At 39.2% G+C, this 63,164-nt stretch overlaps 2 protein-coding genes across 2 annotated transcripts in view; one reads left to right on the top strand and one right to left on the bottom strand.

Annotated features, from left to right (window-relative positions):
- Window positions 1–3,697: 3,697 nt before the first annotated feature.
- IRF6 (interferon regulatory factor 6) lies at window positions 3,698–31,677 on the bottom strand. Its single transcript, XM_042465897.1, has 8 exons — window positions 31,561–31,677; window positions 16,517–16,693; window positions 13,897–14,101; window positions 12,947–13,069; window positions 10,196–10,354; window positions 8,749–9,141; window positions 8,031–8,149; window positions 3,698–5,235 (listed from the first exon to the last, which is right to left on the bottom strand). The coding sequence occupies exons 2-8, from the start codon at window positions 16,688–16,690 to the stop codon at window positions 5,014–5,016; spliced, it is 1,395 nt and encodes a 464-aa protein (XP_042321831.1). The 5' UTR covers window positions 16,691–16,693; window positions 31,561–31,677; the 3' UTR covers window positions 3,698–5,013.
- Window positions 31,678–45,714: 14,037 nt separating this feature from the next.
- Window positions 45,715–63,164, top strand: part of GUCA1B (guanylate cyclase activator 1B) — a 20,423-nt gene continuing 2,973 nt past the window's right edge. Inside the window, exons 1-3 of the mRNA XM_042465005.1 lie at window positions 45,715–46,270; window positions 60,806–60,955; window position 63,164. The exon at window position 63,164 is cut by the window's right edge and continues 114 nt beyond it. Coding sequence (XP_042320939.1) covers window positions 46,067–46,270; window positions 60,806–60,955; window position 63,164 — 355 coding nt within the window. The 5' untranslated portion in view covers window positions 45,715–46,066. The remainder of the gene's footprint in view (window positions 46,271–60,805; window positions 60,956–63,163) is intronic.

Below are 63,164 nucleotides of genomic sequence, written 5' to 3'. Positions count from 1 at the left end.
CGGCCAAAGTAAAATAACATCCGAAATCCACATAATAATGATAATAATAATAACAACCCCTACTACAGAAAGAAAGGAAATCAGATTCAAAGTCCAAAGATAATGAATCAGCCAAGACCCACCCCAGGACGTGCATCTTGCGCTCTCTGATGTGGAGGACCAGTATTTCCCCTCAAAGCCGTATTTGTGCCAAATACTACGGAGTTAGGGTTGCCATAAGTCAGACCTCTAAACCGGACAAATGTAGGACAAACTCTTCTAGAACATGGCCATATAGCCTGAAAAACCCACAAAAATATGACTTCCCATTGCCTGAAAATAGCTTGCCCTTGCCCAAAATTGCGTGTGATCACCTCTCATGCAATGTGAAACCCCATGATTGCGTTCGGACTGACTTCCCATTGCCCGAAATTGTGTGTGGTAGTCTATCACACAATAACGTTAAACCCCATGATTGCGTTCGGATTGCCATTGGATTATACTTCCAATTTCCCTTATCTGAAAACGTCCTTCAATTCTTTCTTTTTTGGAAACCCATCAAGAACCGGCAGTCAGCAACCAGCATTGGTCCATGAGCCTCCAGTTTGACTAGGGCAGACTTAGGAAGTTTCTTGCTGAAGTGAAATTCAATGATATCTTGTTTGTGCCACCACTTTAAAGCTATAGTCTTAGGTGCCCTTATTTGAGATCAAACCCTGTCTCTCTGTGAGGGTTGTTGTTGTTGTTGTTGTTGCGGTGGTTGTTTGTTTATGTCCCACTTTTATTCATGAGAGCAGCTTACAATTTAAAAGAGCAGTACAATTAAAAACGTACAAAAGTGATGCACTGAAATAGAATTAAATTATTGCAATACTAAAAGTTAACATGCAGTGAGAGGCTGATGTTGTTTTTACCACAGATAAACAGTATTCAGTAAATTCAGAACCTGTCTTTCTACACAAAAAGGTGGTCAAGGTGGCTAGCAATAATAAAATTGAAGATAATATATGGTTATAATAAAAATATGAAAGCCTGGCAGTAAAAAACACATCAGTAAAATTTATAAACCACCACCCATTAATTTAAACCTAATGGCAGGAACAAACAAGCTCCTTTTAAAGACTGTGTGGGATCCGTACATACATATATAATAGGAGAAAGAGACTAAAGTACACTTGGTGTCATACAAGAAATATAAAAAGCATTTTAAGCAGTTCTTCAGTGTTATAAACATACTTTGATGCATTTTAGATCCAATACAGGTTGTCAGCTACTTTTTAATGCTGTCATCTTCCTGAATTTGCTGGAATAGCAAAAGGAAAGTATTTGAGTGACATGTTTAAAATATATATTTATTCAGCCTAGAGCAAACATGAAGTCATTCAGTGGCTATTAAAACAGGTGGGAAGTTGAAAGAGTAATATAAATGTTAATGAACATTTCTGATGTCATCCTGTGACATTTATTCCATTCTTGCAACTGCCTCCTGGTCGGGACTGAAACCAGAAACTTAAGCATAGCCTTTTTTGTTTGTGTATTTGGCCAATTATCTTTTAGTAGGTGAAAGCCACTCCTTAATTTCCTCTCTCCTAAAGTAATTATCCAAACTCGTTGTTTTTAGTATCTCGACATTTCCACCCATGATTATATTGTTTTAAAGAAAAAAGAAATGAACAATTTATAGAATTTATATAATGTGAAAAAATTCTGAAGCATTCAAGTACCATATCCATATCTCCATTTTATACACTTTTGCCCTCTTTCCCACTTCTTCCTTGTCAGTACATTTACATTCGGGCCACAGCCCAATCTGGATTGTATCATGATGGAACAAGGAAGGAAGCTCAATTTATTGTTGCTGGCCTGTATTTTCATTAGCACTGGTGCAGAGTATGTAATCCATATATCAACTGGCAAAGCCAGTGCAGTTTGAGCACTGGACTATGACTCTGGAGACCAGGGTTCAAATCCCTAGTCAGCCATGAAAACCCACTGGGTGACTTTGGGCAGGTCACTCTCTCTCAACCTCAGAGGATGGCAATGGCAAACTCCTTCTGAACAAACATGCCAAGAAAACCCTGTAATAGTCACCTTAGGGTTGCCACAAGTCGAGAATGACTTGAAAGCAAACAATACACATACTTTATTTACTAGTAGTCAATTACAGTACTCCTCTTTCACAGTCTGCTTAAACTAGGGACAGGACTTATTCCCTCCCCCCTGCCCTGAGCTTTTTCACCATAAAAGATAACAAGGGTAGGAACCCAGTTCCAAGGCAAGATCTCCATCTGTTGCAGCACACCATGCTGATATTTAGACAGAAAAGTAATTTAGGGACCAGTGGGACCAATGGCTTATTGAAGATGCTAGTACACATTCTTTTTTAGAGTGGAAGCAACTAAACAAAAAAAGTGATCCTTTCCATATTCTTGGAACTCTGGCTGGCCTCCTCCCATCCTGACACAGCAAGCCAGAGAACCAAGCCCAGTTGCTGCTGCTTAATTCAGGCAATATGAAAAGCAAAACATGGAGCAAAGCTCAATACGTACACATTGCTCAGACGCAATGTTACCACAGTTCCCTTATCTGGACTTGGCCAATGTCAACTCTTAAAACGCTTTAAGTAGGCAAGGTGTTCTCTCTCAAAAGAAGATGTTTTCATTGGACTTGGACTTCAGAAGACCCAGGTTCAAACGCCCATCAAACCATGAAATTCATGGATGATCGCAGGCCAGTCACTCCCTAGTCTAAGGTCTACCTCACAATGTAGCTGTTGTCAGGAAAAAGTGAACAGGATGAGAGCCGCATATGCCACCTTGAGCTGGCTGAAAGAAAAGCAGCATATAAATGTAACAAATAAAAATGTCAAATTGCTTGTAAAAGAGCAGAATGCTCTTCTTGGCTATGGAAGCTAAGTATGTTTCATTCATGTATGACTACCACTAGTAAAATAAAGAGTCTTGAGCACATGATTATAGTTCCACAGTCATTTTAAGATAGTATGTGTTCTCTAGCACCTAAAGCAAATATTAAAACCACCCAGGACAAAGCTTTGGCTTAGTATTCAGGACTGTCTTATTTACAACTGGCTGGATTACATCATTAATAACATTAAAATGCTCTTGGTTCACAATTTGCTTACATAACTATAAAGCAATTTGCGACACAAAGGAAGCAAAGGGCTAATGCCCTTTTGGATCTCCTGCCAATTTAACATTCTAACAAACACTGCAAATATAACAAATATTTTAGTCAGTTTCAAGAGAAACTCTATGAAATCTGAAAGAGCTGCTATCACATTTCCATAGTGATCTGTAAATAAATTGATCTGGGATTTTGGGGTCAATTTTTGGCATAAATTTTTAGACTTATAGATGAGTATATATGGTAATTGAACAATAAGGTTGTATACGACTGATAGCAGCTGACCATTTCTTCTACATTATAGAACTGCCAACTGATGTGTAGCATATAATATAGGATAACATTTAAAGAAGACACTTTCTAGATTCTCACGTATCAACCCAGCAACATCTAAATATCTTAGCTGCATTTAGGTTCTAGTGAGCACAGGCACAAATGATTGTAAAGTCACTTAAATAAAAACTGCTGTTCAGGTTTAAAACATAATTTGAAAGTTATGTTTCCTTTGTTTAAAGAGAAAGAATTTCATAAAATAGCAGTGGTTTATTCATACAAAATTCAAATACTGGTGATATTCAAATAACAATTTTGCAAAGCAATTTTATTGAAGATTTAAAATATATAACAGTGGTGACAAAAATGTTTGCATTGATCAGATATGTGCCAGCACTACTGGGTATTTTTTTTAAAAAAGCATTTTATAAAAGTAGAAATATTTGGTTTATGTAATAATGTAGCTATATTACCCATAGAATAAAGTATATATAAGAATAAAGTAGAGTTAAAGTGGTTATGTTAAAAGCTTTCAAAATTTCCTTTAAAAATAACATTTAAACTCTGATCACATAAAAAGGCAGCACAGCTGTGTTACATGCAAGCAAGATATAATTCAACATTCTTTCTTATATGTACATTAGTTAGTTTATTTTAAAAAAAATCCAAATATGTATTCTTATCTGTATGCATTAACATTCATGCACTAGGATAAATAAAAACTTATATTGGGAGTTGTAGGTATGTTCTTATCCCAACAAAAAATTCCATTGTATTCTACAGTATAAAGAAATGATGTCCAAAAGAGTGTTTGTGTATGCAGAATCAAGTGTGTTTCACTCAAACATCCATAGTCAGAAAAGTGGTGGAATAAAAGTAAAATAAATCAGATAAATAATGTATAAATACTTCTTGTACTATGCAGTTTTTCCTGTATCAGTGAATTCTAGTATACTCCCAATAGACAAAATGTTGATTTTCCCCAAATGAGACCAACCTACTGATAAGTAAAGTACATTACATTTCCTTTGCTGCATCGTGATTTGCAAAAAAGACAAAAACAAAACAACATGGGGCATGTTGTGCCAGTGGTTAAAGTGGAGGAACACTGTTTGCAGCTGTAGAATGCCTACAATGCAGATATAAGACCCATGTGGGTTCTGCAACAAAACATGACTCTAGGGCAGTGGTTCCCAAACTGTGGGTCGGGACCCCTTTGGGGGTCAAATGACCCTTTCATGGGGGTCGCCTAAGACCATTGGAAAACACCTATTTAATTACAGTTATGAAGTAGCAACAAAAAAAATTCATGGGTTTGGGTCACCACAACATGAGGAACTGTATTAAAGGGTCACGGCATTAAGAAGGTTGGGAATCACTGCTCTAGGGGATTTTGACACCCATTCTAGTGCATGAGGGTTAATTCAACACAGTTCTTACAAAGTAAATAAGATTATATTAGATATAGAATTTCATTCTCATTTCAGTTTTTCTTAGTAAAAGAGTAGAAGAGTAGTTTACAATTAACTGATTTTTCTTTAAAAACCCTCTTGAGCTGGAATTGCAGTATCCGGTTTACAAATCCAGCCAATTCCTCATTTGGGCAAGATCTGATCATTACTGTGCTGTGAGAGGTGGAGTCAACTGCATGTTTGGTGGTTGCATTGGCCAGCCTTCTTGGTGATTCTGCAACAGACGGTAGAGTTGCTTCAGCTGAGAAACAATGTTGTCCTTGATATCAGGTGTAGAGATCTGAAGTCGTACACTACCACTGTCAAAGGAGCGGGTGAAGTCCCCAGAAAACATCTCATAGATCATCCGAGCTACAACTGGAATGACCTGTTTCAAAAGAAATTCCACAGCATGATTCTAGATAGAGTTATGTAGCACCAAACACTCCTGAAAAAAAGACAATGAAGTGGATCTTTGGTATCTACTGGGCTTTGGTTCCAGGACCCCCACCACCATGGATACAAAAATTTGTGGATACTCAATGCCATTATATACAAGGGCAAAGTAAAATGGTGTCCCTTATATAAAATGGCAAAAATCAACATTTGCTTTTGGGATTTAAAAAAATATATATTTTCAAGCTGTGGACAATTGAATCTGTTGGCGCAGAATCTATGGATACAGAAGGCTGACTGTAAACCAATTCCAGTTTTAGTGGCTGCATTTCTTATTATGATGTGAGCTGAGTAAATACAATAGTATCATCAGTACACCTAAAATGTATCAGTAGGCATTTTAGAACAATTATTTTCAAGGACACAATCATTCATGCCTGTTGCAGACATATATGATGTTTATGCTGCAAACACTAACATGTCTGCAAAAGGACATGAGGAATGGTGCTAATGTTCCACTGTACTGTTTTGTGTGCTTTAAAAGTCTATAAGCTCTCTCACCTTTTGTAAAACCATACTAAACAGATTAACATAAATGCCACTACACTTACAAAAGTCTGGCCTCATTCATGTCAGCAAAGACAGCATGGTATTTTCTAACTCGTAGTTGAGAACATGCCCCAGGTGGTGGTGATGGTCTATAACCATGGTCATTGTTCATAGTGACTAAGGATTGGGGGAGTTATGACACAAATCAATCTAGAAACCCAAGGATGGGAATTACTCCCTAGAACAGGAGTGGGCATAGTGCTCCAAGGTCTTGTTTGTGCCTCCACACATGTCCTAGAGCCCTCCAGGAACAGCAGTCTAGCACACAACATCCCTCAAAGGCCTTCTGATCACCCAGAATCACAACCAGAAGTAGAAACAACATTCTGGTCACTCCTAGATTTGAAGCAATTACTCATGTTTTGGGGGCAAGTGAAGCCCTTGACACACCTTCAGGGCTGATGCATCTGCTGCAATTGCCCATCCTGGCCTAAAAGATGGTGCTATGGGAAAAGATGGCACAATGAACTTGTCCTCAGCATAAAAATGGCCCTGTGTTTTCTAATTTTCTGTTTCATCATCTTTTAAATCTTCACAAAACCACTAGAAGAGGTCATCTGGAGATATACAGTCATCTCTCCATTTTCGCGAGGAATCTGTTCCGCTCCCCCTGCAAAAATGGAAAATCGCCAATATTCAACCCCCATTGGCTTGAATGGCGGCATGCACCCCATTTTGTCCCCCTCTGTTTGCCACCCGTGAACAAGCGAGGGAGGTGGATTCCAAGTCCGCAAAAATAGAGGGTCGACTGTGTGAGCAAGAAAAATATGATGATGGTGGCTCTATTTGTCCTTTTCATTAGGTTCAAGTGAAAGAAGATTCTTTCCCTGAATCAGTATCAAAGTTTATAAGTGAACTGAATGTCCACAAATATATGTAAGGCAATTCCAGTTAAAATACTTGGAGAAAGCAGATAAAAAGTGAACCACTTAACAAACAAAGCAATGCTAACACCAGTGAAATCATACCTCCCGTTAATGGGCACATTGCAGCTTTTTTTAGTCCTTTGGGACCGTACATTGCTTCTGGTATCTCAGATGCAATGCTTTATTGGCTCACCAGCTATGTTAGTAAAGGACCTTATATCATCAACAGTCATGTCTTGGTGACTTCCCAATTAGGTAACTAGTGTGGAGGTTGCTCCAGTTTGGAAAGTATCACTCATGAAGGATATTATGCCCACATGCACAGACTGACAAGAACACTTTATGCCCATTGTAGATGTTTTTAGTTACTGGTACATTCAAAGCCTAAGTCAATGTTCTGATTTTGACTTTTATAGCTTTATGCAATCTGGTTCCAAGTTTTTTTAAAGGAGCACATTTTCCCATGTTCACACAAACATATAACCCCTTGGTGGTTGATAATTTACTAGACTCTATCATTTAGGGAAGCAAAGTTGCTGTCTGCCATGTACAGGGACATTTCTGTAATGGCTTCACAACTGTAGAATAACTTTCCAAAGGAAGACTGTGGATTTCCTTCCCTGACTGTTTTTGTAGACAAATGAAAACGTCTTGTTGGACATTAGTAATAGAAAATCTCACCGGCTGAATTTTTAAAACTAATTTAGTTATATTGTATATTATAGCTGGGTTTTTTTCTTTGTCTTATACATACATTATTTTTATTTGTTTTTTGAAGTGCTGTAAATTTCCTTATGCACACTTCAGGTGATTTATAACATTTGGTAAATACATCAACATTCCTGTTGGGATGTCTTAATGGAGCAGTACAACACTGATACAGGACAAAGATTTTGAGCCATCTCAGCTTTCATTTATTCAGATCTTAGACCATAAGCCAACAAAACAGGGTTTAATGTTTGTATATTTACACCCATGTATGCACACATAGAGTTCCCCCTTCCTCGGGTATCTATATCTATCTCATTATCTATGTGTTTATATATAATGAATTTCCAATTACTAGGTTTCTAGACTGATTTTTACCCTTTCATGGCTAGTCAAAGCACAATGCATATAAATTTGATTATTTGTACTACTAATTTTCCAGAATAGAAAGTGCTAAATTTGGGTTTTAGCAGCACAGAATGTGAATTATTTTGTGCTCAAAATTATGCATTGCAATGGTTCTAGTTTCTGGGGGATTCATCTACATTCTCACAATAAGCACTGTTAATTTTTTTATTTTTCCCCCAGTTCATTTGTCTCTTACCTGAACAACAATCAGTTTTCTCTCTTTTGATTTTCCATCTGGCCATTCTTCCCCAAAACAAAAGTATATCTCATAGGGTGGATGTTTTGCAATCTGTCCTTTCTGATGGGCAATCAGTTCTAATAGGATGAAAAGCAAAGCTTGCTGATGTACAGTGGGAGACTGCAGTATTTCACTCATTGCTCCCTCCAGTTCAAAACATATGCTATGTTTGGTCTCTAGTTTTTTTGGTTTTTTTTACCATTTCTGAACCCTCCTTCCCATAATTTCTTAGCAATAGATAAGAAAACAGCCTTAGCTATCAGTTCTGTTTTTCCTTCAACCCTGTTCTGGCCTGGTACTATAACAAACAGAGCAGGTTCACTTATCACCTTCCACAACATGAAACTAGACATATGTGTATGCACTTCAAGACTATACTGTAACTACAGCTATACCTGTGCTGCCCGGTGACAAGGGAAACACATCTGAGAATGGAATAATGTGGGGAGGGAGTGCTACAAGAGAGCCCAATAGTAGATTGTAACAAGATAACCAGTGCCTGAATACAGAAAATACAGGCACATATTTTGGGCCCAGAAGATTGCATACAAATCACACTCTACATTATTGTGTGAACATAGCCCCAGTGAGCTGTACATAATCCCAGGCCAGGAATGGTGTGTGTACCTACCTACCTACACAAAACTGTTGTTCCAAGAGCACTAGAGTTACTCACCACTTAAAAACGTCTCTAAACAGAAAAGCTTGACTTTCTTTTGCCTTTCAATTAAGTTTGGTGTGGTGGAGGAAGGTGCACACGGTCCAGACCAATACACTTTGCACTGGCAAAGCCTGATAGCATAAATAGCATGACCACTGACTTCTAGGATTAGCCCTCTGTCCATGACATCAAGGAGTCGGCTAGTAAAGAGCTTTTGCTTTTCATTGGTGATTTGTTCTGGCCCTGGAAACTTTACTTGCTCCAAATTAATAGGACCAAAGAGTTCTTCTTGATCTGGCATAGGTCCTAGTTCTCCGTAGAAAAGTCTGCACCCCTGAGGGTTGCTCACTGTCATTGTCTGTCCAAACTCTTTGCCTCGATACTCAAACTTAATTTCAAGATCTGTCACTGGAATCAAAGAATAATATTACTAGACATATTGCTACCAGAAACTTAATAGAAAAGTCTTGCATTAAGTGACATTTCATTTCAGAATCTATCAAAGAGAATGAAATCTGTACAGAATGGATCAAAATTGCTAGTTCTTTTTATAAATCAGATCCTGAAATGTTACTTTTGGGGAATACATCATTCAGAACAGATCCAGTACCCAAACCATGGGCCAATTTGTAGAGTCATGCTCTTCGCAGTGTAACATTGAATAGCAATAAAAATATAATCTCTTCATCCAACATTTGCATAGAGACTGATTGTTTACATGAATACAATACTTAGCAGAAGTAGTGACATATAAATCAGGCTAGAAATCATGCAGCCTTCCAGTTGTTGTTGGACTGTAACATTTAGCAGCTCTAGCCAGCATAGGCAAAAGTGCAGAATGTTGGGTGTTGCAGTCCAGTAACACCTGGAGGGCCACATTATTTCCAGTCCTGCTATAAATTGATATGCTTGGTCACTACCACCTCAGATGTGCCACAAGCTGCTATGCTATCACTATGTGAGCATCAGCAGCAGTCTCCAACTAGGTTTCTGTATACACTTTGAAACACAGAATGTTTACTGGGCCACAGAAATATAAATGGGGGGGGGGGCAACAGGAAAAACGGATGTATTTTCATAGCTTCTTTCTGTAAAATACAATCTATTCAGTCTGTGCAGATATATAGTTTTATATCTCTACACAGATATAACAGATGCCAAAAGAAGGCTGAGGCATACTTTGGACATATGATAACATAACACAGCTTATTAGAAAAGACAATAATACTTTGTAAAGCTGAAGACAGTGGAAAAAGAAGAAGATCACAGCACAGATATATTGATTCAATCACAGAAACCACAGCCCTGAATGTGCAAGAACTGAAAGGGGCTTTTAATAACAGGGTGTCTTGGATGTCTCACATTCATAGTGTCACCAAAAGTCAAAGTCAACTTGAGATAATTACGGTAGTTGCAAAAATACTTTTCCACGCCAAACAATGATAACAATAAGAAGACATACTTGGAAGAGAACTAATCCAGAGTTCGGGAGAGCTGAACATATCATGCTGCAGAGGTGGAAGTGTGGGAGGCATAGGCATCTCTATATCTTCAGGCTCATTTTTTGGCCACACAGCTTCAGGACTACAGGTCTCCACACTAGTAGGTGCCATTGGGGAATCTAAGCAAGGAAAAATGTATTTGAGTAACCAAGTATAGCATCTGCTGGTCTTTTTAAAAATATATTCCATGTCACATTATCTATATAACTCCTATCATTCCCAATCAAAATATCCATGCTCACTGGGGTAATGGCACACTCTCCAGCGTTTCATAGATGAAAACTGTGACATATGTGGCTAAGGAGCATCAGAATGTGGTCAAGATAGCAGATGTTATTGATGACGAAGAACAAGGCTGCAGCACTATGCTTTTGCCTGAACTTACTGGGAAGAACAAGATTCCACTCCCTCCTCTCCTCTGTCTCCACTAAGTTAACTAAGTGCAAACTTCTTTTGCGTACTGAATTAAATTTGCAGAAATTTAAGAACAAAGGGGGAATATGGGAAGGAGGAAGAGAGACAGACATTTTAAAAGCATCTGAAAAAGTAGAAGCCAGCACAGAGTAGTGGTTAAAGTGTTCAACTATGACTCTGGAGATCAGGGTTCAATTCCCCCTCAGCCATGGAAATCCACTGAGTCAGATTTCCCATATCTTGGATCAAACACTGATCAAAACAGAGACTGCAGTAAAGAGATAAGACGATGACTAGGAATAGGAAGGGCAGTGATGAAAGTAGCAGACAAGATCTTAAAGAACAAAGATATACAATTGAGCACTAAAGTTAGAATCATCCAAGCCATGGTATGCCCCATCACTCTATATGGATGTGAGAGCTAGATAGCAAAGAAAGTGGATAAAAAGAAAATCAACTCATTTGAGATGTGGTGCTAGAGAAGAATGCTGAGGATACCACAGGCATCCAAAAATACAAATAAATAGGCCCTTGAACAGATCAAGCCTGAAATACCCTTAGAAGCTAAGATGATCAAACTGAGGCTGTGATACTTTGGCCACATCATGAGAAGGCACGGCTCATTGGAAAAGACCATAATACTAGGAAAGATAGAAGGTTGTAGAAAGAGAGGAAGACTGCATGCCTGATGGATAAACTCAATTAGGGAGGTTATGGGCATGAATCTGCAAGACTCAAGCTGAGCAGCAGAAGACAGCCAAGTTTTGAAGATGTCTCATCCACGGGGATGCTATGTGTCGAGGTCAACTCAAGGGCAGTTAACTACAACAATAAAAGCCAGTTTCTGTGGCTTTTTACAAAATAGTCCCTATATCATAGCCAATACCTGAATGTCTTAACTTGACCTAGACAGCATTTCAAGAGTCGATGGGAAAAGGTTTACAATCCCTTTGCAAACTAACACAAACATTATAATTATGTAAAAAAAAATTCTTGTTTCTTGTTATCTAAGAAATAACCAGTGCATTGTGAAGTTGAAGGCTTCACAATCAGTGGGTTGTAATGTTAGACCCCCAATATGATGACAAAAATGCTGAATATGAGCCAGATCGTGAGATTTTAAGAGACAAAAGGATATGCCATCAAACTACAACTTCCCTCTTAAGACATTTCTGCCTTCATTTCCTATGCAGCTAATCTTATTTAGGTGCATGGGAAATGAAGGCAGAAATGTCTTCAGAGAGGATGGTATAGTTAAAACTTGCTAAACCTGAACTTAGCTCCAGGGAATTCCACAGAACTGCCCCTTCATTCCAGGATATATATTGGTTCGGAAAAAAGGTGTGCCTGCTATTGCTCCAGTGTGGGAATTTACTTTTTTAACAAGTACACACAGGATTGTGTGTCTGACACAATGCCTAGTTGTGAGATAGAGAGAGCTACTCTTCCAATCGGCTGCTTTGGCATAGTCTTCCCTTGATCTGCCTAGAATGGTGATGCTGGAACATCATGAAGTGCACACCCTCCTTTTATTTTTTTTCCTAACACAGGATCATCAGCATCATCACACTCAAGGACCCAGTTCAATCCATGCCAGCAGCAGAGGTGACAAAAGAAGTAGCTATTCCTTTTATTACTGACTTGCTTTAGACCAGCTGAACACAACCAGAGACAGAAGCAGGGTTGTACCAAGTGTGATTATGAAGACCTTAAGACAAAATAATAATGACTGAGAATTCAATGAATATGCACAAATTGTTCAGACCAGCCCTACTATTATGCACAGTAAAGCAACTGCTTCAGGTGACAAATGCTGTACAGGGAAGTGCAGAGTAGTGGCTAGCCTGAACAGTGTTAGCAGAAGTTTCAACTGCCAGTATAGTTGCCTTCTGTACCTGAAATTATGAAAAAGGGGTTACTATCTTATCTTGTGCTCCAAGAAGCAAAAAAATTTGGACACAATCTGGTTATTACACAAGCTCATCATTAGAACACCACCATCACATTTGAATGATGATATTGGAGGGTAATGGAGTGGAAGATTTCTGACTAAACTAATTATGGAAAAACATAGAGTCACAGACCATCTCCTTTTCTTATTTTCTGCAGCATATTAATTAAACTACTAACCGAGTTGCATCCATACATGTAACTGGCTGATCTTTGAAATTGTTTATTGGAGTGTTGCTTAAAGCATTAACAAAATGTACAAAAATATGTACAAAAATAACAATTATCTAAAGTGGAGATGTATGTTCAGTACATACTTTGTGCCATACTCTGTTTACAGTACTAACCATTGATATTAAGAAATGGAAAGGTATCCTGTATAGGTACATGCTGAGACTGGTTTAATTCATCCTCATCATCATCATCAGGGTCATTATCCTTTTCATCCCATGGAGCTGAACCAGTAGAACCTGTAAGGAAAGGCGCAAACTAAAAAATTAGCAAGTAATAAGGCATTTTATCAACATTGTAATGATTACCAGCAGCACTTGTAGAATGCCATCACATTTTTATTTCACGTACTGTTTGGTCTCCTTCACAGTTCTAGAACCAACACAATCCTAACAGACCCTAGAGTCTTTCTGTGCTTCTCATCTTATGCTTAGAAGGCTTCCACTAGCCATGAAACAGTTCCTCCTCTTCTAGAGCTTGTGTAATCCAGTCAAAAGACCACAAAAAAAAAAAAAAACTTCACTAAACCTTTCTGCTGGTTTGCAGGAAGGTATACAGAGGGCCACTAAACCTTTACCCAATTCCTATATCTTCTGGGCCTCTACTTCCAATTACAGGTTTCTAGAATGTTTATTCCATCACACACACACCAGTTCTTTTCATTGGCAAATGTGCTAGGAGAAATTCTTTTAATTAAATTAATTTCAGGAACAATGGTCTTTCAGAGACTGTCTTCTTATAGCATATCTGCCTAGGATCAACCTGCTATTGGAGAAGCAAAGTGTGTGTGTGGGGGGGGGGGGGGGAGGGCTGAAGGATTTTTTTAAAAAAGCCATGCAATTCAATTCAGAGTGCAATTTATACATGATGGATTTGTGGAAGTGAATACATTCTGGTCTAGAAAAAAGGTTATTTTAAACTTCATTCTGTGATAATTATGTTGCACCAAGGATAACCAAATGTGCTTACTCATTTCTGAGTAATCCAACACTGACCATAAAACAGCTGAATGCAGGAGAACTAGTCAGATGCTCCTTTAAAAAGCAAGAGTCTCTGTAACTCTCACCTGGATTAATGATTCCTCCTTGAGACTGTGGGATATCACACACTTCATATATTTTAATAGGATTCATTGGCACCTCTTTGGTGCCATCGTACATCAAGTTGAACTCCCGGCTTTTGTTGAGTGCACATCGGAGCTGGGCTTTCCATTTGGCAGGATCAGGATCATCAACTCCTTCCTGATACTTTCCTGTTTCAACAGCCCAGGCCTGGGAGCAAAGTACACCATGCTTAGTTAAATACTGTCATTATGCCAGATTCTGTTGAATTGTGTTGCCAAACTCTCATCTGTCACATGCATCTAGGCAAAAAACACTTTTTATTGTAGCTGGCTATTACTGCTACAGCCTCAGCTCTTCCCAAAACAAACAGCAGTAGCATGTATCATATGACGATTTCCCAAACCCACATTGTTCTATATCATGTCTGATGCAGATCATTTCTTTATAGGCTACCTGGCTGAATCCAAGGAAAGTCAACCCAGTAGCAAACAAGGCATTCATTAACTTTTGTATGTGGGATTAAGTTTGTAGTTTTATCTAGATAACATTAATTTGTGTGTGAATCTTCCAGAAATATTTATTTGTATTGTTAACACAGAGAGATTGTAAAACTTATAGTACATAAAATAGCAGCAATTGTTCATGCCTTTTGTTCCAGATATATATATATATATATATTACATTACATTACAACTATATTTTAGAAACCTCTGTTTCTATCAAGCAGGGACATAGCTAGGATTGTAGGAATGGGGGGGGGGTCCAGACTAAGTGCCACCACTATAATGGGGCTTGGGTGTGGTGGCACAGCAGCACACACAATTCATTTTTCTAATGGAAGGGGAGGTCTGGACCCCAAGAACCCCCCCTTGGCTACGTCCCTGTATCAAGTGGTTTCCATAGTGATATGAATCAAAGCCACTGCTACATTCAAGTTCATTTTGAGAAATGTCATTTTAATAGTTCACGTGAAAAAAGGTAAAGTCATATAATGAACCAGGTAAGTCTTACAGTGCAATTTTGTGCAGGTCACTCAGAAGTGAGTCCCATGAGACTAACACTCAAGGAAGTGTGTGCAACGTAAGATAAAGAACTAAGAAGACACATAATAGGATTCAAACATGAGAAAGGGTCAAGAGTTGAGAATCAAATAATTACACCCTTACATCTGATGTTTCTCTGAATGGAAGACAGCTTCAAAGAGAAAGACACCGCAGTCTGATAAAGGGCAGTACAGCTTAAGAGTATACACAGTGGAGATAAGACAGTGAGTTATCTTATTGGAAAGGAGAGGGTTGTATCTGGTTTTGAAAGCAATAGTGAATCTTGCATATTGATTTACCCTCAGTTGTCCCTGTGTTTCTATTCACAGGTACATGTTGGTATCATTTACAATGTTGGGTTATATTTACATAAACAGTATTAGATACATAGGCATAAACATACAGAGCCAGATACACAGAGCTGCAGCCCATACATACCTATTATTATTATTATTATTATTATTATTATTATTATTTTAATCCAGTGAGCAGAAAACAAAAGGGAGACAAAATGTTAATAGTTCTGAAGTAATATCTGATTTTCTGTAAAGCAAGAAGCCATTATGTTTTACTAAGAGCCCCTACAGATGGGTGACTGAACACTGCCTCTGTTTGTCCCAGATGGAAGGGCTTCTTTTTGTGTCTTGGAAGGGGCGCTATAAGCGCGGTGGCACACCATGATGATGCCCCTTCCAAACATTGCTGTTTGGGTGCTGCGCCTGGTGTGTGTCATCAAGGTGTGTGCAGTGCGAAAAGGCGTGCGCCAAGATAGTGCCCAGGCAGTGCAGTGAGGGTTTGGAGCATGTTGATGCTCAGCACTGACTGCACGTACAGGCCAGCACAAAGTGCAGGTCTGTACAGCTCCTAAGTATCTTGAAAAGGTTAGAAAAGCATATCCCAGGATTAAAAAAAAGCCTCCAGTACTGAAAAAGAATGGGTAAAGTTGAGCTGGATAACAGAACATTAATCAAAATATAAATGAGGGATATAATATTTTTGTTTAATGAAGTACCATTTTCAATGGAAAGAAAGCTTGGTTGGTGGTTCATTTTGTAAGCACTACATAGTAAGTACTTTTCAATACAAAAAAGAAAAAAAAAGAAGCTCTAATCGAATCTTTATGGTACTGCATAGCTCTGCCTCCCACCAACAGGACCATAATTGCTTTAAAAATCCATCTGACCAACCCATAACCCCATGGAACAATTAGACTAGTAAATAACAAAATAGGATGATATTCCACCCAGTCAAATGTTAAAGAAGCTGCTACCACATGATCAATTTCCCACAAGTCTCTGCTAATTGCATAAGTCTGTGGGACTCAAAAGTGCAAGTAAATGCAAATTCAGCACTAGCAGTGGGAGGCATAGCAGCTGCCTCCATGGCAGCAAGAGCAAAAGGTACCACCAAACCATGGCCTCAACTGCTACATACGCTTTTAGTTTTGTTTCTTTGCCTTTCATCCAAGAAGCATAGTAACATATGGCTGTATTTTTACTGGTTCTCACAAGCCCAAATTCACCATTCAACCTACTATACCATGCCAATGCTCCAGTGGGGGAGTGTATTCTTTACTTACCTTAAAAATTGTGTTCTCCTCCTCATGCTGAGGGCTGTGTCGAGTTGCATGCTTCCAAGGGATCTGAAACCGTTTAGCATCTCTGTTAAGCCAAACAAGGCCTGGGTACATACCACTGTCCACCTGAGCTACTAGCCAGGGTTTCAGTCGAACTCTGCGTGGGTGTAATGCCATTATCTAGAGGGAAAAAACACACAGGCAAATGGCAAACAAACCACCAAGCAACTTTCATTTTCTAGTAAACCAAGCAATAGAAACCAATTGTAGCTGCTTTCAACAACTTTATGCCAACTCCTTCAGTTTTTTTGAAGGTCTAAAAACACACAATCCAATCAACTTAATTGTCAAACAGATAAGCTGAGCAAAGGTATGCATGGCTCAAAAATGTGAGAACATAAACTTAAAATTGCAGACTACTGAAACAGATGAATGCCTTGAGGGTATCAGCTTTAAAATGGAATACAACAACTGCTCAAACTGGATGAAAACATATGGTACAACCTTTTGTTTGTAACTAGTAAGGAAAGTATTATACACTGCAATACCCATGAAGCAAGCTCAGCTGTGTTTCAGTTTTCTCTTTCTTGTAGCATCTAGAATAGTTTACAATTGTTCTGGCATAATGTGGTATACAATTGTGGTCGTAATACAAGAAAATTAAGAAGTGACATTATATGCATCTTTAAATATTGTCATATACAAGATGGAAGTAATTTACTACTTTGATAACTCATTATGTTTTGCAGTAACAAGCTACAAGAGTGTTACTTTTTGGTCTTTAAATGATTAGGATTGTAATTCAGTACTATTCAGTGCAAAATGATGGACTTTCTGCTTGTTACTCATTACTGAATATGTTCTGACTCAATCTGAGCAATGAAGGAGAAGATCATATGGATGCCTACCAACTTTTTTTGCAAGGAAAGAAAGACCAAGGAAGAAAGGGGGAAGGGGAGACACATTTAAAACAAGAGTAGTACCAGAGATTTCAGTTAGCTGATATTTATTTTATTCTGTTTATTCTACCTTTTCTATACTCCTCCTTTCTGCCCAATGAGCCACTGCTACCACTGGCAGAAAAGGAAACTCAGGGTGCAGGATGACTTGCCAGGTTGGCTGCTCCAAACTTGGATAGGTAGGTTTGAGCTATGTGTGAGATTTATCATCATCATCATCATCATCATCATCAGTAGTGTTTATTTATATAGCACCATAACTTTGCATGGCACTTTACAGAAATCATCAAAGCAACATATATTCTAGCTATGACACACGATCTAAAAGTCATGGAATACAGAATAATAAAAGTAATTAGACAATCTATCCCAGTAAAATACAGCTATAAAACTATAAAAAAAATAAAAAGGTAATACATTGTTAATCAAAAATTATCAAAAATTATTAAACTACAGTCTGAAATGCTTCAGAAAATAAAAACGTCTTTAGTTCGGATTTGAAACCAGCTAGGGAAGTAACACAGATGTTTATGAAGGTGGTTCCAGGAATAAGGTGCTGCAAATGAAAAAGGACAAACCCAATCCAGGGAAGAAGAAGCTATGGTTGGATAAGTAGCCCCAAGCCCCTGGACTGTAGATCTTGAAAAGGATGGCCAGATGTGATAAGAGCTGACAAATAGAAGGATATGGCTAACTTGTGCAAGGCTTTGAAGGTTAGAAGAAGAAGCTTATACCAGATCCTGAAAGAAATGGGCAGCTAGTGCAGAGATGCCAGAAGTGGAGTGACCTGGTCAAAACACAGAGCCACAAAGATAATTTTAGCAGCAGAGTGTTGGTATAGAAACCAATGGACTAAGGTGGAACAAAGGATGCCCCATCAAAAGAAGGTTACAGTAATCAAGGCAAGAGATAACCATAGCATGCACTAAAGTCTTAAGATAATGATTCAGGTACAACATTCACCACTATTATTTGAGGGCGGGGGGCAAATATATGAGGGAAGAGGAATTGAGTGACTGTCCAAAGCATGTGCTATGTAGACAACAACCACAAAAGCTATAAAGGTGTGGGTGGGGGAGTCCAGACAGGTTAGTCCACTAATGATTATTATGATCAGAGAAGAAGGGAGCCAGACAAAATCTCTCCTGTTTTTCATTGGCACAAAACTAACAGTAACATGTTAGTAATCAGTAATCTACCAAATTCTTTTTTGGATTATAGCAACAGATATCAGAGCAATGAGTAACATATATAATTGTTTTTAAAAGTAACACAGTGAGTTTTGTTAAATATTAGAGTGAGATGAAGGGATTAATATATATTTGCAGGCAGAAACCACTCAGAAGAATACAAAAAAATGCCTTAGAGCAAATAAGAGCACTGGTCCATCATGGACGCATGAACTTGCAGCAGTTCTCTAGGAGGGTGAAGGAAATCTCCAGCCTTCTCCTTAGCTCTTCTTCCAGAACTCCATCTTCTCCTAGCTCCTTGCTAAACTAAGTGGGACATGAAGCTGGCTTTTTCTAATGCTCACAAGAGAAAGGTATAAATGGACTTGCTATCTGTGGATTTGAGTATCCATGGACAGCAAGCCCCCTGTCCTCAGTGGTGGTACATGCATGCTGCTGTGCTGCCATTAGAAACAACGAGCCGAAGAGCAAGAGCCAGGAAGGGCACTTTCGCTGCCCCTGGCCCACCAGGCAACCCTTCCCTCCCACCCCGGCACAGATGGGCAGGCAGGTGGGAGGCTCTACTGAAACTCCCCACCTGCCAGCCCCGACTCCTCCTCCTCCTCCCAGTGCCCAGCTGGGGTCCCTCCATGGCTCCAACCACCAGCCATGCTCCTCGCTCCCTGCCACCTCCACCTCTGCAATGTGGCAGGCTCTCCTCCTCCTCCTCCTCCACAGCAAGCATGCCACAGATGGAGAACGAGCTTGTCATCTGTGGAGGAGGAGGAGAGCCTGAGCTATAATGGCTGCAAGCAAGGAGTGCACCTGGCCCCCTCAGTGTGTGGCTTGTGGTCGGGGTGACCGAGAGACCCCAGCTAAGTGCTGGGAGGTGGTGGTGGTGGTGGTGGGGCTGGCAGAAAGGAAACTTGAGCATCTGTGGACTTTGGTACCTATGGGAGGTCCAGAATGGATCCCCAAGGATACCAAGGGCCAACTGTATTCCTTTTCTCCATACAGAGATTGGAACAGTTCCCTATTTCTACTCTATTTCCTTGTACATTATTAATTGCCATTAACAAAACAAAATAACAGCAACAAATTTTCATTGTAGCGTGCACAACTCTACAGATTTTTGTAGATGGTTAAAAATCTTATCTGCAAGCACTCACCCAAAAATGTAGGCATTCTAAAAGTGGGTAGGAATGGTTAAGAAATCTTGGGTAGAGTGTAAACTTGAAAGAGAAACGGACTTTGAAAAATAAAACTTTCAAGTTACTGTATATACTCATGTATAAATTAAATTAAATAAAGTATTAGCAGTTCTGCTTGCTGCAATTTTATAAGTGCTTTGGCATTGTTTTCCTTTGCTTCATCCTTTAGAACCTTTTGCTATGTGCTAAATTTTACGCTGAACTTATCCATGGGTGAGATCAAAATCCATAATTTTGGACCTAAAACCTGCCCTCGACTTATATATGAGGTCAACTTATAGTTGGATTTATACTTGCTACTGTGTTGGTCCACAAGAATTTTTTTAAAAAATGAAGACACTGGGAGGATAATCCCTTTTATTATTAAAAAAAGTTACAAAATACTTTGGAAACACAGGGGTCTCTCAAGCTCGGTGTTATTTTTAAAAATTATCAAAGTATTCTTTAGAAATGTTGGCTATGTAACAACTAAGAATTAAAACAAGCTCATGAGGTTGTACAGTATGTATGGGATGAGGGATTTGTAGTGTCAGTGTGTGAAATCAAGGCATGTTATAAATTTATAACATCATTGCACCCTGTGTGCAAGAGAAGGATCCAAAATATTACACACATAGACACTGGCAGCCAAACTCCTACTCTACATTATTTCCCTCCTTACAAAACATAGCCAGAGGTAATCATGTTAATATTAAAGATTGTCATAAACCCTTTTGTTGTTTTTTGCTACACCAATTCACTGTGACATATGCTTTCATGGATCACTTCAGACAAAGTAGTAACACAAGTGGGTCAAAATATGTAAGTGGGGGGAGAGAAGAGGAGGGGGAGGCAGAAAGAATTTTTTCTTTTTCTTTTTTTAGATTACCTTTTGAACTTTTAAAAGAAAAAAACCACAAGAGATATAACTCCACAAACAGATAAAGTCAAGGGCGAAAAACATCAATGCAGAGTGGATATGACTCTCTCTCCTCCAGCAATAAATTGGCAAAGTAATATAAACTGCATACACACAACCCTTAGCTTTGTGTAGGGTTAGCCATTCCCTGCTCCTATTTGAAGGAAGGTCTGCTCATGAGAATTTTACAAATGAATGCCAACATACACCAGGTGTATACAGAAAAGTGATTAGGAGAAAAAAGGCTCGATTAGTCAGAATTCTCCCGCCTCCGCCTTAATTGTAATACCATCTGATGTTGCTAATCATGGGCAACAAAACCCATAAGGAGGTGGTGCTATCATTCCAATGACACGGTGGAGGGGGGGTGTTTTGCTTTGCTTTGCACAGAGGGAATTGCAAAAAACAAAAACAAAATCCTTCAGAATATATATATCCATGTGCCAGCAAGTGATCAGACACTGGAGAGTAAAACTGGAAATGTTCTTTGAAAAATGAACACAGTAAGATGGACAGAGTCAAGCCAGGGACAGTTAAAGCCACAAAGAGTCTACAGTACATTTGCTTGTGGTGAAGACGCCAGATGTTAGCATTCTCTGAAGATGCCAGCCACAGATACTGGCAAAATGTCAGGAATAAACTTTTCTAGAACATAGCCCGAAAAACCCACAAAAAACTATGCCGGATGACCTCTTCATTGTTGTTTTTTGCAACAAACTAGCACAGTTGAATGTTGATCCATTAAACCTGGTACCAGTTACTATGATTGGCTGAAAGCTCTGGGCAGTGGCCACAAGTTCTCTAGTGTCTCAGTCAAGGATTATTTACCTGCTATTGGTCAGCAGGCAAAATAATACCATACTGTACAATACTAGCAAGATCCCAAGCAGTCAAGTCTGAAGTCTTTGATTCAATGAAAATATATATATATTAAAAGGGGCATCCTAGTAGTAATTTCAAAAACCTGGCTACGAATGCACAGCAAATGCAAAAGCATAGTTATATGTGTTCTGCTCAGTGATACATGGAATCCCAAGAAATTTAATTAGGGAGCATTGTAATTATCCTATTATCTTGTATGCCAACTAAGCATGAAGGGGAAAGTCACCATGAACTTTTTCTAAACCACTTGCTTCTCTTTCATATAAAAAATCTGAAATTATTTATACTCCAATTTTCTAATTAACATGACCTCAAAATAGCTTACATGTTCCAGAAGACTGCATGCAAATACAGAAAGCTATGCTAGGTGTAAAATTTAAGAGTCTCTACTCTTTGTTCTCTTTCTAAAAATACTTTTCAACAAATTTACCTTTATGACTTCGAAAGCTTAAGCAATGTCTAGTGAGGTCTCAGAAGCAAAGAGCAGCTGAATAACATTTCCAGAGCAAAGGGTGGTGTTGGACATCAAAAGCTTACGTAGCAGGTTAGCCTTCATTGTCATTAGAAAGTGTACAATTACACTTAGAAACAAAAACATAAAAATTTAATTTTGCAAATGTTAATTTGCTCAAACAATTATTGAGCCAGTATCTGGAAAACTGACATCACAGCAATGCAGTATGGAGGTGGGGGGATGAATTAGCACAGGGTATTATAAAAACCTATACTGACTTAAACAACACATTGCTCTTCATACAGATCAGTAGCATATTGCAGCAACCTCTCCAAAACAAAAATATAAAATCAATGTATCAATAATTATGACAACCCACAATTAGGCTATATAAAAAAATTACCTAAGCCAATAAAGTGCAACAATACAACAAATCTGTCCACGTGAATTAAGAACTGTATGCAAGTATGCCTTAAAGTTGCCTGTCGATTTATGGTGACCCCATGAATTTCACAGGGTTATCTTAGGCAAGGAACAGGTGGTTTTGCCACTTCCTTCTTCTGAAATATAACCTGGTATTCATTGGCAGTCTCTCATCCAAGTACTAACCAGGGCTGACCCTGCTGAACTTCTAAGATAAGATGGGATCTGGTACCTTTAGGTTATTGAGGCACACACAAATTAAGAGCTATTGCTCTCTTATTTATGAGTACAGTGTGTATAAGCAGTCCAAGTTGTTGAGTTACAGGAGTAAGGTCATGCCAATTTAACAGTTGTGCAAAAGCTTTTGATGACTGTGAGTCACCATTGCTCAGTTTCTTTTCAGAAAGTAGAATTATAATACATGCAACCTCTCAACTGAACTTTTCTACATTTTAAAATCTCAAATCTTATCCAAAATAAGCTTACACTTATTGAAAAATGCATGTGTATGCATTCATGTATTTTAAGCCTTGCTTCAAAACACAAGCATCCTAATAATATGCAAGGATTGCTGGTGTGGAATCTAATGGTAAAGAAAACGGTGCAGAGATAAGGAATGGTGAGAAGGTAAAGGAGACAAAGATTAGCATTGAAGATCAAGAATGCTAAAACCCCATCATAAAAATGTAGAGTTGGAAGGTCTCCCAAAGGTCATATAGTTCAAGTGTCCACTAATACAAAAAAAACACAGCTAAAATGTGTGTGAAAAATGGCCATACAGCCTCTTTTTAAAAACATCAAAGGAAGGAAAGTCACTGTGGCAGTTTGTTCAATTACCTAACTGCTCTTACCATCAGAAGTTCTTCCTAATACTTAATAAAGGATCTACCTTCTTGTAACTTGATTCCATAGATGTGGGTCCTGTCCGCCAGCACATGTGAAAATAATGCATCTTCCATAAAGCTTCCCCTCCTATATGACAGCCATCTTCAAATATCATATCTCAGGATTCTCTCCTCCAGGCAAAACATACCCAGTTCTTTCAACTTGTCCCAGACTTGGTTTCTATACCCTTTATCTTCTTAGTCAGCCTCCTCTGGACATGCTGCAGCTTGTTGAACCTTTGCTAAAAGCCTAATTAACACAAAATAAGGTGTGCCTAATTTCAATGAGTTTAGACACACCTATCTCTGCATATGATTGAGTTATAGATCTTTCTTTCTCCCTCCCTTTGAACTTAAACAGCTCCCAAAGCAGTTTACAATTAAAATACACTATAAAGATACAGAGTAAGGCATTAGGGATATATGGATGTGTGGATGATAGTTCAGTTTCCTGGCTCTTCTCTCCACAGATTTACAGAATGATGTGGCAGAACAGGCAAATTGTACCATCCTAGATCATAAACTAGAAATAATCAAACCCTATATCAGAAAAATTTAAAAAAAAGCAGAAAGCCCGCCTCAAACAAACAATGCTCAATGAGCAATAAGGCTCCCATACAGGCCTAAGTGTAGGATCTGTTTTCTAAAATACTGCTCAATATTCTAGAATATTGCTCAAGTGGTGGTCCATGGACCAATGCCAGTCAATAAGCTATTTATTGCCTGTCGGTCAGCTGTGAATTTCTAAGAAATAAACAACTGTAGAATATGAGCACAAATATGGTACCCCATACGTTACCATTAAGATGAACTTAATTGGATAAATGTAGAATGCAGCATTAATATTGACTTAGCACATAACCTCTTTCCCTAATACTAAATTGTATTTCACAACCTTCAAGAAATACATTATTAATTTAGTCCAGCATTTTTAAATTGAGATTTTCATTATTCAACTGAAATAAAATGTGCCACAGCATATCTATCCCAAAATAAGAACTGGTCCCAAGCACTATGTCTTAAAAACAAACCCTAAAACTCCCTTGTGTGATCTGTGAAAGTACAATAGAGAGGAATGTCTGTATTAGACAGGATACAGGCAGAAACACACTCGGGAAATTTACATACAAATCTACCCTTTTACATCTACAGTTTTGAGTATCACTTGAAAGACCTGCCTTCAGTAAGGCAACAGAAGTACTCAATACCAGTGTTCTTACAGTTCTCCCAAGGGAGTGCATTTATCTAAGCAGATTCTTCAGAGACAAATAGGGTGAACAATAGCATCCCTCATGCTAGTAGCTTGAAGGCAAGCTGCCCAACCCCATTTGATGCAATTTCTGTCCCTGGAGTTCATAGTAAAGTGAGCTGAAAAAATACCACTTAAATACAGTACAGTAAATACAGTACAGCAGCATAGTGGGTAGGTTTGAGCATTGAGCATATGACTTTGGAGATCAGGGTTCAGTTTCCCTGCTCAGCCTGAATACCTACTGGATGACCTTCAATGAGTCACACATTCTCAGCCTCAGAGAACTTCGTTACAGATTCGGCTAGTGTTGCAAAGGATTGCTGTAAGCTGGAAATGACTTGAAGGCACACAACAACAGCAACAACAGCAAAATACATTTTTAAGTAAAGTACATCTTCAAAAATTATGTTTTATTTTCCTTATGGGGGTGTTTCCAGCAGTCAAATATCCTCCAACATTTTGAAGATATAAAGATGAGCTTCAAACATTAGAATCATAGAGCTGGAAGAGACCACAAGGGCCATCCAGTCCAACCCCCTGCCATGCAAGAATACACAATCAAAACATTCTTGACAGATGGCTATCCAGCCTCAGTTTAAAACCCTCCAAAGAGACTTCACCACACTTTTGTTGTTTGTTGTTGTTAACTGCCCTCGAGTAGATCTTGACTCATGGAAACCCTATAGATGGGACATCTCCAAGACTTCCTATTCTCCACTGCTTGGCTTAGGTCCTATAAATTCATACCTGTGGCCTTCTTCTTTTTTTAACAACAAATTTTTATTAGACTTACAAAACACAGACAAACATAACACAAACCTTACTAATCACAAATACAATCTTGCATATAGAGTGCTTTACCTTCTGAGTATTAAAATCTATTATCTTCATAAACAAACTTCTCTCATTCCCATCCTTTCCCTTTTCTCTCTTATCCTTCTCTCCTCTATTCCTTTCATCTATTCACTCTTCCTTTTTACTACACAAACTTTCTTCACTTACACTTGCCCTACTGATACATTCTTTCTTCTTCACATTTCAGATCATTCTAACTAACTTTCAAAGACACACTACACTAGCTAAACATACAATCCCTACCCCTGTGGCCTTCTTAATGAGTTCATCTATCTAGCATGTGGTCTTTCTCTCTTTCTACTTCCTTCCCCCTTTCCTAGCATTATTGTTTTTTCCAATGAATAATGCCTTCTCACGATGTGGCCAAAGCATGTCAGCATCAGTTTAATCATCTTGGTTTCCAGGGAGATTCCAGCATATTTCACTGTCAAACATCTCTTTCTATCAAGATATTCTTCCTAATGTTTAGGTGGAATTTCTTTTCCTACAACCAGAATCCATTGCTCTGTGTCCTATTATCTGGAGCAGCAGAAAACAAGCTTGCTCTATCCTTAATATGACATCCCTTCAAATATTTAAACATGGCTGTCAAGTCACCTGTTATGCTTAAACATACCCAACTCCCTAAGCTATTCCTCATAGGGCATGATTTTCAGACTTTTCACCATTTTGGTCCCCCTCCTCTGGACACAGTTTGGCTTGTCAATATCTCTCTTGAATTGTGGTGCCCAAAACTGGAAACAGTAATCCAAGTGAGGTCTGATCAAAGCAGAACAGAGTGCACTTTTACTTTCCTTGATCTATGGGTCGGGACCCCTTTGGGGGTTGAATGACTCTTTCATGGGGGTCGCCTAAGGCCATTGGAAAACACTTATTTAATTACAGTTATGAAGTAGCAATGAAAATAATTTCATGGGTTTGGGTCACCACAACATGAGGAACTGTATGAAAGGGTTACAGCATTAGGAAGGTTGGGAACCATTGATATAAATGCTATACCATTCATGCAGCCTAGACTCACACTGGCTGTTTTAGCCACTGCATCATGCTGTCAATTGATGTTTAACTTGAGGTCTACTAAGACTCCTACATCCCTTTTGCTTGTACTGTTGTCAAGCTATGTGTCACTCATTTCTGTATTTGTGCATTTCACTTTTTCTGCCTAAATACAGTTTCTCCCTGTTGAAATTAATTTTGTTAGTTCTGGCCCATCTCTCTAATCTCTTAAAATCATTTTAAATTCTGATCCTATCCTCTTGAGTATTACCTACCCCTCCTAATTTAGTGTCATCTGCAAATTTGATAAGCATGTGCTCTGTTCTATCATCCAAATCATTGATAAAGGTGTTGAATAGCACTAGGACTGAACCCTATGTCAATTCTCTCCAGGAGCCATTGGTGAGCATCCTTTGGATTCAGTTACACAACCAACTATAAATCCACTTGACAGTTGTATTCTGAAGCCCACATTTTACTAGCAAGGATATCATGGGGGACCTTGTCAAAGCCTTACTGAAATCAAGATATACTGCATCCATAGAATTCGGCTCTTCTACCAAATTTGTAACTCCTGTGCTAATTTACAGCATGTGAAATGGCAGCTATATACACTGATAGCATTCTAATTTTCATTCACAGACTTGTATGCAATGTGCATTAATGGCAAGACTACATCTATTCAGTCAGATTTGTCTTCTGAAGATGAAAATGCACTAAACTTTAAGAAGGTATAATTTGAACACAAGCTTCAACATTACACCCTTGAAACATAAATAAAAATGTTGAATTCAAACTTAGTCATACCAAAGACCAAACCCATAACACACAATGGGACATGTTAGTCATGATTAACTTGAAACTTCAATGTGTGCATTCTAAGTATGACCAAGATTGGTTTGGGTCTAGCAACAAGACCAGGGGGATAACTTACTAAGAAAAAGAAACAGAAGACAAAACCAAATAGGACAAGTACAGTTTTTCTCTGACAAAGACATTGTGCCTTTAATAGACTGGCAGAAATTCACTAGGTGCAAGATTTGAAAACACATGATTCCATCTGGAAAGTTCATACTCTTAATTTTCATGATTAATTACAGGGACAAGTAATTTAAAGACATAGTCATGTTAATCTGTAGAAACAGTATGTAGAGAGTTCTTGTAGTACCTTTGAGACTAACTGAAAGAAAGAAGTTGGCAGCATGAGCTTTTGTAGACTCAAGTCTACTTCCTCAAATGCATGAGGATCTCTCTACATACAGAGACAATTAATATTCCCTGTAAGACCTTACTCAATGTCGATAAATGAGGCTTGGAACTAGGGGTCTTTTTTAACATAATTACTGTACACTAACTACTATTACAACTTTTTTATATATAAAAAAAGTTTCCCTGTAGTTTCAGGCTTTTCTTTCAGTTATGTTATTACACAGTTAGAAGCCCCATGTAATCCAGAAGGAAATCCCAAACTTACTTTAAATAGCTTTTCAGCCCGTTTAGTCTAAACACTATAAAAAGAAGTCCTCACAGTAAATCATATTAAACCTAGGCCTTTGATGAGTGAGAAACAAAGTTGCCATTCCAGAAATGCACATGGTCAGATAAAATAAAAGTTTACAACTCCTGTGAGGTGAAGTTGTACAGGGCCTACTACAAATACAGATTTCATCTCACATTTAAAACTGGTTTGCTTACTTCAGTCTTTTGCATAATAAAGCTAATCTAGTTTAACCAACCCTTTTCAAACTTTTCAGTTAAAATGAGAAAATGCATGTTTTGAAAGTAAAGCATATTAGGCTAAGGCAAACATGTAAGACTGAGGCCTGGTACAGACTGGCTCAAAGTGCCGGCCTGGGGCTGATTTTAGGGCTCGGGAGAGCTGAGCATCTGCACGTTCCCAAGCCCTACCGCACTGTCCAGGCGCCATCTTGGCGCACGTGCTGATGATGTGCCTCATGCGCTGCATCCAAATAGCGCGGTGCACAAAGGAGCCACATTTCACGGCTCTTTTTTCATGGTGCATCATTGCCGTGATGTGCAGTCACCACAGCAATGATCCGCAGGAGAAAGGGGTGGTGTCTCACTGCCCCACCCCTTTCTGCCTGTCTGTATCCCCCCTAAGTTTTAATTCAAGTAGTAAGTCAATCTATCATAGGAGTTTATCACACAGAGGGCAAACTGGTAAAATCCCATGCAGAAATGAGATTTTAAAATCCCAATGTTGTTTGTGAGATGTGTTGGCGTGAAAGAGAAATAACACGAAAATAATCCGAGTGGAAAGCTCCTTTGTACTTTCGGAAATTAGCAAAAGTAAAAAGGAGCTGGTTTTGACCACTTTTTGGAGTTTATCAGACGGGAGGAATTTCTCTTAATTTCAAATGAAAAGAAAGTGGGGCCAGAATGCATTCATGTGAATTCGCTAGTTCAGCGAATTTACGTGAATTCAGATTGCGTTCGAACTGACTCCCCATTGCCTGAAAATAGCTTGCCATTGCCCGAAATTGTGCGTGGTAGTCTATCACACAATAACGTGAAACCCCATGATTGCGTTTGGATTGCCATTGGATTATACTTCCAATTTCCCTTTTCTGATAAACTCCTTTGTTCGGGTAATTTTCACATTAATTCTCTTTCACACAAACGGTGCCTGAAAAATATCCTGCAAATGTGTGTTTTTTCCACTTTAGGTTTGGGTTAACCCTGAATGTCTGAAAATTGTTTTCAGTTGAAATTTAGTTTCTGCATGGGATTTGACCCATGTGATAAACTCCATAAACTTGTCCCCATCAAAGTAGGAAAGACTGCACTGAATACTTGTTAATTCCATTCTGCTAAACCATGGTTGGAAAACCTGTCACCCAACCGCCCTCATCATCCCTTATATTGCAGTTAATCATGGCAGTTTAGACTGATGGGAGCTAGAGTCCAACATTTTGTGGAATGCCAAAGGTTCTCCATTCTCGATAACATCCGTACTTAGAGGAGTTGCTACTATTGACTCACAAGCATCCACTCCAATTATGTCACAACAACATGGAGATAATTTGCAGAGTGGGAAGGGCCAGAGTTGGCAAGGAAAGAAAAAAACATGAAGCCGAAGCTCTCTGGATCAATCTCTAGTATTTCTAGGTGGAACTAGGAAAACCCACACCTGAAACTTAGTCAAGCTCAGACACTACTGAACTGGATGAAGCAATGACTGCAGATCCACACCTTCCGGTGTTTTTAAGCTGAAACAAACCTCAGTTTTACAGCCAAGAAACATCCGCAAAGCTACACCAAGACAACAAAACTATGCACTCCCAGCAAATGCAATGGGATTAGCTTCCAAATAAACATTCCAAGTAAATTCAATGGGATTCACTTCCAAATAATTATTCCAAGAACACACATTGCATTAGTCTGTCCTCCTCCATTGATTTAAAGCACTACTGAGTGTTGACAGCCAGTACTAACAAAAAGGTGGGGGAGGCTTCCTTTTTAAAAAACAAACAAACCTTACCTGAAGCTAAATTGGTGCTGGAACTTACTTTATACCTGAATACAAAGGCCTAGTTTGCCAAGGCCCAGTTCCATCAAGTCCAGGTGTGAATTCTGTGACTTACGTCACTCTCTTTAATCTTATTGTATTTTATTTTACTGTATTCTCTGTATTTTTATTGCTGTAACCTGCCCAGATTCCTTGTGATTGGGTGGGCTATAAATAAATCATTATTATGATGATGATTATCATTACTGAGTCTTGATGGAGATGCAGCCTGGCACAGTGGTTTGAGTAAATAAAGGTTAATAATAATAATAATAATAATAATAATAATGGACTAGGCCAAAACACACAGCAGAAAGAATCCATCTTGAGACCACTGTAACTGCCCTGGCTCATTGTTAGGAATTCTGGGAACTGTAGTTTTGTGAGACATTTAGCCTTCTCTGTTAGAGAGCTCTGGTGCCACAACAAACTATAGTTCCCAAAATTCCCTAGCTCTGAGTCAGGAAGTTCAAGTGGTCTCAAAATGGATTGTTTCTGCCATCTGTTTTGGCCCTAAGACTCTGAGGACCAGGTTTCAAATCTTGGCTGGCCCATGGAAACCCACTGGGTGACCTTGGGCAAGTCACACTCTCTCAGCCTCAGGGGGAAGGCGATGGCAGAGCACCTCTGAACAAACCTTGCCATGAAAACCCCATGACAGGTTTGTCTCAGAGTCGCCCTATGTCAGAAATGACTTGAAGACACACAATAATAACAACAAACCGAGATTTGGTGAAAGGAGAGTCCAGAACTGATGAAGGTGAATTAAGATCCTGGAAAGCAAGACCCCTTTTTGGAGGGAAAAAAGGCAGCAAAATTCCCACCAGAAGTCAGGGAAAGGAAAAGCTCCCCATCCGACACAAACAGACACAGAATAGCCGGAGAAGCGGGTTAGAGAGTTTCACAAAAAGAGGGAAAGCAAAAAATGCCAGAAAAGCTGAACATGGGGAGAAAGTGGAGAGATCTTGCAGCACCTTTGAGACTCACTGGAAGAAATGGGCAGCAGGGGCTTTTGTAGACTTCACTTTGCTTCCTAATGCATCTGAGAAAGTAGACTGGAGTCCTGCTGCCAACTTCTTTCTTTCAGTGAGTCTCAAAGGGGCTACAAGATATTCCTCTATAGAATTATTAAGCTGCTGCTGCTGCTGCTGCCAACTTCTTTCTTTCAGTGAGTCTCCAAGGGGCTACAAGATATTCCTCTATAGAATTATTATTAAAGTCTATGAAAGCTGCTGCTGCTGCTGCTGCCAACTTCTTTCTTTCAGTGAGTCTCCAAGGGGCTGCCAGATCTCTCTGGGGACTGGTTCCACGGGGCTATTCTATCTTTGCTGGGAGAGAGAGAGGCGAGGAAGAAAAGTAGGCGAGTAGGGCTACAAAGTCTCAATGGAAAGCCCCTGGGTGGCCTTCGGCGGGTCACACTCTCTCAGCCTCCTCAGGGGAAGGCGACAACAAAGCTCCTCCGAACCGAGAAAAACTCTCCCATGGGCCCACCTTTAGGGGGCCATAAGTCTGGAGCTAGGGACACCCAAACAAACCTGTGCAGAGCCCTCCAGGGGAAGAGAGGGGACTCGCTGCTGTGGAGGCTCTTTGGGGGCTCCAGTCTCAGCCTGGCTCCTCACCTCGCTCACCTGGGCCAGGTGTTGCCCTGGCCAGGCCCCGCCCCTCAGGGCCCGGAAGGGAGAGCAGCCAATGGGAGGAGGAGGAGGAGGAGGGGCAGCCAGGTGAGGGAGGGGAAAGGGGCTCCTTTGCTCAGAGAGGAGGCTCCAGTTTCATTTCCCTCAGGCCCAAAACACGCTGCAGAAATACAACAGATTTCTTGTGACACCACCAGAGCTCCCTGACAGAGAAGGCTAAATGCCTCACAAAAGTACAGGTCCAAAACACACTCCAGAAATAAACCACTTTGAGACCACTTTAACTGCCCTGGCTCAGTGTCAGGGAATACTAGGCATTGTAGTTTGTTGTAGCACCAGAGCTCTCGCTGACAGAGAAGAGTAAATATCTCACAAAACTAAACATCTGAAACACACTGCAGGAATAATCCAGTTTGGCACTGCTTTAACTGGATTATTTCTGCAGTGTGTTTTTGGGCCTGACTCTGAGGCTGCATCCACTCTGTAGAAATTATCCGGTTTGATGCCACTTTAACAACTGCCATGGCTCAATGTTATGGAATTCTACAATCTGTGGCTTGTTGTGGCACTGGAATGATATGACAGAAAGGCTAAATGACTCACAAAACTACAAGTCCCAGAATTCCATAGTACTGTATTGATCCATGGCAGTTAAAGTGGTGCAGCCCCAGAGACCATATCATATTGGGGGGGGGGGGGGGATCGAAGAAGCTAATTATGTTAAGATCAGAAATAAGATTATTAAAAGGTGAATCTGAAAGTATAAGCAAGTGAACAGTAGAATAGATTGTTGTGGGTTGTAGTGGTGGGCTTTTCTTCATTTGAGATTCTTAAAAAGATTAAAAACCAGGAGTGTTAGTCAATTCCCTACATCAGCATCAGATTGGACTGGGTGACATTTGGGATGTTTTCCAATTTTGTGATTGTGCTGAAGGCAGCATATACAATATAATAATAATAACAACAATAATTTTATATATGTTATATAATAATAACATAATATTATATCACTATAATATATCACTAAAGAGATTATTTTCTTTTTACAGCATTGAGGTAATTGCTGCCTGTCAAACTGGATTATTTCTACAGTGCTGAGGCAGCCTGTGTGGGCCAGTATTTTATTCTTAGGTGGCCTTTTGGCAGGGTGACCAGAGGTCCTCCATTTCCAGGATGTGTCCTACCTTTCAGCTTTCTGTCTAGGCAGAATTCCAAAATGTCCTCCGTTTTGAGTGGGACTAAGGAACAGGGATTTACATTTGTAGGAGTATTTTGAGCTTTTATTTAGTCATGTCCTACATTTTTCTTGAATCTCCAGCATTTTGCAATGCCTTGTCCTCCTTTGCAGTTAGTTCATCTGGTCACCCTGCCTTTGGGCATATCGAGAGTAGTTGGCTCCTGTAAATGGGACCAGAGGCTGTTTCTTCCACCAGGCTTCCCCACTCATCCAGTCAGCCAGCCAGCCACCCATTGGGTTCAGGATTTATTATTCTTTTCATTTTATTGTAAGAGAGACCTTGTAGCACTCCTTTGATACTGCTGTTGTTGTGTGCCTTCAAGTCATTTCTGACTTATGGCGACCTTTAGGCCATAAACCCACTATCATGGGGTTTTCTTGGCAAGATTTGTTCTTGTTCAGAAGGCCATTGCCTTCCCCTGAGACTGAGAGCATATCACTTGCAGTCACCCAGTAAGTTTCATGACTGAGCAGGCATCAAACCCTGGTCATCAGAATCATAGTCCAACACTTAGACCACGATGCCATGCTGGAAAGTTGTATAAGCTTTGGTAGGCAGAGTTATTGTTGTTGTTGTGTGCCTTCAAGTTGTTTTGGACATATGGCTACCCTAAGGTGAACTTATTATGGGGTTTTCTTGGGAAGATTTGTTCAGAGGAGGTTTGCCATTGCTTTCACCTGAAGCTGAGAGAGTGTGACTTGCCCAAGGTCGCACAGTGGGTTTCATAGCTGAGAGAGGAATTGAACTGTGGTCTCCAGAGTTGTAGTGCAACACTCAAACAGCTGGACCATCCTGGTTCAGACAGACTTTACTTCCACAGATACATCTACATCTAAGGGATCACAAAACCTTAAACTACAACTTCTTTTTTTCAGTCTCAAAGGTGCTACAAGATCCCTTTGTGTACTGATATTCCAGACTAACACAGCTGTGTTTCTGAATTGTAAGAGAGAGTGTAGGATGTTTGCTAACTCTCCATCTTTCATTTTCTCTTTTCCATAGAAAAAAGTTGGACTTGACACAATTGGTTTAACCACTACACCCCCATTACTAAGTTGCCTCACCTTGCTCTGCCTTAGGGGTTCAAGAACTGATCTGAATAATGATGGTGGTGGTGGTGGTGATGATGATGATGATGATAATAATAATAATAATAATAATAATAATAATAATATAAAAAATCTTCATCCTCCTATTATACCAGAATCTCATTAAAACCTGTCAGCTTCCAGGAAAGGAAGGGTAGTATTGTCAATCTCAGAATAACTTCACATAGCCTGTTAAACACTCACTGAATGAATAACTTCACACAGCTTAGAGTGCTCACTCTTCCCAGCTGACAAAAGTCCTGATGTTATCTAATTTAAGATTCTGTTCCAGAAATGACCAGCTAAATGCTTCTGGAATGTCCAAAACCTCTGGGATAAACAGGATTTGGTATTCAGAGTTCTTCTAAGTTTATTTTGCATGGCTTGGATGATCCTCGGTTGGGGCTGCCCAAAATAATAAATAATAGTGCTTGGTGGGCACAGAGTCAGTGTTGGTCCCTGTCATATTGGAAAACAATAAACACTAGTCCTCCACTTCATATAACTCAAAAAACACCAAACTAAAACATTGATCTCCCAAGTCATGGGATTCATTCACACTAGCATTTTTGTGCCCAGTAGATCAGGAGAGATTTGATGATGCAATATTGAATCAAAGTTCCCACTACATTTACTCCAGAAGAGTCTCTCCGTGGCAATTTAATCCTGTTGAAGTTCACATCACCATTTGTATTGATTTAAAATGGTTCCGAATTTCAATCGTTCTCATTTTTTCAAAAAAACTGTCGATCAAATGATGGGCATCTACATCACACTATGTGGGAGAATTCCCTCCCCTCCCCTGTCAGCCTTGGAGGATTGCAATGGCAAGCCCCTCAGAAGAACAACCCTTAGCAAGAAACCCTGGGATGGGTTAGCCTTGGGGGGAAGACACACTCTCAGTCTCAGCCAAGAAACCCCTGAGGGTTTAAATGTGGGGTATAAATGCAATATAATATCGTGTGAGAGCTTTAGCTTGCACCAGCTTGGGAGCAGAGTCTGTTGTGATTTTATTTCTTGGGAAAGAGGGGAAAATGACCCCCAACCCCCTGCCCCACTGATAGGGATTTTTTTAAAAAAAATCAGGCAAATCCTGCACACTTTTGTCATACCGATGACATGAGTATTTAAAGGTGTTGCCTACTGCGGCCATGCAGTATCAAAGATGTGCATAAGCTGTCAATTTTTTTTTAAAGTACAGCATCTAAAGATATTCCCAGGAGACCCCCTCCTTGGCTATGGCTTTGGCTTTGGCTGGCAGGGAGAGAGCAAAGGGGTGGGCATGATCTTCCCCCTGCACATTAACCCCTCCCTTCCTGTGCTCTGAATTGAATCGACAGCAAGTTCCCATTTGCAGCTGCTAAAAAAGACTGGTTCTTTTGAAAAGATGTGTGGAAATCCCCGATTCCAAAAGAACCAGGTTAAGGAAGATTTGTGCCCCCCTCTCCAGAATTCAGGTTGGGGGGGGGTACAGAACAATTGTAAATGACCCTCTTTTAAACCATAGTGTGAACACACACACACAGAGTCAAATAACAACTTTACTTTTTCTCACTTGTTTATATGCATACACTGGCTCTTAATTGCTAAACATTTGGTAACTGAATTCTTGCAGTAGTCTTATTATATTTATTTATTTTAAATTTCTTTTAGTTTATTTAACTTTTTTTAAAAAAATGAAACATTTATAAAATGTGGTAAGCAAACATAAATCAATAAAAAAGAACAGGCATAACACAAGCAAACATTTCTTCCAAATAAACAACCAGAGAACTTCAATGACTCTCTAGAGAAGAGGATCACCTTAGGCATACATCTTAAAACAAAGGGCTTGGAAGAGAAACTGAGTTCAGATTCACAATCGAGGTCATTCCCACTTGCAGTTTGAATCGATTCCTGATTCCCCCTCGCTCCATTATGGTAAAAGGTCCCTGGTTCCCACAGCGGATCTTTCCATTACTCCCTGTAATCGCTTCTTTTTTGGCACAATTGTCGTCCCAGTTGTTTGCAACGCTTCAAAATGCATGTCAATCATGTGCGTCATCAGTGATGTAAGCAGGTCCCTCTCAGGCTCCTGCCACCCTTGGATCACACGATCCAAGGGTGGCAGTGCGGAAGGAGACCCCCTGGGGGTCCCTCTCAAGCTCCTGCCACCCTTGAATCACAAGATCCAAGGGTGGCAGTGGGAAGGGAGACTCCTGGAGGTCCCTCTCAGGCTTCTGCCATACTGGATTTCCTGATCCAAGGGTGGCAGTGGGGAAGGAGACCCCTGGGGGCCCCTCTTGGGCCCCTGCCATCAGGGGAGGGATGCAAGGCCAGGAGATGGAGGATGAAGGGGAGGACAATGGGTTTAAAAAAAATTGGTTGAAAATTGGATCTATTGATTTTGCAACTACTCACCTTGCAAGTAGTTGCAAAATCAATAGATCCAATTTTTGATCTATTTTATTTTTAAAAAGTAAAAAGGCAGCACCCAAAGAGCAATGTTTCAGGTTGCCATACACTCTTTTCCCGATAGCAGAGCAAAATGGAGCGTGGATTAAAGTTCTGAAGCTACATACAGGTGCATGGGAGAGGATGGAAAATTTTTATCCATTCCACCCATATTACTCAAAATCTAACAAACCTCTATCATGGGATCTCCTTTGTTGTTTTTTCTGCCCAGGAGATGCAGGTTTTATCCCCAGTGACCCTGAAACTCAGTCTGTGATCTTACACCGGGCACTTTTTGGAGGTGGGGACATAAGTTTTCCTTTAGTCCAACCCATTCATTAGCTGCATGGAGTGTAGCTCCAGTAGGTAAGTTATTTCTATGCATGCTGGGGCAGGGAGAGATCTGGGGGCATGGAAATGCAAACTAAAAAAAGAGGAGGATGATTGCAACAGTGATAATTTTAACAGAGAATGAAAAAAGATAAAGGCATGCAGCATAGATAAACAAACTAATGTATGTTTGACAATGCAAAGTCTTTGTCCAATCCAAGTAGAGTTTAACTGCAAAGTGAGCTCTGGAGTGTAAGGGAAATTTTATTATGATCTACATTTTCATTAGCTTTAGTTCAGAAAAGCTTTGTTGTTGTGTACCATGAATTCATTCCTTTATTCTGACTTATGGCAGCCCTAAGGTGAACTTATCAAGAGGTTTTCATGGCAAGATTGTTCAGAATGGGTTTCCCCTTTGCTTTCCTCTGAGGCTGAGAGAGTGGGACTTGCCCAAGGTCACCTGGTGGGTTTTCATGACCAAGAAGGGATTTGAATCCTGATCTCCAGAGTCATAGTCTCAGTGTTCAAACCACTATACCATGCTTGCTCTCTTCTAATCTCATAAATGCTTTCAATATAATAAAATGTCAGTGGTTATTTTTTCTAATTTTTGTTTTTTGCTGACTAAACTTTGTACGTTTTCCAAATCCACTGCTGTGATGTTTTTCTGCTTTATTTATTTATTTGAGATGGGACAACCAGAACTGTCTAGAGTTTAATTCTGAAAAACTCCCTGTGCTGTCATCCTTTTATCTCACCATCCTGTATCCGCTGGTGCTACCTACTTGTTTGGCTATTTCACTGCACTTCTAAACTGGTGTGCAGAGTCACTCTTGTTACAGCTTAATGGTGCTTCCTAGTGTCTCTTCCTAGCAGTGATGGTAGCATTAAACTGCTGTTTGGGGGAAAGTATGAACAGTAAAAATGTAACTAAGGGGGCATTCACACTTACTTTTTTGTACTAAGGAGATCTGGATCTCTGTGGTGATGCAGTCCTGGATCGATGTTCTCACTATGTTTATCATGATCAAATCTCTCCAAGGCATTTAAACATGGTGTGGCATTCACATTGGTACCACTTCACACCAGCATGGAGGCACCTCATAGCAGGGAACGATTCCAGTGATCTGGATTGATTCGGTAGCGCACTCACATTATCGAAGATCTGGATTGCTCTGGCCCTTTCAAAAAGATGTGCTTAGGTATCCAGTGCCAAATGCACCAGGTTAAGTGGGATTTTCCAAACACACACACCCTGCAAACCATTGCAGGTGCATTTGGAGCCAGTGTGAACATTGCAGAAATAACCTGGTTTCATACTGGGTTATTTCTCTACTGTGAATGGCCCCTCAGATAAAGGTTTGATACTTTGATACAACAGTACTCAAATTTACCTGTGTGACCACTGCAAATCTGTTTCGATTATCAGTAATAACTAAAGCAACTGGCAATGCAAGCACTTGGTCACTCCTTGAAAGACCTTTGCTTTTGACACAGAAGAATGCTGCTGTTCTCAGGAATATAGGAAGCTGCCTTATACTGATTCAGACATCACTAGTTCATCTAGCTAGCTCACTGTTGTGAACTCAAACTGGCAGTGGCCATTTGACAGTTCCTCATGTCAAAAATGATACCTTATGCTGTATTGCTTAGCTGTGGGGAAATTCATCAAGCATGATTAAAAGGGTAATGCACATAATCCAGATACTCACAAAGAGCACCAAAATGCTTCAGCTGTTTTCAGGTATCTCTTACCAGAACTCCAGGAGCTTATCTTTACTTCCTGCTGCTGCAAATTGTATCCTTCCCACAGACCAGACAGCTGACTTCAACCTTAAGTGAGTTCTTTTTGACAAGAATCCTCATTTGAATTGCCATATTCTAAGGTGGGGAGTAATGACTCAATGGTGAATCTTGGTTTCGAGTGAGCAAGTTATATACTAGTGTATAATTGTGTCTCAGTGAATCAGGAAAAAAGGGAAGGGATTCCCTTTTTTCCTTCTGCAGACACAGACAGTAGTCTACTCCAACAGTGTTGCTAATTTTGGAAAGAGTGACGTAATGGTTAGCAATCAGCGCTATGTCATTTCTTTCAAATTAGTCCATTGTTCTAAAAATTTGGACATAAATAAGTAAAGCATGATTTTACTGATAATTTTTTAAAACACATATTTATTTGATTTCACCAATGAAATATGAGTTAAAATTCCAAGTTAAAATGTGAAGCGAAAGTATCTTCCTATCCTCAGAAATCATCAGCACAAAACTAGTTACATGGGCTTTCCTGAAATTTTAAAGCCCAGATATTTTTCCTTATTGTTTCCTGCTAGCCTTGAATCAATGCCAGTATATCCCATCCTCATAAAAATATGGGTGTAACTTGCACACAACAACCAAGTTTTACTGCAAGAAGCACACCAATATTGTCAATAAAATATTATTTACTGTGCTTATAAAAGCAGGATTGTAATTCAGTATGCACACAAAATACAATTTAACATAAAAGAAGGGATGCTTGACTCCACTGAGATTAAGCACCACCTAGCTCCATGTTGGATTATGGCCATCATGTTCAAAGAACAGATTTATTAAATTATTTTTTTTAAATTAGATTTTATTATTTATAAAAAAAAAACATATCAAATAGGGAAAGGGGACTTGGATAGACAAATAACCACCAAAAACAAATATACAAATTTACATAACATATATACATACCAAAAAAGAAACATAAAATGACTTCCTATCTCTTATTCTGAATATTTTTCTTTACCTTCTTTAGCTATATTTACTTCAAACTTTCCATGCTTATAAACCCCTTTAGCTCATATTCCAATGTCATGTTCTCTACAACCTCCTATTATATCTGTACCTCCTTTCTATTAACCACCACCCTTGTTAATTACATATATTGCTATTAAATTGTTATATTTTTACCAATAACTTTTCCTTTTTTGATCGTTCTCCTTATTTGAGTTCATTACCATTTATAATCGGTTACTCCTTATTCCCTCTCACCTTTTTTTTTTTTTTGCAAGATGTATTATACATACTATTCCAATCACTTTACTCTAAGATATTTTTCTAGTGGATTCCATTCTTCTAAAAACCTTTTATTGCTTTGATCCCTGAGCAGATATGTGAGTTTGTCAGCGGTCATCATATCAAAGATCTTTTCTTTCCAATCGTTTAGAGTTAGGCTTTCTTTACTCTTCCTTTTTTCGCAAATATCATTCTTGCAGCCACAATTAGGTAGAACAGGAGTTTCCCATATCTTTTTTCTATTTCACTGTCCTCTATTATATTCAACAGATAAAAAGTTGGTTCCATTCTTATTTTCATCTCTAAAATCTTTTACAATTCTTGATTAATCATTTTCCAAAATTTCCTGGCTCTTTCACATTCCCACCACATGTGGTAAAAAGTCCCAAGTTTTGAGGAACAGTGCCAACATTCCTTGTTTGTGTTTTTGTAAATCTTATTAAATTAAAATTTGAAAAGGAAATAAGCAATTTAAAAAATAGGTAAGGATTTCTGGGTGGAAAGGAAGTTCCTGACGGAAATGGACAGAGCAGGGTATAGGGGGAAGAGGATAGTTTCCTTTTTTTCCTGGTATCATTCTGTGCTATAACCACAAAGTGGACATTACGGTATAAATCTGGTTATTGGGTGACCTAAAGTTGTTGCTGTTGTGTGCCTTCAAATTCATTTGATTTATGGTGATGTTACTCGAAATGCTGGGGTCCAGGGAGGTCACCCACAACCAATGTATTTTAGGGGAATTTCTGTACATAGCCCGAAGGAGAGATATAGTATGACTGAGGTAACTTCAGTCTAAAGTGCTTTACCTAGATTTCTTTGTTTTGAAAATGAAAATATTATTATGTACCCCATAGCATGAATATTAGCACACACACTTAGTCTTTAAATAAATTCATGAATTATAAGTGCTTGGAGCCTAGGATTAAAAGATAGAATGTGACAGTTTCAGCTGCTGATGTGCTCCATTATCCTCCTGAAGATTGTTGTCTTTCTCCTCTTCTCTTCCCCCTCCTTTTCTCACGGCTGGCCCCAGGTTTGTGGGGGCTCCTGGAAGTCTGTTTTGTGATTGGCATCCTCCTGTTTTGGTAGATTATGGTGGATCTAGTGATGGTAGTAAACAGTAGTAGTATGATCAGTAGGTATGAGTTCCCATTTTAATTTAATCCAGTGCTACTTGGGGGTTTATGGGAGAGGAATATGGCATCTCAATCCTAGCTGCCTACTGGCAGAGGGGAGGACTTAAAAATGTGCTTCAATTTGAAACATCTTACCAACAAAAACTGTAGGGAGCTTGAAATTCAATTGTGTATCTAACTTCCTGCATGGTCACCATCAATTAATTCAAAAAGCTAGTACATACACATTTAAAACCACACTTTTCTGTTTTTGCCACACATATGTCAAAACAGGATATAGTAGTGCCAGTGGTCTTATGCATTCTATACAATTATGTTTCATCCCTAAACTTCATAAGATGCTGCCAGACTGTGGACAGCATTAGTTGTTTCTTCTTCCTCTTCTTTTTCACAGTCAACAATGGTAAACCCACTATTTCATGCAAATCCAGATCAACTGACTGAATCTTTTGCAGCTATTTCCTGAATTCCATCAAGCTTCAGTGCAGCCAACATGTGGAAACATGCTTTGTAAGTAGTCTGAAGGAAAATGAGTAACCTGTCTTGCTGATTCCTCCCAGGTGGAAAATATATTTGCTTTCATCACCAATAAAATAGTTTGTATGACTCACCAGGCACAGCATATGATTACAAGTAATCTGTTCCTTTGTACCTTGGTAACCCACTATAGTTCTCACTGTAACATCAAACATATTCCCTTACCTCCTTGAGTAACATTTCATTCTCTCACACTTAGATTCATGAATCTGTCTAATATAGAGAAACTGCAGCACTATTTAACTTCTAGGAGATTAGCAGCAGCCTAATATATCAACTAGTTAATGACACACATCTGACTTATTTTACTGAAATAAATTAATGTAAGATGCATACCTATCAACTCTTAATTCTAAATATACTTTCTTGCAAAACATGGAACCCATGCAATGGGTAAATACACATAGGAGTGTAAAGTGCATTTCAGGGTGTGGCAACATGGGCCTCTTGCTGCATACTTGTATCCTTATCACATGTGGGGGGTTGGCAGCTCAGATCCACAGTCACTCCTGTTCTAGCAACACAAAACGTGATGGTTTTTCACACCAGATCTGGAGTCACTCCTGTCTAGCAATGCGAATTCACGTTGAAACGTGATGTTTTACCACACCTGGTTGCCTTTCCATTGCCCTTCTGAATCGAGGGGGAAGCGGAGTCATTTCAATTCCAGACAAGTCACGTGATGCGGATTCAAGCAATGTGTGGTAAGTGCACATTGTACAGTATTACCACACTGGAGGGTTCAACAATCGGCACCCTTGCACTGCTCAATGGAGCTCTGGACGCTGTCCTCCTTCCCTGCCCCCTCCTTAGCTGTCATCCTTCATCGGGTTGTAGGAGCAGTCAGGGGATGATGGGGTGGGTGGCAGGGGGCCACTGGGGCCAGGATCGGGATGAATGAGCAGCCAGGGGATGATGGGATAGGTCACAGGGGGTCACTGGGGCCAAGCCAGACTGAAGGAGCAGCCAGAGGATGATGGGATGGGTGGCAGGGGGGGTCACTGGGGCCAGGGTCGGACTGAAGGAGCAGCCAGGTGATGATGGGATGGGTAGCAGGGGGTCACTGGGGCCAGGATCAGACTGAAGGAGCAGCCAGGGGATGATGGGATTGGTGGCAGGGGTCACTGGGGCCAGGATCGGACTGAAGGAGCAGCCAGGGAATGATGGGATAGGTCACAGGGGGTCATTGGGGCCAGGATTGGACTGAAGGAGCAGCCAGGGATGATGGGATAGGTCGCAGGGGGTCACTGGGGCCAGGATCGAAGGAGCAGCCAGGGGATGATGGGATAGGTCACAGGGGGTCACTGTGGCCAGGATCGGACTGAAGGAACAGCCAGGGGATGAAGGGATAGGTTGCAGGGGGTCACTGGGACCAGGATCGGACTGAAGGAGCAGCCAGGGGATGATGGGATGGGTAGCAGGGTGGCAGAGAGGACGAGATGGCATGAAAGAGGAGGAGGGGGATGAAGGAGCAGGATGCAGGGGGCCAAGGGGGGCAACATTGGAGTGAAATCGAAATGAGCTTGAAAGTGAATTCTGTGAGTTCACTTTTTTCCCTATTTCACCAAAATGAGGGGTCACTTTGGAATCACTGTGGAAGCACCACAGAAGGAGCACCCATAGAAAGGAATCGTGTCTGATAACACATTCATGTTATAACATGAACTATGGAGTTCCCAGTATTTCATAGCACATGACAGTTAAAGTGGTGTCAACCTGGATTATTTCTTCTGTAAGGATGCCACCCCAGAGGCCATATTGTATGAGGAAAGATCAAAGCAGCTAGTTAGGTTTAGCTCAGAAATGAGATAATTAAATAGTGATACTCTAGCAACTGAACAGTAGTACAGATTGTTGCAGGTTGTAGTGGTGGAGTCTTCTTCATTTGATATTATTAAAAAGATTAAAACCTGGATGACTGAACAGCCATCTGCCAGGAGTATTAGTCAATTCCCTACATCAGCATCAGGTTGCACTAGGTGACATTTGAGATGTTTTCCAGTTTTGTGACTGTGGTGAAGGCAGCACAGACACTATATCACTAAAGAGATTGCCATAATTTCTTTTTACATCATTCAGGTAATTGCAGTCAATGACAATGGAGGTTGATTATAGTAAACAAAAATAATTTCTCCACAAAGCTGTAGGTGAGAAATAACCTATGTTTGCATGAAGGTGAAGGATTCTGACTTGAAACTACAAGGACATATACTATAGTAGTGGCATTAATATTTACTAGGATGAGGTTTGTATTTACATAAGAGAACAAAATTATTTATTCAGCATGATAATAATATTTTTGTAAAATCAACACAGTAATTCTGCCTTCCTGGGAACAAATAACTGGAACCCAAAACAGCAAAACAAAGTGATGTAATGAGGACCCAGGCATGTAGGATCTTGTTTCATATGCTTGATAGTCAAAGCAGATCTACAGACAACAGAACAGAAGAAAACAAGAGACTTTTGTACAGTGCTGCTTCTCCTTGTCTTGTGATTCCATCCACTAACCAGGAAATGAAGTTGTTTCTAGACAGAGGACTCCTAGCAGCAGGAACCAAGAGCTAGGTTCAAAACACACTGCAGAAATAATCCAGTTTGAGACCACTTCAACTGCCCTGGTTTAGGACTAGAGAATCCTGAGAACTGCAGTTTACTGTGACACCAGACAGATTTCCTTCTGACAGAGAAGAAAACATCTCACAAAAATACAGATCCCAGAATTCCCTAGCATTGAGCTGGGGCAGTTAAAACTGTTTCAAACTGGATTATTTCTGCAGTTGTGTACCATAGTGCAGCTGCTCCATGTATAATGGACTTTTCTGTTACCAAAAAAAAAAAAGGGGGGGGGGGGTTTATTCCATTGGGGGATTTTTTTTGTCTGTTAAACATTTCATAGTCTAAAAAAGCCAACCTCTACTCCATGGAGGGGTTTTTATTGTGCACTTACTTTTTTCATAGATGGGTGGCAGATTTCCATATCAGTGGAGTAGGAAACCATTTAGGGTTTTACTTTGAACTTTGGACCTATTTAGAGGGCAGAGTTCAGCACTTTGAATTTGTACCAAATTTGCACCAAAACATGGAACTGAGTCACTGTTTCCATTGATAAGGCTGCAGTCCCAAGGGCCATGGAAATAATAAGGAGCTAGGGTTTGAGTGGAAAAGAGCTGGAGTTGAGGTAAAGAAGAGCCACTGAGAATGGGTATGGGAAAAGACTTTATATTTGGTTGTTTTTTTTTAAATCTGTATCATTCACTTCTTAGAAAGGTCACTAACTCTTCTATAGGCAAATATCATAATTTAATATAGCCAACCTAAATATCTGTGCAGAGATGTCCAGTTTTTATATTTTTGTTCTTTCATTAGCTTGTTTTTGTGTAACTGTAAGCCTTAGGGCAGGGAACCGTCCAATTAAAAAGATTGTATGTACAGCGCTGTGTAAATTTACAGCGCTTCATAAATAAAGGTTAATAATAATAATAACTGGTCTGCTGCATAGTCAGCCCTTTTCAATCCTGGATGCCTTGCTATTATTGCATCACAAATACCATTGTTTCCTGTTAACACTGTACCAATCCTCTTTGAATGGAATCCCATCTGCCTTATCAGGAGAGCTCAAGCACATTTATAGCGCTAGGTCATTTGTTTCCACTTGACATGGACACAGATTTGGTCCTGGGAAATAATGAATCACAATGGATTTTAAAAAGTGGAGGGAGGGGAGACACTTACAAGAAATGGACTAGTTTATGTTCTTCATTCTCTTATCTGACACTTCTCTGCACAATGCATAAGACAGTAGAGAACTATTACTTAATACTGTATAAGGTTAATGCAGCATTTAGTTATAATAAGGTAAGTCTGATGAATTAACATTTTATACAATGATTTCATTTGCAATATTAAAAGGCAAACCATTCATATACAGTTTTTAACATCGCCATCTGTCCTAACTGCTTGTTGAATTTGCTATCAGTGTACAAACCGATTTATAGGATTAATTAACAAAAGCATTTTATTCCAGGATTTTAATACTAAATGTAAATAGCATCCCATAGTAAATAACTTTCCATTTGGCAGCACACACAGCTGAGCAGATGCTTGTAGTCCTCTTGTGTGATTTGAGAGAGACAACAATAGTTTTGTTCATTTGTATTTGTGGTGGCAATTGTGAGGAACAACTGGAGATATTGTTCCAAGCTTAGAATCATCAAGAAAGTAGTAATAAACGGCACTTAATGGGAGAGATTTTGGATATGTATATTGTCTTGAGAGACTTCACTTGAGAAGACATAGTGCAGAGACTTTTAAACAAGATATTGACCCAAGACCTCTGAAGTCTCTGTGACGTATAAAAGGGAATCTCCTAATGATCTTAGACATCCTTATCTTGTGCTGATTTAATTCAGTGAACATACTCCAGGTTGCAGTAGCGTACATTGGATGGACAAGTATAGACTGCAAGGCAAAAACATAAAAGGAAGGAAGAAAGAGAGCAGTAGCTCAGCTTAAATGTTTAGTATTCACTGAGGAAAGAGAAGAAGAATAAACATTGTAAAAGGAGAGCAAAAAGAAAGAAAAGGCAAAGCAGGAATAAAGAATGGGACAGCATTTCACTAATGAGGAAGGAGAACCAGTTGATATTGATGCAGCTGAACTTCAGGAATGGTATAAGAAGTTTGTGGTAGAATGTCCAAGTGGGACACTCTTCATGCATGAATTCAAACATTTCTTTGGGGTACAGAATGATGAACAGGCTGCAGAATACGTGGAGAATATGTTCAAGGCTTTTGATAAGAATGGGGTAAGCACTGTTGTTTCATTTGTTTTGGTTTTACTTGAGTCATCATAGAATTAGGTCTGAAGCAGAAGAGTCACTTTGCCTCCCCCCCCCCCCAATGTAGATATTTGTTCTTGAGTAGGCATTATTTCTTAAGTTTTGCTTTGTTGTTTTTTTAATAAGTGTCTGATAAACTATGATCCCAGGAGATGGTTCTAGTTTCCAGGAGCTCATGTAATGAGAAAATTCACTAGTGTATTTAGATGTTTCAGGTTATTGTTTTGTTTGACTGTTTTAAAATTAAAACCAAGATTTTTCTAAATAGTGACAAACTCAGAACCTTAGATTTATCTGTTATACCTGTCATCCTCATAAACCATAGTTGTCACCGATATAACTACAGTCTAAAGGATGGTCTATTAAGATTTTTTAAAAAATACTTGATTGCATTAATTCAAAGATTTTTCCCTGCTCTAACAGCAGGTTCCGTGCCACTCAATAAACCATATCTGAAAATTGGGAAACAACAGGCATGTTGAACTAAATAGCAAAAGGAAAGGCTGTCAGGAAAATAAAACTAAGGAGGTATCCCAGTTTAAATGAGGTATTCCTGTTGCAACTATTAGTACTGTTACAATATTTATGCCTAGATGAAGAAATAACACTGCCTCATACAGAGTGCAAGGGGAGGTTTTGGTTTTAGTTCACAACCTGTAGGTGCACTAACCACCAAGAAATTTGCCTTTGATCAAATATTGATGGAAGAAGAAGGAATCCTGATGAGACCTGTGGCTTTGGAAAAAACAAATAATTTTAGAATAAATACAGAATCAGCAGCTAGAACATCAGTTTGGTATAATTCCTGGGGTGCCACTGTAGATATTCCATGCTGTAGTCAGAGAAACAGCCAACAGTGTACAGACAGAAAAGCAATATGTTGAGCTGGACATATGAATGGTTTGATTCAGTGTGTACACAGACTGTGACTCAGTACGTTCACTCTGAGACAGAGGCATTATATCAAATAATTTACAAAATGAGTGCAACATCACACAAAGCCAAAGTCCACTACAATAGAAATTGTTGCACAGTTTGTTCCAGGCAGTAAAATTTACCACATTAATACATTATACAATACACCAAGGCTCTACCTTTCCATTGTAATGAGACTGAGTGCTCCTGGGAAGTAAGACGCTGTCTTGATGGTAACAGTGCTGCTGATAGGATGTCAGATAGGTTTTGTTGAGGAGTCAAACGTTAGATGACCAAGTAGAAATAAAAAGCCAATGGAGACAATATAGTGAAGAACTATATAAAAGAGATGAAAGGATGACAGATTCATTCAAGAAAGAACCATTTGAAGATGAACCTACACTTTTAGAAAGTGTAGTGGAAATAGCATTCAGGGCACTTGGGAAAAATAAATCACTAAGACTGATGGCATACCAGTAGAATTGCTTCAAGCTACAAAGACAAAATCTACTCTAGTTCTAACTAAAATCTGTCACTAAATATGGAAAATAAAACAATGGCCCACAAATTGGAAATGCTCAATATATAATCCAATCCATAAGAAAGGGGATATAGGACCCATTGCATTAATATCTCATGCAAGCAAAGGGATGCTCAAAATTCTACAAGAAAGTCTTTTTCATACATAGAGTGAGAAATGCCAGATGTCCAAGCTGGGTTCAAGAAAGGAAGAGGCACTAGAAATCATATTGCAAGCATGTGTTGGATAATGGAACATACCAAATAATTTGAAAAGAAAATCAGCCTTTGCTGAATAGATTACCGAAACCCTTTGACTGTAGATCATGAAAAACTATGTCTCACTCATAAAGAAAAGGCAGTGTCACAGCATTGCTGGTACTGATATATAATCTGTGCTCAGGACAACAGGCTACTATTACAATGAAATATGGAGAAATGTAATGGTTTCCAATTGGCAAGGGAATCAGGGAAAGCTATATTTCATCATTCTAGCTGTTTAACTTGTATGCTGAACATATCATGTGCAAAGCAGTATTAGAATTCTTGGAAGGAGGCATCAAAACTAGAGGAGGGAACTACAGGTTAAGATATGCAGATGACACCATACTATTATCAGAAAATACTAAAGACTCAGAAGGGTTACTGAAAAAAATCAAGAAAGTACAAAGGCAGATCTACAGTTAAACATTAAGAAAACAAAAATAATTGCCACATATGATTTTAAAGTAGGCAATGAAGATGTTGAAATAGTTAAAGATTGTTTACACCTTGGCTCAGTCATTAATCAGAATGGACACTGCAGTCAAGAAATCAGAAGAAGTCTAGAACTTGGAAGGCAGCTATAAAGGAACTAGGCAAGATCCTAAAGTGTAGAGAGATCTCACTGAATACTAAAGTTAGGATTGTCCAAGCCATTATATTCCCCATCACCATGTATGGATGTGAGAGTTGGACAGTGGAAAAAGCAGATAACAAGAAAATTAACTCATTTGAAATGTGGTGCTGGAGAAGAGTTCTCTTTTTTAATAAATATAATATTTATTATTATTCATTCATGCATGCATTTTACAATCATATCTTCTTACAGTGTCACCATCACCACCCTTCCACCAATCATAAATCCTAACCTACCAAACACAATAATCTTAATATAATAAGTGTTCTATTTTGTAAAACACATACTTCCTGGAGACGAGTTCTATGGATACCATGGACTGCTAAAAAGGCAAAGAAATGGGCCCAAGAGCAAATCAAGCCTGAATTCCCCCTAGAAGCCAAAAGGCAAAGAAATGGGTCCAAGAGCAAATCAAGCCTGAATTCTCCCTAGAAGCCAAAAGGCAGAGAAATGGGCCCAAGAGCAAATCAAGCCTGAATTCCCCCTAGAAGCCAAAATAATTAAACTGAGACTTTGTATTTTGGACATACTGTGAAAAGACATGTTGTTGTTTTTGTTGTGTGTATTCAGGTCTTTTCAGCTTATGGTGACACTATCATGAGGGGGGGCATGTTCTGGACAAGATTTGATCAGAGAGAGTTTACCCTTGCCTTTGTTGAGGTTAAAAAAATGTGACTTTGCCAGGGTTACCCAGTGGGTTTCCATGGCTGAGCAGGATCTAAACTTTGGTTTCAAGAGTCCTGGTCTAACACTCAAACCACTTCGCAACACTGGCTCTCAAGAAGATATATAGCTCACTAAAAAGACAATAATTGTAAAGTAAAAGGCAAGAGCCAGCATGACATAGTAGTTTGAGCATGGGATTAGGACTCTGGAGATTAAGAATTCGATTCCCTACTCAGACATGGAAACCCACTGGATGACCATAGGTGAGTCACACACTCACTGTGATGAGCTTACCTTAGGGCTGCTGTAAGTTGGAAATGATGTGAAGGCACATAACAACAAAAATAGAAGGCAGAAGGAAAAGGAAAAACTGCATTACAGATTGATAGAAAGTCACAATCAAGAAAGCCACAACCCTGACTCTACAAAACCTGAGGAGGGCTGTCGATCATAGGGTTACTTGGAGGTCTTTCATTCTTAGGGTTGCCATACATTGAAGTTGACTTCATAGCCATTAACATGAACAATGTTACAGGAAACTTACTGTAGAAGGGTAGTGATATTGTTCTCTGATTTAATTTGTCCTGCCTATGGAACAACATAGCACAAAATAGATGTGGTTAAAACATTTGCTGAAGGAGGAAAACATTGAATTAATCCTGAAGAGACAAATGGTCTACTTCTATGGCCTGTCAGCTAATAGAAATGGAAACGGACATAAAGACACAAGTAAAAGAAATAGTGGACATCAGCCATTTCTGTCAACAGGACTGTTTCTAATCCAGCAGTAATCTTAATCTTGGCACATTACTGGATAGACAAACCTAGAACCTAGAAAAATAATCCTTTTAGACAACTCCTAGAATTGCTCCAGCCATTATGGCCATGGAAGTTAGGGAATAGTTGTCCCAAAACATACCATTTCCAAGCTCTGGGATTTTGTGACTTTTCATTTCTCTTACATTCAACAAAGCCGAAGACCATTATGATGATTTGCATCTGCATTCCCCTTCTTCATGTACCAGTGTGTGAAAGAAACGTCCATGCCATCTTGTGGGTTGTTTTGGGCTGCAGAACTGAACAAATCTGTCTTGGCACATTCAGTGCATACAGCTATTTCTAACATAGTGCTGATTTTGCTGTATCTGCCCACCATGTAGCTGTTGAAAATGAGGATCCTGTCAGAAGAAAGAGGTGCCAAGTCTAATTCGGTGCGAACATAGCTGGATTACACAGGGATTCAAGCTCAGACTTTTGACCAATTTAAACACTGGACACAGATGGCAAAAATCTACCAGTTTTCTTTCTCACCTATTTTTGATCCTTTCTGAAATTATGATGGAATTTGAGGATTTTGGAATGTACTTGGGACAAAAAGAAACTAATTTCTCACACTTCCTTAGCTGAAATGCACAACAGTGACAACATGGATTAACTAGCTATACGCCCTGGATCTTAAGGTTATCTTTTAGTTAGGACTATCCAGTATACTAAGCTTAAGGTTCCAAGTACTCCACCTTTCAATCTCTATTAGTAAATAAGTGTTCCAGAGGGTTGGAAAAATCACAACCACTTGCTTATTGTTTTATTTATTTCTATATCACCTCACAGCCTACAAGGCTTCCCATGGCAATGAACAAATAAAAGCAACTAAAACAATGCAAAAATAAAACATTTTAAAAACACATTTAAATGTTGTTTAATAACTTTTAACAGCAGTATCAAAACAATCTTAAGATATAATTTTAAAGCAAAACAAAATAATTTAAATATTAAAGGGCATACAGAACAGCACTATTTTGCTTGCCACAGCAAGATTGAGGAACTAAAAGGGATATACTCTCCCTGTCCAAATCTTGATATAGATAATCAATCAAGGCAACCAAGGATATTTCTGTCCTTTAACCAGGCCAAACCCAGATTGGAATAGATTCAAGTAATCCTTTTCAACCAAGAAAGCCTAGAGTTCTATTGCCACAACTTGCTCTAAGTCCCTTCTTAAAAAGCTGATATTAGAGACTAGCCAATAGTTATCTAGGAAGATAAAATCCAATGAAGGTTTCTTTAACAAAGGTTTTACAATTGTTTCTTTTAGTGAGTTTGGAACATAGGCGCTTTACAGACCACCCAAAAGAGCGGTCTGCCCGCGCCAGTGTTTGCTGTGTCAGGGAACCACAGCGGACAAACCGTGCGATTCCCTGACGCAGCATAAAGAACCTGCAAAAAGCGGGTTCTTTTTGCGGTATGGAAATGACGCCACAAGGCACCAATGGCGCACTTGCGGCATCATTTCTGCACTGCGATGTGCAGACGCTAAGCATCCGCTACGTCAAAATGGCGGCACCCATGTAGAATAGGCGCCACCATTTTGTACGTGCTCGGCATGTACATGGATTAGGGGCATCCGGAAAGGACGTCCCTTCCTAACCCTAGTATGTGCCGAGCACGTACTTTTGGGCGGTCTGGAACCCGCCATAGCCCTCTTTTTTGGTATATATTTTTTAAAAAAAAGGCACTCAAAAATAACATGTATTTACACACACACACACACACACACACACACACACACACACGTATAATATTTTTTCAAATATATGGAACAAAATATATAAATAGTAGACAACCAAAGCTGTTAATACAACATTTATATCATGTATCTTCAATTCCTTTTTGTAATTTTCTACCCGTCATTAAACTGAATTCCTTCCACCTTAGTGCTGGTTATTTCTTTATTTAAAATTAAATTTCTCCTTCCTGTTTTCTATTCTAGTCAGAACATAGCCCTCTTTCAAAGAAATATTTACAACTCCCACCCACCCAATTATCCAGGCCTCCTCTGGCAGCTTTAAATAGCCACAATTGAGACAAGTCTACCAGACAACTATTTGGCCCCATCTCTCCAAGCAACCTTTAAATTTCTACACCAATTCTGAGGTTGTAATGGGATCAGCATATAGATCCAATCCACACTACAGAACTAATCCAGTTTGACACCACTTTAACTGCCGTGGCTCCGTGCTATGGAATCCTAGGAATTGTAATTTATTGTGGCTCCAGACACTGGTGTCACTAGTGGAGTGCAGGGGGTTCAGACAAGTGACATCCTAAGTGGAGTGACACCACTGCTTCCCAAATATTTGCCTTTTCCAGAAACAGGCTGTGGCATTTGCCTGTGTCCCTTTAAAATGCTGAAGAGATGGAATGAAAGGAGTGCAGCCTCAGTGGGAGGAGAAAAGAGAGACTCCAGGGTTTATTAAAAATTAATTTTTGTATATATATATATACACACACACATACACACATTTTCTTTAAAAGCATCACATTTTATCAAATTTTCACTTTAACCATGTTTCATGTACATTTAAGCTGTGTGCATGATACTATAATTTAAAAGTACAATTTTAATTTTTGTAGTTGTTCATGTCACAACTGTACCATTACAAGTAGTGATATATGGGAATTACAATATTTGAGTAACATTGGTACAAAAAACATGTCTAAGGATTCTGTATGGGGTGGTATGGGAGGAAGAGGTCAATGGGTGGGTGACACCATGCAACATGTGATACTAAACTTAGAGATACCACTGGCAAAAGAGCTCTCTGACAGAGGTTGCATCTGCACTGCAAAAATAATCCCGTTTGACAGTACTGTACTTTAACTACCATTGTTCAGTGCTATTGAATTCTGGGGAGTGTAGTTTTGTGAGACATTTGTCAGATAGCTCTGGCGCCACAACAAACTACAGTTCCCAGAATTCCATAGCATTGGGCCATGGCAGTTAAAATACAGTAGAGTCAAACTGCTGTGGGAATGTAGCCAGAGAAGACTAAATGCATCACAAAACTACATTTCCCAGAATTCCCTAACACTGAACCAGGGTAGTTAAAGCAGTGTCAAACTGGATTATTTCTGCAGTATGGATTGGACCATAATCTGCCTACCATATCAGTATGTTCAGCTCTGAGATAAGTCCAGATATATCTTAATGGCAGGTAGAACAAGCTTTGGGTGAGTAGAAGATATATTAAATGTCTCATAATTAAGAAACTGGAAAAGCAAGCTTTGGCATTGTCACTCCTTGTCTTGAGGGGTGAAGCTGCCTTCAATCAGATTTGAGTATATACAATGCAAAATTGAATGAAGATTGTGCTGTACTGAGAACTGAACATACAGAATACAAAACCAATGCCATACTGCATGCTAAAAAGAAAAATAGTCAAAAGACACTGCCACTTACCCTATTTATTTTAATCTATATTTCACTAAACTTGATTCTCTCAGTAACAAATCTGTTTTTCTTTCCTTCACTCTGGATGCCTATAATGGCTTTCAGAAGAAATGCTGGCAGACATTGTCTCCTGTTGCTATTAAATACTGTAGAGTTAAATAGGATGCAGACAACAGGAGTAGGGAAACCATACATAGAGACTGTGTCTCCAAATAATCATAATAGCAGGCAAGTTAACAGCAAACCTTGAGGAAAAACTGTTAACTCTTATAAATAGCTGTCTCTAAAAACATGGTCAGCCAACAACAACAACAACAATAATAATTTATAGCTCACCTCTCCCCGAAGGATCGAGGCGGGTAACAATCATAAAATATCGCAATAACATTGATTAAACATAAATCTCTAACCTCCAATTAAAAGCTACAAAACATCATAAAATACAATCAAATTGCTAAAATCAATCTAAACTTAACCCTAATTTCAGTGAGGCATTGTGGGGTGAATAAAGCAACCACAGTTATGGGGACAATGGGAGAACCTGTTTATCAATCTGGGAATGCCTTCCGGAAGAGATCCATGTTAAGAGCCTTCTTGAACGCATCTAGAGTTGTAATGGTGACAGATCTCCTCTGGCAGGTCATTCCATAGTTATGGGAGCAGCCGATGAAAAGGTCCTCTGGGTAACTACAGCAAGCCTGTTGCTCCCAGAGGACCTGAGTGTGCGGGGTGGATTATATGGAAGGAGACGTTCCCGTAAGTGAGCTGGACCTTGTATTGTGCCCGGAAACTAATTGGCAGCCAGTGTAAAGATTTTAGAACTGGCGCTATGTGGTCGCCTCTAGATTTTTCGGTGATCAATCTGGTTGCCATGTTTTGAATTAATTGAAGTTGAGGCAAGAGGTTACCAGCGCATGCACAACTGTTTCTAGGTCCCACTGATCTAGGTAGGGCCGCAGCTGGCATATCAGCAGAAGCTGATAACAGGCACTCCTGGCTGTTGCATCGATCTGAGATGACAGCTGAAGCAACGAATCCAGGAGCACCCCCAAGCCACGAACACAGTCCTTGAGGGGAAGTGTGACCTCGTCCAGGACTGGTGAACATATCTCCATACCTGGATTGGGGTTACCTATCACGAGTACCTGACGTCTTGGCCATCTCATGAAGTCCTGGCCCAAATAATATCTTGTAATTATGCAGAGTATCAGCTCATTTGATATATGAAATGAAAAATGTTTACAAGAGCAAAGGGCAAGTGAGCCTCTGCAGGGTGATAATCATAGAATCATAGAGGTGGAAGAGACCACAAGGGCCATCCAGACCAACCTCCTGCCATGTAGGAAATCACAATCAAAGCATCCCTGGCAGATGGCCATCCAGCATCTGTTTAAATGCCTCCAAGGAAGGAGACTCCACCACACGCTGAGGAAGTGTGTTCCACTGTCAAACAATAGCTGAGAATAATCCTCTCCAGCTTCACATACTAATCAGACCACTAGTCAGTACCACTAACAAACATGAATATTCTTAATATGATCATTATGGATGAAGTTTGGGGACATGTTTATCAATAATCTGGTGTGAGATTCCTGGAGCTTGTGCAGGGGGGAGAAAGAGATTTTAAATGGTTTAAAAATGCCAGCATTACAAGCCAATATCAGGAGAAGAAGTAAACTGAAAATAATCAGGAGCCAACAGATCAAAAGAAATAGGTTGGGTGTCAATAGGACAGAGATAGAGCTCAAGAATATATGCTAATTAAGGAAATGAGTGTCAAAAGAGTAAGCGGGGATTATGTACTTTATGTAGCTCTGGACAGTAGCTCTCAGAAACCAGGCCAACCCTGCAGAGGGCCATCGAGGATACTGTCTGTCAGTGGCCCAATCAAGAACAGGAATTTTGAGGTTACGTCTTCAGACAGTAAAAAGGAGGAGGTAGCCATCTGAAACCTGTGGACACTATCATTCAAGCCATTAATGTCTCCTGTATCATGAAATATATGCCCTCATCCTGTAGATCTGGGCTAAGGAACCTTTTCTCCCCACTAGATGTTTTAATGTATTATTCCCACTTGTGATAAAAATTCAAAACACATTCCACAAACGTCCCCATTGTCAAGCTTGTTTTGATAGAAACAGCAACATAACCACATTTTTACACATAAAACAAGACACACACAGATGTCTGCCTATTATTATTATTATTATTATTATTATTATTGGACACTCATGCTTCCTGGAAGCCTTTGGCATTCCAATTTCTCTTAAAAATAAGGCTTATAGCCCTTGAGTGTCTGGTTTGCAAAAATAAAGTGCAGCAGCACCAAATTCAGAAATGCAGAGGTAGGTCATACCACTGGAATTGGCAGGGGTCCAGGACACCCCCTTCCCATGAACATTGCTTGAAAATGTATGGATAAGCAGTACAATATTGTGGAGTGGGATCACACTTTCTGATTCTACTATCTATCAGAACACGTACATGCAGTTTTTGGGAAACATCTACAAGTCTGCTTGCTTGCTTGCCTGCCTGCCTGCCTGCGTTCTGACAGTGGCACAATGGCGGGCGGCAAATCAGCTCTATATTTTAGCCTGAGTTTTAAAGGCACTGTCCAAAGCGCTGAACCTATTTGGGGGATAGGATTCAGAACTTTGGGTAGTTCCTTTGATATTCAGGCTAAATCCAATGTGTATTTGCAGCACTGCTGACATGGCAGCCATCCATACCCACTGCTTTCTAGTACTGTACTGTACTTCTGTGCCATTTAATAAACCCTATAGTTCATATAAGAAGTACTAGGTAAAATACATTTCAGTACAGTATTTTTTAAAAATAAAAAATGTTATAACAGAGCAGCATTTTGTAATTAAAAATATATTTTAAATTTATTTATATTCAGAAGGGATCTCAGTTACACACAATATAATAATGTGCCAGTATTATAAAGATATGGGAGGATGGGGACACAAAAAGCGGAAAAATAACCTTATTAGTCATAAGTTTCCATGAAAGATGACAAAATGTCCAAATTTAAGTCCATTTGTACATTTTGCCTATATACCATTTATCAAATGTTGCAAGCATTGTTGGATTTTCTATTCATTGGATCACAGTTAGAGAAAAATTGTCTTTCCTGTAACAATGTATCAATTTTTAGTAGTCAAAAGAATCCATGTCTTTGACCATTTGTTAATTTCCAAGAAACAGGTAAATAAAGCAAAACTATATCCACATCCCTGAATATCAAGAAGCTTTCTGTAACCAAATTTATTTGTAGAATTCAAAGACATAGCCATGTTAGTCTGGAAAATCTGTATGCAAAGGGATCTTGTAGCACCTTTGAAACTAAGGTCCAAAGCACACTGCAGAAATTATCCAGTTTGAGATGATTTTAACTACCCAGGCTCAGTGCTAGGAATTCTGGGAACTGTAGTTTTGTGAGATAGTAGTTTTGTCTTTGTCAGAGAGTTCTGATGTCACATTAAACCACAATTCCCAGGATTCCCTAACAATGAGTCAGGGCAGTTAAAGTGGTCTCAAACTGGATTATTTCTGCCTTGTGTTTTGGACCTAACTGAAAGAAGTTGATAGCATGAGCTTTCATAGACTCTCATAGACTTCTTTCTTTCTGTTAGTCAGAAAGGTACAACAAGATCCTTTCGCATACAAATTTTTCTCCTGATTACTTCCTCCCAAAATGTAGCTACTAAGAAACAATTCCAAAACATATGCATTAAGGAAGCATTAGTAGTATTACATTTCCAACAATTTGCTGATTTAGAAAGGACCTTTTTGGAACGATGTTGCGGTGACCAATACACCCAAAAGAACAATTTCTGCTGTGTAAGACATAGCCAGATATGTTAAAAAAATTTTTTTTCCTATTATGTCCAAGCATTATACAAAGCACTGCTGAAATCTGACTGAGCAGTTTACTCCAGAGCTGAAATTAAACTGGTGGTGTTACACTGCATTATTTTTAAAGTATAGGTGCATCCTAGACCTCTCTGTAGTTTCTGCCTCCAGAACCATATAGGACTCTCTCAGAGAGATTTATACCCCTAAGACACAAATAATATATATCACAATGTGGTGTCCCCCCAACTCACAGCTCTCCTACTCATTACCTGTGCTGAGTGGAATTGATAGGAGCTGAAGTTCAGCACACCCAGAAAGAACCACTAAAGTAGAGTAGGAAAATATTCCCATGCATGTACAAAAACATAAGAGTATTTCGCTTTTAGAAGTTAACTTTATCACCCAGACAGTGTTTCCATATGGACAGCTCCTTGTGGTACCAGTTGAATGACATTGTGCAGTTATAATGTCTTTCTGTAGTAACAAAAATAAAACAAAAAAAGGATGGAAGAAGTAGTGGGAAAACATGAGGGTGACAAACAGAAGACATTGTTTGGACCCCCTGTAAAATTTCATGAATGAGACAAGTTGACTGCATAGAAGAAGAGTCCCCTGAAAACAACACTAAGATGTTATACTGTAATTTGTTGCACTATAGCCAGAATTGCTTATGGAAACTACTGGCAGCTCTCACACCAGAAGTGGGATTGGCAGCTGGTTTCTGTAAGAGCTTATCAAAGGCCTCTTGTGATAAGGATTCAAGGCAAGTGACACAAATGCCCCAGGCACCAATCACTATATGAAGAATGGGCCTCCTTTGAAAATATATAAACCTGACATAAATCATGGCCAGCTGGTAATGATAATTTAAGAGATATTTAAATTACATTTAGCAACTCCATCAGGAAAAGCCTAAAGCCGAAAACAAAAGTACATAACAAAGAACAAACAAATAAAGCATACCAGCATGACACCAACAAGTAAAATATAACCACAAAACCAACTTTTGGTCTCATCAAAGAACAGAAATGATTCCAAACAGGCATAATTCCATTTCTGTTGCCTTTAGTTTCCAATTTTTTGGCAAATTTATCTCTACATTTTGCTTCAACTAATGCAGGAAGACAAAATGTTGATGATGGCAGAAACACTGCATAACTCGTTATAAGTGATGACAGAGAATAAATTTAACTCTGTTTTGCAAAATAACCAGGTGTAAAATAGCAGATTTTATTTGGCTGTATTTTGTTTTACTACTGAATGGTTGTGCCATTATAGTATGCTTAAAGAGCCAAGTTAGACCATGCACAATAGCATTTATTGATTTACCTATAAAAGAATAATCTGAGATTAAGTATATCAGGAGAGCTAAATACTAAGAGGAAGTGGGATAACCCTCATAACCAAGTGCCAAAGGAGTAAAAGGGTATTGATGGTTCACACCGTCATGATCATTAGGAAAATGTAATTTCTACCTGAATAATGAAGCTCTTGTGTGACAGTTCATGAGAGAGAAAGTTACCCAGTGAGTTTCATGGCTCAGTGGAGACTAGAACCTGAATCTCCCAAATCCCAGTCCAGTGCCTCTAGCCACATTGGAACTGTGAGCTCTGCCTCCCAAGGCTGAGAGGCGAGTCAGGAAATCCCTATGACCCTTGCCAGGAATTGCTGATTCTCTTTCGGCCCACTTCAAAAGGTGAAGCAAATGGTTTGTTATCTCAGGGAAACCCACTAAAGACACTACAGAATGAAATGAGAGAGTAAAGTTGAAGTTTGCAAGATAATAAAACAAAAGCAAACAGTAATGACCCAGCAGTAACTAGAACTGGCGCAGTAAAAGATAGTGGATTGCTTATTCTATGGGCCAGGTCAAATGTTAGTAAATTATTCCAAAGGGGATATGTCAAGCACGCTTTAGGATGTAGTAGCACTGAGGAAGTAATAGGTAATCACACATTTCTATAGATGTAACAAGTACTTTGCACTGATACGTTGCATAAATGTAGCAATATATCTTTTCCAGTAACAGTGCTGACACAATAAATTGTTGAAAGTAGGTTGTTTCCAAGGGCACTGGCTCTGTAGGTATTAAATTGCTTCAAAAAGGATCAAATATGATGCCTTTTGCTTGTGTAACAATTTACAAAAGTCTGAACTGGTTATGGCTCTCAGTCTTTGAGGTCACTTTGGCAATGGGCCTACTTGGGGTTTAGAAAATCAAACTGCTTTGTTTATTAGTTTATTAGTTTATTTTCAAGTAAAACTATGTTTATTGTCTATGCCACATTTTCAAGTAAAACTATATTCCAGATAACTATAGATAAAATTATTCCAACTTCAGATAAAATTATACAATCAGTAACAACACTCCCAGTTAATCGATAACAATTCCAAGACAAAATTTAGATAGTCATAGAGACAGGGTTAACATCTCATAGTAATATTTAAACTGACCTTCATCCTGGTAAATTTTGAAAAAGAAAAACTTTAAACAGTTCTGGGTTATTTTCTGAATGCACTTAATGACAGCAGTACCTATGAAATTCCAATGCACTGAGGGACAGCAGTAGGCACAGAGTTAACTTTTGACAACTGACACATCTAATGAAGTTGACTGGGTCTACAAAAGCTTATGTTCCAAACTTTGGTCTCTCAGTTAGTGTTGAAGGCACTACAAGATTTTTTGTACGTAGACATCTTTTATTTCCTAAATACAAGATGTTTAGATCCATCCAAAATTCTTAGGCCTCACAAATTCAGAGCCATGACTTCCTTTATTGAATTAATCCATCTTTAATGTGGCCTTCCTCTTTTCCTATTTCCTTCCACTTTCCTGGCATTATCATCTTTTTCAACTTGTCCAAAGTACAATTGTCTCAATTTAGTCATTTTGGCTTAAGGTGAAAGAAATCTGATCTAGGACTCAGATGTTCCACTGAAGTGTATGACAGTTTTCTACATAACCCTTTTGAAATTTATCTGCCATTATATGTGTGTGTGTTTTCTTTAATGACGTCAGTTTACTTGCCATATTACAATGGTGTTTACTTTCCACTGACAACTAAAAAATATTACTAGCTTGGTTCAGTCTTTGCTTATGCACTTTATTCAGTGTGGCAGCAGTATTAACTCTACAGGCATCAGATCATGTTTTTAGTCTTCTCATGAGCCTAAAATGTCTTGCAAAGTGGGAGAAAAAATCTCCACATTTTCTAGAGGGCATTTGGGGATGTTTTTGATCAAAATGGCTTTGACCCCATAGCACTGTGGAAGACCACAAAAAGAGCCTTGGGGCTGCATATGGCTGGTAGGCTGCACTTTGCCCACCCAGTCTATATGTTGACTACCTATAGTTGACACGATTAAGGGTTTTGCAAATTAATCTCCTCTCTTCCCATTTTTGTACTCCCAGGATAACACCATTGACTTCCTAGAATATGTGGCTGCTTTGAACCTTGTTTTACGAGGAAAACTTGAACACAAACTGAGATGGACATTCAAAATATATGATAAGGATGGGAGCGGCAGCATAGATAAACCTGAGCTCTTAGAAATAGTTGAGGTAAGTAGGAATTTATTGCCAGATACTCTCCTTGGCTTCACAGTTTCCTGCTTGTTGGCTCTGTATAGGCCCTTATCATTGCTTCATGAGGTATTGCATGGTTTTTCGAAACAGAACGTATCTGCTGTTGACAGAGGTTATTGGTGTCAATGGGTTTTTCTTTCATTTTTCTATTGATGCCAGTGAGTTTTCTCAAGGAGGGGTTTTTGAAATAAAAAACATCTGAAAGATCTGAAACATCTTGCACCTGTCTACAAAGATCCTGATCCAGATTGTGGCTCCCTGCACTTACTTGAATGTAAAAAACAAAAAGCAAAAACTAATCTGCATGTTACATGTTTAACTGAGCATGTAGCTTAGTTCTAAGACTGATACTTCTGTAAGAGTTCACATGTATTTTTATTGCTTATATCTTCTCCAAGTAAACACAGACCTTCACCTAGAAAGAAAAGCAATCCTCTTGATTTGAATGAACAATTCTAAAATATAAGAGTAAACATTGCTAATGAAAATTTCTAGGAAAGATTACAGCCCCAGCTACTTTTAAAAGGTTTAGGAGTAAGGATTGTGCATAGAGGAATATGGACTGAAGCATTTGCTTGTCACACTTCTCATTCTCTTGGTAGAACAACAGGATAGCTATTCATAACCCCCCATCCCACACACATAGAATTTCTTCCCCCATTCTCACTTACAAGAACAACTGCACTGCTACTAACAAACCAGGTCCTCCACTTTAGTGAATCATGAGCATCAAAAACATTAGGTGCCAATGAACTGCCTCCTGTTCCAGATTGGTCTATTTTAGGTAGATTCTCAGTCCTAATTTTAAAAGTCTCCACATAATTGGACATGTCTAGGTCAAGCTCTGGTTAATCCACAATCTGCTAAAAGGTCAGTTCAGGTAGGTCCACATTCAAAGAATAGCTTCTGCTAAGACAAAAGGAAGACCAAGGAAAAAGCAAAGAGTTTGGGGAGAGGCCATGGTGACCCAGAAGCCTCAAATTGGCAATAGAACATAATGTTCAAACAGTATTTTTAAAGGCATTTTTACCATCTTTTAAGACTTCCTCAAGGTACTCCACAGTGTAAAATTTTAAAACTAGAAATATACTGTATAATTAATAAAATAAAATAACTATAAAAATATACAGGTTAAAAAGTGGAAAATGTTTTCTTATAAGTAATCAATTTAAAGTGACCTGGAGGAACCAGGAGTGGTATCATGCTTGCTTCATTCACTGAATTTTGCAGAGGCTGCAGTGCAAAGCACATTCCAGTTATAACCCCTCTTGTTTTTTCCACAACATCTTCTGACTTTTTTCTTATCATGGAAAAAATACAAAAATAACAGCACAATGCTTTCTGTGGTCACCGGTGTGATAAGCCATCTCTTCAAAAACACATCAGGTCTCTTAAGATCTGTTTAAGAAAAGTCAACGAGGGATCATGGGCACATCTCAGGGTAAATTGTTCTATAACAGCAATAGTAATGATTATAGGATTGATATATATATGGGGAGAGAGAGAGAGAGAGAGAGAGAGAGAGAGATTTTAAGGAAACAGTAATCCTAGGTACAGAACTATGAATCAGTAATTCTCAAGAAGAAGAAAAGATTGTCCATTTGTTGCTGGTTTTCTTTGTAACAAAAAAACCCCACCATGACTTAGGAAAGTATTTTAGTTGATAGTGCTAGGACAGGAATGGACAAAAACAGGTTTGAGGGCTCTCTGAGGGACCACATGGAAAAATTCAACAAAAAGCCCTAAAGGGCCTGAAGTCCACTTCTGGTTCTCAAAAAATGGATATGTTTTGGTGTTAATCAGTGAAGAACATCCTTGAAACCTAATTAGAAAGTGAATTGTTGCACTTAAAGACTTCAGGAGAACCAGTTCACTGTCTGATCAGAAAAGTGTTGTTCTGGAATTTCTGAAGGTATCAGGGGCCACAAAGATATCCTTGTTGGGACCACATGTGGTTTCAGGGTCACACTTTTCCCACCCTTGCACTAGGAACTTCCCAGCTGTAAGCATCCTAAATCATTCATGTCCTGAAAGCATCTTGGGACTTCCTACTTTCCTATTACCTTTCAACCATCTTTTGTGGCAACAGTGTTGAATGCCTTTGTGTGTGACTTTTCCATTCCAGACATTTACCACTGTATCCTCAACTCATTTTTGTTTTTTGTTTGTTTTTTCTTCTTCCAGT

The sequence above is a fragment of the Sceloporus undulatus genome, chromosome 4 (assembly GCF_019175285.1).
Source record: "Sceloporus undulatus isolate JIND9_A2432 ecotype Alabama chromosome 4, SceUnd_v1.1, whole genome shotgun sequence".
Classification (NCBI taxonomy): domain Eukaryota; kingdom Metazoa; phylum Chordata; class Lepidosauria; order Squamata; family Phrynosomatidae; genus Sceloporus; species Sceloporus undulatus.
The sequence above is the reverse complement of the archived record's forward strand: the minus strand, read 5'-3'. Positions and strand labels throughout refer to the sequence as shown.

Coding starts and splice junctions, on each gene's coding strand:
- IRF6 (XM_042465897.1), bottom strand. CDS start 16,690: ATGGCATTACACCCACGCAGAGTTCGACTGAAACCCTGGCTAGTAGCT. Junction 13,070..13,896: donor AGGAGGAATCATTAATCCAG/GTGAGAGTTACA, acceptor CTTTCCTTACAG/GTTCTACTGGTTCAGCTCCA. Junction 9,142..10,195: donor CTGGATTAGTTCTCTTCCAA/GTATGTCTTCTT, acceptor CTTTGATTCCAG/TGACAGATCTTGAAATTAAG.